The sequence below is a fragment of the Rissa tridactyla genome, chromosome 2 (assembly GCF_028500815.1).
Source record: "Rissa tridactyla isolate bRisTri1 chromosome 2, bRisTri1.patW.cur.20221130, whole genome shotgun sequence".
In the NCBI taxonomy this organism is placed as follows: Eukaryota; Metazoa; Chordata; class Aves; order Charadriiformes; family Laridae; genus Rissa; species Rissa tridactyla.
This window is the reverse complement of record NC_071467.1, coordinates 102,424,154-102,494,657: the sequence shown is the minus strand read 5'-3', so window position 1 is coordinate 102,494,657 and position 70,504 is coordinate 102,424,154. Positions and strand designations below refer to the sequence as shown.

The 70,504-nt window shown below is 50.6% G+C and overlaps 1 protein-coding gene and 1 long non-coding RNA gene across 2 annotated transcripts; both read left to right on the top strand.

The window, feature by feature from the left end:
* Window positions 1-12,661: 12,661 nt before the first annotated feature.
* LOC128905457 (tektin-3-like) lies at window positions 12,662-17,585 on the top strand. The gene is made up of 7 exons (XM_054191591.1): window positions 12,662-13,240; window positions 13,746-13,829; window positions 14,056-14,126; window positions 14,376-14,519; window positions 15,038-15,260; window positions 16,121-16,275; window positions 17,369-17,585. Exons 1-7 carry the CDS (start codon window positions 12,662-12,664, stop codon window positions 17,583-17,585), a joined length of 1,473 nt encoding a protein of 490 aa, XP_054047566.1.
* A 26,059-nt stretch (window positions 17,586-43,644) lies between these two features.
* Window positions 43,645-44,996, top strand: LOC128904923 (uncharacterized). Its single transcript, XR_008464676.1, has 3 exons — window positions 43,645-43,707; window positions 44,440-44,535; window positions 44,976-44,996. It is a non-coding gene; the product is annotated as an uncharacterized LOC128904923 (long non-coding RNA).
* Window positions 44,997-70,504: the final 25,508 nt, after the last annotated feature.

Genomic DNA, 70,504 nt, shown 5'->3' with positions numbered 1-70,504 from the left:
CACAAGAACAAAACAGTTCATTGCCACAAGGTACACACTTCCCTGGTCAAAAGGCAGTACACAAAAGGGCAACTGCATTTCCGTGGACAGCCTGGACGCAGTCACCACACTGCTCCTCTTGCTCTGGTTCCCTTCTAGATGACTTTCAAAAACCACTCCTCTCTATTCCACTCCTCATGGACAACCTTTCAAGAGAGAGGAACAGGAAAGCCACAGCAGCATTTTCTTACGGCACAAGAGCACAGGAACTCCTCTGCAACTACTGTCTGAAGAAACAGAAGCAGCTGCAATTCTAAACTTCAGTCCTCGGAGACAAAATCTGCTCTCCTGGGTTTGTGAGCACGAGTAGCAAGAAAGACATGCAGAGCAACAATCACAGCAAGCCTCTCGCTTTGTTCATCGACAAACTCAATCCTTAGGCACACTCAGAAATGATCAGCCTCTTCGGATCATGTGCCTGGCCTCAAAAAGGAAACATTTCTCCTCCAGACGCACACAAACTGAGCAAATAGAACCATCGGTAATGGTGCTAAGAGGGAGAGAGATTAGGACAGGGAGTTCCAAAGGGAGCACGGGGCAGCTTAACCTGCACAGGGACTGCCACTTCCCATCACACAAAGACCTTTGAAAAGCAGCATTTCCCTGGCACTTTCACCTTAAAAACGCTACATGCACGTGAACACGTGCCTCCAGGAAGAGATTTCAGCCAAACATACATTGCCACCTCCCAGGTTTTCCCAGCGTGTTTAATGTTTCCACCATGTGAAGGACTGCAAAACAAGTTTTCCACAGAGCAGAGCAATCAAGAAACAAGAACTTCCTCCCACACCAATCACAAGCTTGTCGCCATCCTTAGTTGGTGAAACTGTGACCCAAGCACACTCGGACAAAGCCGAAAAAACTTTCCTCATTTCACAAGGGCAAGGAAGTAGAATCGCTGTCACCTCAAAGGTACTCAAGGGCAATTTGTATCCATGCATGGTTACACATACATATCTGTAACATATGGTTACACATACATTAGCCACATTTTTTTTGCTTGGATTTCAAGGAAAAAGTAAAATGGGATGGAAGCTGGCTTGCTTTCTAACATCTAGAGGGGTGGACGCGTAAGAAAGGCAGGTATTGCTTTTGCAGAGGAGAAAAGCCGTTTCCCTCAGAGGTGACATGATAAGGGAATGACTAAGACAAAGAGGCTCCAGCAAAGGCTCGTAGAACATCTCTTATCACACAGACAACAGGACAAACTGATTCCTCCTGGACTAGTGTCTAGAAGGGCAGTCAAACATTTAACCAGGGCTAATGACATTGAGCAATCTTTTACCAAAAAGGAAAGAAATAAACTAGTCAGAGAATCCCTTTAGGTGTAGCATAAAGAGAAGTAAACAGAGACAGGACATGCAGGAAGAATTTTAGGCGCCTCGGACAGACTGTGAACCCTGGAGTACCCAACCAATGGGAAACAAGGGAGGGAAAAATTCAGCCGGGATTAGGGAATAAAAAGGTGTGTTTCAAGAACTGGAAGGGTGCCTGCTTGCTAGGTCACCCGCTCTTCCAAGAACGTGAATAAAAATGTGCTTCACAGAGGATTCTGCCTGAGCCTATTTCATTCGGAGCAGAACTTCTTTCTCACAATCTGGGGGCTCGTCCGGGATCCGAAGTCATCTTCTTGGGAGTCCCTGTTGCCAAAGGACGGGAAGACGCATCCTGTTGATTTCAACGGTCTCGTGGATCGTCGGCAGGGATTCCGGGAGGAATCGACTAAGATCTCGAGACCCAGTTGGACGGCAGACTCTGTGAACCACAGGGGGAAAAGGGATAGGTGCAGTAGGCACAGAGAGTACGACCAGGCAACTCCGTGCACGGACCAAGGTAAGAAAAATCGGACCGTTAAAGTATTGCCTTGGTGGTCGGGACGTTCTAAGAGACTTGTGTGTGAGTGACTGAGACGTACTGCGGTACGAAGCGAGTGTGGAGTCCGCATCCGCAGTTCTGTAGTCCCGCGAGGGGCGCAGCCGGAGAAGGACGAAGCGAAAGGAAGGGGTGTAAGAAAAGTCTCTGTTCAGAATGGGAAATAAGGATTCTAGGCCTAGGGATGAAAAAGGGGATACTAAGAAAGACCCCGGGAACATTCCCCCAGACAGTCCTTTAGGGGAGAATGTTGAGGTTTCGGAATGATTCTTCTTGTACAAGGGATAAAGATAAAAAGAAAATGACTTGTTTTGTTCGGACCGCATCCTGGAGGGGCCGGGGGCGGCCGGGGGAGCCGTGGACATTCTGGGAAGGGTCTCAGGGGTGTCCTAGGGGTCCTGTGTCTGCCTTAGAGGATCCCAGAGGTTCCCAGGGGGGACATGTTTGCATTTGCATTTGAATTTGTTTGGACCAAAGAACCCATAAGACCTCCTAGTGTATTTTGGCCCAAATTTGGATCTGATGAAGACTGGGTCTGTCAGACTTTACACATGTATGTGAATAATAAGGAATAATAAGGAAGTAGAAGAAGGTGAATATGCTTTTTGCTGGGTCAAGATGAATAGATTCAGGATTCGGGGACGCCCAAATCCATTTTATATGTTCCCAACCCAGACTGTCGGTGATGTTTCAATCGACAAAGAAATTAAATCCCCGAAGTGGGACCCCTTAGACTGTTACTTGGGGGCGAGGAAGAGAGGTGAATAACAGGGGACGAGGACTGCCCCGACCACTCCTACCAGCAGCTCGAGGTTCACCGGTAGGGTGTTATCATTGTGGGATTTACAGAATCCCCTGATCTGTTTGGCAAGTGTTAGAAGAAGTGCTTGAACAATCCAGCCCTCCATTGGGAATAGCCCTGCTTCAGTATGTGGATGATTACTGGTATCTGAGGAGGAAGAAGGCAGGGTAAAAGAAGCCACAAATGAGTTACTGAACTTTTTGGGACAGTAAGGTTTGAGGGTCTCAAAAAAAAAAAAAAAAATTGCAATACGTGGGAACAGAAGTGAAGTACTTGGGACATCTAGTCAGTGAAGGGAGTCGAAAAAAAATAAATCCTATAAATCCTGAGAGGATCAAAGGAATAGTAGACTTACCTCTGCCAAAGACCAAGAGGGAACTGAGAAAATTTTTGGGGCTGACTGGGTACTGTAGACTGTGGATAGAGGAGTATGCTCCAAAGACTAAAGGACTATATTCCAAACTGTTAGCTGAAGAACCAAATGTATTGGTTTAGACAGAAGAGGAGGATTTTGTGTAAGATTTAAAACAGAGCCTACTCAGAGCTCGAATTTCAGCCTTATCTTCTTTGGAGAAATCTTTTCAACTATTTGTTAACTGTAGACAAAAGGGGCTGCGTTAGGAACTCAAGAGTGGGGGGGGATAAGCAGCAGCCAGTGGCCTATTTATCTAAACTCTTAGATCTGGTCTCCCGAGGGTGGCCGGGGGAATGATAGAAGTTAGCACCCCTCACCAAGTAAAAACCATTTTAGCCCAAACCACGGGAAAACGGCTAACCAATTCAAGAATACTGAACTATGAAGGAATTTTAATTGAAAAGGATGATTTGATTTTAACTACCAGCCCTTGCCTTAACCCAGTGAGCTTTTTGTGAAAAAAAAAATAAAAATATATATATATATAGACAGAGAGAGTGGCAAAGGATGAAGAACTTACACAGGAATGCTTAGATGTAAATTGAGTACCAGACTAAGATACAACCTGACTTAAGGGAAGAACCCCTATCTGGGGGTCTTCATTTGTTCGTAGAGGGTTCTCCAAGAGTGATAGAAGGAAAGAGGTGTAATGGATATGCGGTGGTAAATGGAGTGAGTCAACTGTGGAATTTGGATAAGGAGGTGAAGCCTCTGTGCTCAAAGAGCAATTAAGGCTGGCTTTGCTCTCTCTTGTGCAGCCCAGGGGAGTGAAGGCTTGTCTGGCCATCACAGGATACATAAATGACGGGGTAGTCTTGGGGAGCCAGGACAGCCCTGCTTTTCGTCAGCAGAGACAGTAAAATCAAGATAACAGAGACCTTGTGTAGCTCTTTGTTTCCTTGAGAGGCTGCCCTGTCTGGTAATTGACCTTTGCCTCGTTACCTGTGAAATGCATATTAGAGTTGACACTCCCGTATATGCTAATGAAGATTTTAGAGATCATGCTAAACATATATGACTATAGCACTCAGCTCCACCACACCACACCACACTGCTCCTCTTGCTCTGGTTCCCTTCTAGATGACTTTCAAAAAACACTCCTCTCTATTCCACTCCTCATGGACAACCTTTCAAGAGAGAGGAACAGGAAAGCCACAGCAGCATTTTCTTACGGCACAAGAGCACAGGAACTCCTCTGCAACTACTGTCTGAAGAAACAGAAGCAGCTGCAATTCTAAACTTCAGTCCTCGGAGACAAAATCTGCTCTCCTGGGTTTGCGAGCACGAGTAGCAAGAAAGACATGCAGAGCAACAATCACAGCAAGCCTCTCGCTTTGTTCATCGACAAACTCAATCCTTAGGCACAGTCAGAAATGATCAGCCTATTCGGATCAAGTGCATACATACATTTCCACCTCCCAGGTTTTTCCAGCATGTTTAATGTTTCCACCATGTGAAGGATTGCAAAACAAGTTTTCCATAGAGCAGAGCAATCAAGAAACAAGAACTTCCTCCCACACCAATCACAAGCTTGTCGCCATCCTTAGTTGGTGAAACTGGGACCCAAGCACACTCGGACAAAGCCGAAAAAACTTTCCTCATTTCACAAGGGCAAGGAAGTAGAATCGCTGTCACCTCAAAGGTACTCAAGGGCAATTTGTATCCATGCATGGTTACACATACATATCTGTAACATATGGTTACACATACATTACCCACCTTTTTTCTCTTGGATTTCAAGGAAAAAGTAAAATGGGATGGAAGCTGGCTTGCTTTCTAACATCTAGAGGGATGGACGGAATGGAGCCCAGGGAGACAGGCAGTCGGGGCAGAGCAGCCTGCACAGGGAATCCTCCCAGTTTCACTTGGGCACAGCAAGGCTCTTGGAAAAACACACAGACACCTGCCCCTTTGACAAGCCTCACTTTGCCCTAAGACACTGCACACAAACAACAAACTGCACTCTCCAAACTGCTCCAACAACCAGTCCCAAAACTCCTCGTCCCTCCTCACATCCTTCCCTGCCCCAGCAGGGCATAAAACCCAATTAAAAGCCCAAGAAAGGAAAAAAAAAAAAAAAAAAAAAAAAAAAAAAAACACCAAGAGAAAAAAATTTAAAAAACAATTTTAAAATGATTTCTGCTCTCTTGAGTTTAGATCTAGCCAAAGTTAGTCTGCAGGAAGCCCTGCAAATTGCTAACTTATGTTTCTACATAGAACACGTACAATTGCAGCAGAAAGAATTCAATGGACTTGTGGATGCCTGCTGTGCCATACACTAATCGAAGAATGTCTCAGGGAGTACATTTGTCGTCCTTGCTCTCATAAGATCACCCACGGAATTCCCAATTCAGAGCACATCCTAACACTAACTCAAGAAGTGACAACATTTTTCTCTAAGCCTATTTCCCTAGGCTCCAATTCACATCTCACTCACAACAGTGGACTTTAGGAAGACCTTCGCAGATGTCAATGAAGTACATAAAACTACTTGGAGAAAACAAACAGACAATTAGCATCTGAGAAAGATGTACAAAGGGCTATTTGCTCCTGTTTCTAATCAGAGAAGGAACAGAAAGGAAACTTCTCAGAACAAGCCACAGAAACATGCCCAGAAATATTGCTGTCAACAGAAGAAGACAGGAACAGACTTTGACAGACCTTCTCCAACAGCAAGAGAATATGTTTATCTATCTAAGAATTGCTTGCTCAAGGGAAAATAATCCGTGCTAACAAAAGCAGGCAAAAGCACCGAGCCGGGGGGCTTTTTTCAGTTTTATGTGCTCAAGAGATGTCTACCTGAGAACGGGCTTTGTTTCCTCAGTCATTTGTCTTTGCCTTGACGTGAAAGCTACAAGTTCTTTGACAAATGGGACCCAAACACCCTCCCATCCTCCACCCCCAGAGGAGCTACCTCTCAAGTACCATTTCCCCCTCGCATTACGGGCTGTTTGGGAATAACTTACCGGCACAAGGCGAGCTGGCGCCGGGCAATGCCTGCAGCAATCCAAACCGTGCCGCCTGCAGCAAGGGAGGAGAAAGGAGCGGGGGAGAAGGCAAAACCCCGGCAAAGCAGAGGCTGTCACCCACCGCAGCAGCAGGCCCAGCGGAGCCGCGCTGCCTCCGGAGAAAAGCCGCTCCCGCCCCGGCCCCGACGCTCCCGCACCAGCTGCCCCAGAGGACGCCGCTGCCGCCGGCTCCGGGCCGGGCCGGGCCGGGCCGGGCGGGGGGTGCCGGGGGCCGCGTTCCCCCTTCGGCCCCGCAGCCCAGGGCCGGCGCCTTCCCCCGCCTCTGCCCGTGGCCGCCGGCTGCCTGAGGGGGTGTCCGCTCCCCCGGCACCCTCGGGCGGTCCGTGCCTGCCGAGGGCCCGGCCGGCGGGCGGCTGTGCTCCCCCGAGGGGCGGCCGAGAGCCGGGGGGGGCCGGCGCTCCCCGGCGGTGGCTGACAGGGGCGGGAAGCCGCCGACGAGCTGCCCCTGAGCAGCGCCGGCCCCCGGCAGCGGCCGCTGGCGCGGCAAGGGCAGCGGGGGCTGCAGCCCCGACGGCCGCCCCAGCCGGCTGGTGGCCCCGCAAGCCCGCCCGGCAGCCCGAGGCCTGCGGAGAAGGAGGAGGGCTCGCTGGGCAGCGCTCTGGGCCTGGCGGAGAGCAGGCGAGGGCCGGGCTCGGCAGCGGCCTGCCCGGGGGCCGCCGCCCTCACAGGCCTTCGGGCGGGGAAGGTGCTGCCCGGGCGGGGGCTGCACAGGCCGCGCCGCCCCTCCCGAGCCTCCGCCTGTGGCCGCAGACAGGCCTCTGCTTTGTTCAGAACAGTATGCTCACTAAAATGTTGCTTGTTTCTTACCCACCTTCTGACTGTGTGAGAAAATAGCTCATTCCTGACCTTCTGACTGTGTGAGAAAACAGTTGCTCGCTGAGCTGATGTTACAGACAGTGATAATGAGGAGACAAACAGAAGTAGCTCGTCACCCAGGATGGGATAACAAGAAGTCGTTAATCACTTCAAGGCTCTTTTATGCATCACGTATGTACTCCTGTACCCGTTAGGACAGAGCCGTGGCTACTTCAAGGAACATCCTTAGCATCCTCAAGAAGTTGGCAAACTTACAGTAGACGTTTACTGTCCTGAGACGACTCAATACCTCAAAAGGATAATGTGAGGAAGGGTCTCCTTACCCAAACGACCACCGAGAAGCTCACGCTTGCGCAGAAGTGTTTAGCTGAAGCAGCACAGTTTAACACACATGTGGAAAAAGATGACTATGTAAGCCTAGGTGGCTTATGTATTAGGCAGGCGGAATTCTGAGACTATTTTGTGTATAAATAATGGGTGAATATCCCCGGTAAGGTGTGCTAGATTTGTGGGTTTTCCCCCTGGCACCCGACGTCGAATAAAGCACTATCTCCTCTCTAAACTACTTTTGGTTTCGAGAGCTTTTATTTCAGGTAACAATTCCCTGACTGCGCTTCACCCCCCTCCATCTCCCAGGACTGATGCAAAGCGATTGTGCCTTGGGCTGTAGTTGCGTGAGGCAAAGGTCAGAGAGAAGCCGTGGGATTTCGGGGAAAAGTGAGAGGCTGGCACATCACTGTTGGGGACGCAGGTGACAATCCCAGCTGTCGCTGGCTCAAACCCCAAACCAAAATGGCCCGTAGGTGCCTTTTGGAGCACACCTTGGGGAGGGTTCAGCGTGCAGAGACCCCAGCGGCTTTCCTCCTCTTGCCTGTTAGTCTGAGCACCATTCCTCTCCCCAAAACATGCCAGAATTAACCTTTTTCTGAAGGCTGCTCAGGATACAGTCAGAAAAGGCCTTTTGCTGCAACAGCCTGGACATATTTGCCACTTGCAGGCGAAGAAACCCTCCTCTTCTACCCCGCTTTTTCATTTTCATTAGCAGGCACCGCGGACTCCATCTGGAGTGGTCTAAGTGGACCACAGTATTCCAAGGATAAAAATCAGATGGAACATGAGAGAGAGGTGCCTGCCAGCAGACTTGGTGTTCTAGAAGTCCAACCAGTGGGATGGTGGCGCTTCCAGGTGCTGCACGGGGCTGTGGAGGAGCCGGCACAAACACTGGAGCTTCTCCAAGCTTGGGAAAAGGACACAAGCTCTTTGGGAGGCTCTTGGCAGAGGAAGGGAGAGCCCCAGATGATCTCCCGGGGCTGCCCATCTCCAAAGCTGGCTCTTTCTCCTTGACAGTCTGCTCAGCCTCCTCTTCTTCTCCCTCTCCTCCAATTTTGGTGCCCAACCCCCCCGCCCTCCTCCAGCCAGTCCCAGCCTCTGCTCTGGCAGCCGGGGGCTCAGTCGTGGCCATAACCATCTTTTTCCACTGGCCATGTGCAGAGCTCAAAGCAGCCCAGGCCTCACCTCCAGACTCCTTGGCCCTCCGTGCTTTATGGACAACTCATCATTTTCACCAGAATGCAGGAAGCCCAGGAAAACCCGGGAAAGTCTCCTGTGTTTCCTGGCCAGATGGAGCCTGCTGTAGATCAGGTCTTGTAGCCTCTTTGAAGCCTTAAAGTAGCCCTGGGACAGACAGGAGCCTGCGCTGCCTGTGAGCATCCTTGTCCTTCGGCGTGACAGCACGGGATGCACCACACACAGCTTAATTTTCTTTTAATGCTCCATCAATTCCTGTGACTTTTGGAAATGATTCCGCTATTGACTAGACACTGGATCCCTTTTGGGCAGGTACGGTGTTGACAGGAGAGAGAGGAATATTCAAAAGCGGCGTAAAACTGCTGCGACTGGGCAATGTTGTGGGTCCGTGTAGACTCATGACGGCTGCTGTAAAAGACCTGGATCTGGGTATTTTCAGACGGGCAGCTTATGATCCAGAGGAATGCTGTATTAACAGACAGCCAGAATGTAGAGCTGCGACAGAAAGATGGACAGCTTTTGGCAGGATATTTTTGTACTCGGGTATCTGAATGTATCTCCTGAAATTGCAGTTTAGTCAACGAGGCAAACCTGGGTGACGTGTGGGAAATTGGCCCCCCTGCTTAACATCAGCCTCACGGTTTCACCCTGGTTTTCCTTTTCGGATTCTGAGCTAAAATTCTGGAGGCTTTGGGACAAACTGTGTTCTCAGGTGTCCGTCAGAACTGGATATGCCCCAGCACAACCAGGAATGGCAGTTTTGTAGTTTTAGTAAATTTGCGGTGCTTGGAGTTGTAGTCACAATTAGGGAACCCAGTTTAATTACTTGAAGAAGTGGAGATGATGGAAATAGCCTACTTACTTTGGTGTGGTACCTAGAGCACGAGGGATTTGGGGACCACTTACTACTGTGTGCAGTTGATAACTTCTTGCTTGAGGGTCACTGAGCGTGTGAATTTGCCTGTTTTACCCAGGCCAGTTCTCCTTGACTTTGTAGCTTTTAGGTACGTCACGAGTCCTTCACCTGAAAAGCTGCTCCGGATGCTCTGGTGGGACCAAAGCTTCATCCATTTTGGTGTCCCCTGCTGTCTCTCTGCATCGGGGTGCTCATGGGTGCTTGCCCTGGAAGTCCTGCTCTGTGTGCTCTGCAGAGCACCCGTGGGCCATTTACAATATTATCTAACGATTATTGCTGGATTTAGCAACTACTTCAAAAAGGGTGTGGTTGCTGCAACAATTAGTGGTGTCCCTGGTCATGCAGTGATTCACCTCAACACAGTTGGCTCCGGGCAGGGAGCGAGAGCGGGCATAGATGGAGCTGGGAGCGTGCAAGGAGCAGAGAGCAGGGCTGGTCCGAGGGGGTGTGCGTGTCCTGCGGAGGGGCAGAGGTCGGCTTGCTTTAATTGCAATTATTTTCTCTGGTTTAGCTATAGAAAAGCAATGTGTGTGCTGAACTTTTCGTTTCGGTTTGATGAAGTTGATTCTTCACCTGGCTAAAGGAAGACATGTCTTTTAAAGTGAAATCAATCGTGTGTCTACACGAAAGAGTTGGAGTTCCCTTTAATGGCAGATGTTTGGCAGCAGAGGCATGGCTTTCTCATGGAGGCCAGCTCCATGTGAGCGTGTGCACAGAGCGCAGGAGCTGGGAGAAGGAGAGGAAGCTGAGAAAGGCAATGAGAAGACAGATGTATGCGCTGAGTATTTGATGAGCCATCCACAGGGCTCACAGTTAATCTAACGCGGTAAGGTGAAGCAAATGCAAACATTTCCTCTGGATACGGTGGGCCACAGAGGTGCTCACAGCAGACCTGGTGGGTGTTTTCCCAAATTGGAGAGAAACCCCCTTAGGCTAGCCAGAGCGGATGCCCGAGGGCTGTACTGGGTTGCCCACTGATGGCACCGGGGGTTGTCCAGGGTGGGATCAAGTTGCCCAGGAAGGGCACTAGGTTGCCCAGAGTGTGCACTGAGTTGCACAGCGAGGGCCAATAGGTTGTCCAGGGCAGGCAGTAGGATGCGTGAGGTCACTGAGCACCCTGTGCCCCTGGCAACGCTGCCCTGGTTCTGTGTCACGGACGGCACTGGGGATGCTGCCGTGTCTGGCAGTGCTGCCACCGAACCCGAGAGCACCACAGTGAGTAGCAGCCCCCCTGGGCACCCGCAAGCCTCTGGAGGCTCAGGGTGAGTATGTACTTTGGCTGGGAGGGGAGGGCTGAAAAAGCAAGCATTTCTCCTAATGCTCCCCAGTACCTCTTCTGTTGCCCAGACGTACCCAAAGTAGGTGGTCGGGGCTCCCATCGTGTGTCTGTGTTCAGGGGTGGCAGAAAGTGTCACCCTGGGATGGCTTATCCCCAGGGGGATGCAGGGGCTTTTACTTCAGCTGGAAATGCAGGGAAAGGTGACTGTGGTCCATTCCCAAGGGGTTTTCCTCTCTTTCCTAAACAAAAGGGAACTGGCACTCACAGTGGTCTTTGTTGGACCTGAGCACAGACATTTCTCCCTCAGTTCTGCCAAACTGGCTCGCAGGGTCGTGATTGTGAAAGCTTTTTAGCTTTCTTTGGAGGGTGAGAGTTTCCCGCTGCCTGTCCCACAGCCTCTTCGGCCAGGCTGGATCCTGGGGCGAGACTCGGTGCCCGCGGCTCTGCTGCTGCTCTCAAGTCAGGCCCCGGGGCAGCCCATGCCAGCATGGCCAAAACTGGGCAAGGCTTGTAACTGGAGTCCTCAAAGTTCCGTGATTTCCCAGCTGCAGGCTGTGCACTTGTGCCCTCTGACTCATCCTGATTTTCCTGGGATTTGCCCTAACTAAAGGACCCGTTATTCTCCTGCATTCGCTGTTCATTTATTTAGTAGCTGCATTTGGAGACAGTGTTCTTCTGAATGCATCAAACCGTTATGGGCAGCTTTATTCCCTGCAAACATGCCATTTTTAAAGGAATGGAGTGGCTTTCGTGCTGTTACGAATAGGATTGAGCGCAAGTTTTATGTCCTACCCCACTCCCATCCAGGGATCTTATGTCCTAATCTTTCACTGGGGCTCTGAGCCAGGCTGGGGGCAGTGGGGATGGGATGGTGTTAGGGGAAGGGCACGTCCAGCTGGCTACGGCAGCCACAGGGACTTATTCCTGCCCGTGGGTGACACTTGCAACCTTACAAGAGCTTCCCACCGAGCATAACTTAACCCTCCTGAGTGTTTGTCCTCACATTCGGTGTGTTAGGTGCAGTTGGTGGCCCTCTGCATCGTGTTTCTGATAACAACTGACTGATAACCTCAATCTGAAAAGAGCAATAGCACCCACAGTTCTTGGTATCAAAATCTTCACGTGTGGCCATTCCTCCTAGGGCTACTGCAAGGCTGGTGTTTACAAAGCCCTCTGAAAGGACTTGGTGGGATATCTCCTTTCCAAGCGCAGTGATTTTACATCAGGTGAGCCATGGACATTTTTCTTCTTTTGCAAGACAGAGATGGCTGTTCTTTTGAGGCTGAAATAGATTCCGGGGGAGGGGACGGGGTGTGTGTGTGTGTGTGTGTGTGTGTGTGTGTGTGTGTTCAAATTTGGATATAGTCCTGCAAAGCCCTGCTCACCTGCAGACTGCTCACTTGAGCATTTAATGCAAGTGAATATGGAGGGGATGAGGATGGAGTCCCTCACCCACAAATCGCGCTGGGCTGGTAGCAGCTGTGTGTCCAAAGGGGCGCAGCTCTCGGGGCTGGTAATGGCACTTTGAAAGAGAAAATGACATGTGGAGTACTAGAAGATCAGCAGATACCAAACCCAGCCAAAAGAAGCAGATGAACAGCAGAGAATCAGCAGCTACAGTTTCACGGGACTGACAGACTGAAGGAAAATGAGGGCACAATATCTGTCACTCTCTTGAGCAGCCATGATTTGGTTTTTTCCCCATTTCAAGACCTGATGCGAGATATGAGCAACAAAGTCAGATCTTTCTCTAGATACAAATGCTTGGGATGCTGTCAGAAGGGATTTGCTTTCAAGACTTTTAGGCCTGTGCAGGCAATGTGTAGGTGCTGTGTGCATCGCTGTTTGTGTTCCAAGTTGCACGTGTTGCTGTAAGAAGGAAGGCAAGTGCAGGAGCTTACTGAGTGCGGTTGTCTTCTCTCTGCTCCTCTGTGCAGGACACGTACCTGAAGAGCAGTGTTCAAGAATGCAGCCTGTTCGATCTCCCTTAACGGCAACGTACGCCCATCCACGATCAACACCTAGCAAGTTTCTGCCTGCCATCAGTGCCATGGCTTCAAGCTATAAGGCCCGTTTTCCTTACTACCCGCTGCCTCAGAGCTCCGGCCTCCCCTGGATGCCCAGCACCTACTACAAACCAGCTGCCATCAACCCAACTTTGGCTCCCTTTTCCAAAAGTTCTCAGGGGATGACCGCCAGCAAGAAGCTTCCTGTCATTGCCAACAGAACAACCTTCATCACCCGGTACACCCCTGAGGACTGGCACAGGTCCAACCTGACCAACTACACAGAGTCAGAAACTTGCCAGCACAACGCGGAGCGTCTGAGAGTTGATACCTCCCGCATGATTCAGGATAAATATCAGCAGACAGAGAAAACACAAGGAGAAAGCACCAAAAGCCTGGGAGTTCGTGCCAATGATATTGGATTTTGGAAATCGGAGCTCTGCCGTGAGCTGGGTGAGATGATCGGGGAGACCAACGCCCTCACGGACATGAAGAAAAGGCTGGAGAGAGCCTTGGCCGAGACGGAGGCCCCTCTCCAGGTAAGCACCCTGTGCAGTGGCCTGCAAGCTGTAGCCCACTGCTGAAACATCTGCAGCCACTCAGACGTCCAGTTAAGTTTCACTGCAGCTCCGTAACATCTAGAAAGCTTTTAGGAAGAGACCATTAGTTAGTGATCAACAAATCCCTTGCCATCTGCTGCATCTCCTATCAGCACATTCTGAGCCCACCAGAACCAAATATTTTTATAAGCGGCACATCCAAAATCCTGGTTTGGGAGACACAAGCTCAGGTCTTGCTACAAGGCTCTGGCGAGGTCAGCATCAAGGCTGACACAGGGCCCTGCATTCAGCTGTGGTTGCACCAGGGACACGTGTGGTCCCTCACGTTGCTTTAACGCTGATGTTGCAGCTCGGCTGCTCATTGTCAGCTAAACCAGCTGCCCGGGGCACTTTTTTCTTCCATTTTCTTCCCATCTTGAGATGGGGCCCGTCCCTCTAGAGAACCCTGCCCCTGCAGCCAACAGTCATGGCATGTCCCCAACAGGTCGCTCAGGAGTGCTTGCTTCAGCGGGAGAAGAGGATGGGCATCGACCTCGTCCATGATGACGTGGAGAAACAGCTCTTCACAGTAAGCTTGGCATCTCAGATCATGTGTGAAAGCTATTTTTACGTAAACTGCCCCGAGGAGGCTTTGCAGCCTTGTTCCCTACCTGGCTCCTTACTGCTGGCGAGGTGCTCAACCCTTCCAACCCCCAAAACCTGCTGGGCCAGGGAACGGTGTTCCCCCACGCAGCAGCTCTCTTAGTTGGTCTAATAAAAGAGATGACATCATTACATGTTTTGCCTTTGCCCAGGAAGTGGATGTCATCAGATCATGCCAGGAGAGGATGCAGCAGTACCTGGATAAGGCAAAAGCCCAGCTCGCGTAAGGAGAAGCTCCTTATCTCATGCCGTAGGGCTGATGGGCCTTTGCAGTTGGGATGTGAACCCCCAGCAGACCCCGACCTCTACCCACATCCCGCAGCTGTAAAACCCACGCAGGCTCCATGGGAAGCGGGCGGTGATGCTCATGGGAGGACAGAGCTGCCCGGGCGGGAGCTGCGGGGAAGTGGAACGGGGAGGAAGCCGTTCCACCCGTACATCCCCACCGATGGCTGTTGTTTGCATGTTGAAGGTCCAACAGGGTGGCCCAGCACGAGCTGGAGAGAGACCTGGCCAACAAGCAGGCGGCCCACCGCATCGATGACAAGTGCCACCACCTGAGGAACACCTCCCACGGCATCAGCTACTACCGAGGGGTGGAGCGGGTCGATGCCACGTGAGTGCACACTGGGTGGCACGCGAGCAGCAAGCTGTCCCGGGGATGTGCGGTGCCTTTCCCTGGCAGGGAGCTGCTGGTCCCCAGCCCACTGTAAAGGCAGGTCCGTCCTGCCTGGAGACACCGGCTTCAGAGGGGCCATTTCTCTCTGCTCTATTATTATTATTATTATTATCATCATTATTATTCTCATTCTTATTCTATTGTTGCTGTTCTTTTCCTTTCTGTTATTGTTCTTCTATTTAACTGTCTTTTATCTCCACACACAAGTTTTCCCTTCCCTTCCCTTTCCCCTCCTATTCTCCTTCTTCTCCTTGGGTTTCTGGAGGAAAGGGGGAGAACTGCACGAGTGGCTGCATGGTCCTAGCTGCCGGCTGGGGCTAAAACACGACCTATGGTCAAAATAAAAGCACAGATTAAAGCTACATTTGACCCACGCTGCTCCCTGGCAGGGTCCTTGCCTGCCCACGTCCAGCTTCAGCAGCACGGGCTTACCAGGGGCCTCTCCTTCCTCCCAGGATCTCGGTGCCGGAGTCCTGGGCCAAGTTCACAGACGGCAACATCCTCCGCTCCCAGAGCGAACGGGCGGCCTCTGCCAAGCTGCGGGACAACACCAGGAACCTGCTGGAGGTGACGGCCAACGAGATGCGGTGCCAGTTCAACAGGGTGAACGTCGCCTTCACCAGCCGCATCGCCGAGACAGCCGACGCCAAGAGCAAGATTCAGACCCACCTGGCCAAGGTAGCCTGAACCCCTCCCTTTGGGTGTGACACTGTCACTTCCCAGGGACACCTCCGAAGCAGGACCCTCCACGCAGACCTGGCCCAAGGAGAAGAACGGTGGCCACAGGAAGCTGGTTATAGTGTCATTTTCTGTTAGAAACTCCAAGTCCTGGGGACTTTCTTCTTGGAGCAGGAGGAGCTGGCACTGTGATTTCATCTCAAGGGATCCTGTCTTTTGCTAGCGCATCCTAGCTGACAGCCTGGCAGCACAGGGATTTCCAGCAGAAAAGGCCACCGCTGGTTGCATCTCCTGGGAGTTACTTCAGAAGCGCTGGCTGCCCTGCAGAGAGTCTTTGCTGGGCCTCTGCTGGGCTGCCTGCCGGGGGGTTCGCAGGCTTGCTTCTCCCCCAAGGACGTGCTTTCACTCTCAGTGCTCTGTGGTTGCTGCACGGGTATCCGTGTGCTTGCTCTGCCAAGCAGAGGAAGTGGAGAGCAGTGACGGGCACCTGGCTCGGAGCAGTGGGTCTCATGGAAAGCCTCCTGAAAAGTGCTCCACACCGTATTGATTCACTGAACGGAGACTGGGCTGGCAGTGTTGCGGGCTGGTGCCACGTCCTTCAGTGAAAAATGAAAATTTTTCATGCCTGAAAAACCTTCCCTCTCTGAGTTGCTATTGATGGATGATCAGTTTCTGCAAGCAGTAGCTTTGGGAAGCTGGTAACTCACTGTGTCCATCACTGCTCCAACACCTCCTCTGACGTGACAGCACCAGCAAAGACAGGCTTGTTTTTTCTGCAGACGGACAGGAGAAAAAGGAAATTATGTTGTCACTTGAGAAGGTATTTTTTCATTCATGCATGTGTTTCTTTTTTGCGGCAGACGCTGCGGGAAATCTTCCAAATGGAGATGAACATGGAAGCCATCCAAAAAGCCATGAGGGACCAAGGACCTCCGTTCAAAGTGGCTCAGACCCGGCTGGAAGAGCGCACACGGAGACCAAACATGGAGCTGTGCCGGGACACTGCCCAGCTCCGGTAATGCAGGAGCACGGGGCCGGTAGGGTCCTTGAGGAGTCCCGGGTAGTAGCACTCAGGAACATCACTGGATGACAAAACTAGTCATGGGATGTTTTTCCTAAATAGTCCTTCCAGAAGGGCTCTGCTCTAATCAAAAGGAATGAGCAGGTTTCCCAGCCTTTGGGTGCTGGCAGAGCTCTGCACCCACAAAGGAGGCTGTACACCACGGCTGGGAGCAGCCTGATGCCACCCCGTGAGGGGCTGGGTTTTTCCCACTTGGGTAAACCTCATCTTCTCTCCTGCCTGCTTCCCAGCAGTTGGATGTGCTCAGTTTTTTAGGATAAGCCTTTACTCTCCAAGAGGCTTGCGCTGAGAGCACTTAGGTCCTTCCTTTTGGGGAACCTCCAGGAAGGGTGCACCCTCTGGAGAAGGAGTAAGGGCTGTCCTCACCTCCCCTGGGGACAAACCCTTTCAAGGACATTGTGAGCTCTGTGGGATTGCACCCCGAGGGGCTGTGGAGGAGCAGGCTGCCCTGAGTGCCCAGCAGCATCCCCTGTGAGGCACCCCAAACTTCACACCTCCTCCAGGGAGCCTGCTGGGCAAGACTCCAGATGGAGCCTTTTAGAAGCAAGTGAAACCCAGCCCCAGAGCCTGTTTAGCATCTCGCACACCGTTGTTTTCTCCATCCTCCACTTGTTTCCCATTCAATTTTTGCCTCTCCCAGCTGTCCTGTTTCGCTCTGTGTGCATCCGTGGGTGTGGGCAGGACCCCTGCACAGGGAAATCCAGGAGGGGGACCCAACAAACCTGCAAAACCAAAGGGGAACAGGACACCACAGCTGCTCATCCCTCTTCTCGGTGGCACGAGCTGCTCTGGGAGACGTGCCTGCGCGTTGCCAAAGCCTTCGCGCAGACTTAGCCATGCCTCCCCGCTGAGGTCTGGAGGAGCTCTGCCCTCAGCTTTCCCATGCATCTGCCAGAAACAGGGGGTCCGAGTTAGTCTGAGCACGCTGAAGGGGGAAATCCTGTGCCCAAGGCGCCCTTCAGCAGGGCCAGGCTCGAAACCATCCATGTGACGGGACCGTTAACGAGGGTTCCTTGCTGTTTTCCAGCCTTGTCAATGAGGTCCACGAAATCGACGAGACGGTCCAGAGCCTTCAGCAGCAGCTGAGAGACACCGAGGACACCCTGCAAATGTTGGCTCATGCCAAGTCGGTCTTGCAGCATGACCTGGCCGTCAAAGCCAACTCGCTCTTCATCGACCAGGAGAAGTGCATGGGGATGCGCAAGACCTTTCCCAGCACTGCGTGGCTGCTGGATTCTGTTTAGGCTGGGCTCAGCCAACCTCATGTTCTCTGTTGCGGGAGGGATCCCCAGTGTTGATAAGATGCTTTGAAAATCCATGATTAGATTTTCACTTCCTGATGAAAGCCCCAAGTAGAAATTAAACGCTCATTTGGTGTGTTAAATTTTGTGGTTAAATGGCAGTACTCCAGGTGGGGTCTCACGAGAGCAGAGTAGAGGGGGAGAATCACCTCTCTCGACCTGCTGGCCACACTTCTTTTGATGCAGCCCAGGATGGGATTGGCCTTCTGGGCTGCAAGTGCACATCGTTGGCTCATGTTCAGCTTTTCATCAACCAGCACCCCCAAGTCCTTTTCCGCAGGGCTGCTCTATCACATCAACCCCCAGCCTGTATTGATAAGGAGGATTGTCCCGACCCAAGTGCAGGACCTTGCACTCGGCCTTCTTGAGTTTCATGAGGTTCGCTCAGGCCCACCTCTCTGGCTTGTCCAGGTCCCTCTGGATGACAACCCGTCCCTCTGGCATGTCGACCACACCATTCAGCTTGGTGTCACCTGCAAACTTGCTGAGGGTGCACTTGATCCCACTGTCTAAATCATTGATGAAGATATTAAACAGCACTGGTCCCAGTACGGATCCCTGAGGGACACCGCTTGTCACTCCTCTCCATCTGGACATCGAGCCATTGACCACCACCCTCTGGATGCGACCACCCAGCCAGTTCCTTACCCACTGAACAGTCCGCCCATCAAATGCGTATCTCTCCAACTTAGAGAGAAGGGTGTTGTGGGGAACCGTGTCAAAGGCCTTGCAGGGGTCCAAATAGGTGATATCCGTAGCTCTTCCCTTGTCCACTGATGCAGACTCTGCATTTTATTCAGGCCCCGGTGCTTGGTGGATCCCCACACATCAAGCACAGCCCATGCCAGTTTCCTCCATGTATTTAGACACCAAAGTCACAAGGCAGTACACTCCCAGTTACAAGGGCTGCTCAGGAATTTACACACCAGTCTCATATCTTCAATCACTGCTCCTGCCTGGAGGAAGGGTCTTCACCTGGGCAAGGGGCTTCTTGGCCTGCAGCTGTGTTTTTTAGTATTATCATGAAGACGGTTCAGTCAAGGACGGCTGGACTTGGGTATTCACTGCCAAATTGGCATTGTTGGGAGAAACATCTTGATTAGCTGTTCAGTTAAGGTCTTAGTGTCCCAGGTAGACCAAATAATTAGGCTACAGATGTTCCTTCAAACAATTCCCTTTGATCCTCTCCTTAGCAACTACCTGCAATCATCCTTAACTATTGTGTCGCGGATGAAAATACTTGACATGGTTATGATTTAGCAAAAGTTATTAATGATGTAAGGTAGATTGAGAGGTTGAATTTTAGCAGCATTTAACCATTAACTGACTTAGGGATTCACAAAGTGAGCAAACAAAATAATTGAATAATATCTAAGCACACACACGTACAGGTCTGCCGTCGGGAATTTCTTAATAGCACGCAATGCCAGTGAGCCAAAAGGTGCCGCTTTTAGGTCCTGCACACGCATGGGTGGACAGAAGAGCATCCCCATCCATACAGCTAATGTGTATCTCACTGCATACAGGTGGAGAGGTGGGTGAGAGAGAGAGAGACTAGCCTATAGCTAAAATTTCCCTTTCTCAGATTTAGGGTAAATACTCACGATGCCTCGGCGTTCCTCAACGGGCGACAGTTGAGGCTTGAGAAGGGTCTTCTCCTGCCCCGGCCTCGAGGTGTCAGCCTGAGAGGTACCTCAACTCAGGGCGGTTACTGGCCACAGCCCGCTGCGATCCAGAAGAGCTCAAAGGGTCTTTACTAGAATCGCTACCTACAGGATCCAAGACAATTGACTTTTGTCAGGTACTTTTCCACTCCGGCCCGACTCGGACGATGGTTACGCACCCCCAGAGCTTGGTAGGTCTTGAGGGTCCTGGTACTCCCCGCGCTGTGGCCACAATCCATACGGTGTCAGGAGCGATCCATTGAGGTTATCATCTTCAAACAGTAGGAGCCGTGGGGACTGGGCACACTACTGTGCTCTGCTCTGTGGCTCTCTACCTTCTCTTTCATGTTACACCGTTGTGTCACGTTCTGCGGCCCAGGCTGGGAGGGAGATCACGCCAAGTACCGAGTGGCCTGAAGGATGGCAGGGGTGGGGAGCTGCACCACCACACTATGGAGCCAGTACATAAAACTTGATTAACTACAGAGCCATGGTTAACTTTAAATTCGATGACAGATAGCAATACTTCCCTGCTCCGCTTTCCCGGCTGCCAGCCTTGATGAGCATCCTCACCCTCAGCGCATCGGCGGCCACTCTTGGGTCCCTGGAGGAGGCTGAAAGAGGGGCCAGACCGGGGACTGCTGAAGCCAAAAGTCTAAAACTGAATTGCTTGGGCAAAAAGGTAGCTGAAAGCTGGTTTAGCTCTGTATCCTCTGTAGGTGCGACAGAGCAGCTCGCAGCGGGTTGGCTCCTTTGATATGGGAGTGTTGCGTGAAAGGGGCAAAGGAGTTTTGGCAGAAAATAGACCCCCTTGTGTTCTAACACTCCTCACCGAGGTGGGAGGCTAGGTGCGGCCAGGTTTAAGTTCTGAGTGATGCCCAATTCGCCACTAGCAGTCCAGTCGCGTTTAATATGTATTAAACTGTTATGATTTGGAAACACTAATAGTGGACTGCACCTTCAGCCTAGTCGTGCTCATGAACTAGCACGGCCACTCTCGAGTCTTTGGTCGCGTTCAGTGAGAAACCGGAACGACTAGCTGCTTAAACAGTGCAGTTTATTTAAACAACACATCTATAGGTTCTTAGGATTGCCGGTGAGAAACACACTGTCTGCAAAGCACGTGCAAAGAAAGGTGTTGTTCAATATACAAAACGCGCGACAAAGTTATAAACAGTACAGCCTGGCTACAACTGTAGGAGAGAGATTCTCTAGAGAGATTTCTAAGTTTCCCGAGGAAGCACTCGGTATAGTCCAAGTCTTACCAAAGGCGTCCCTGCGGGGTGGAAGGAAGGCTCAGCCCGTCGACTGATCCCGGAAGTCGGTGATGGAGTCCTCCTCGCCTTGTTCACGATGGTGACTTCCCTGATATCCCCCCTCTCTCGGGCTATTTTTATACTATTTTTCATGTTCAAAGTGGAGTTTGAGTGACCTGAGTCATGAATACTTTTATTATGATTGGTGTACTCAAGGAGGAGTGGTCGCACCTTGGAGGCGGGTAGCCTCTGGGATGGAGGTGTGTTTTGGTACGTTATAATGAGCAAAGTTCCCACAAAGGACAGCATTTCATCAACATTTGATGAAATGTTGGCTCAGGGTAGCGAGTAGGCAAAGTGCCGAGCAAAGCTGGGGGAAAAGGTAAAGGCAGCAGGAAAGGGTAGAAAAGCTCTCCCCTTTTATGGGGTCCCCATCGTTCGGAGAAGTCCTTGTGGCCACTTGCGCTACGGCGGGGGCTGCAGCCCTTCAATCGGATGGGGCTGGGGAGTCGAGGGAAGCTCCTGGCGCCGTGGTGCCGAGAGAAAGGAGAGCTGCCCATAGCAGAGCTGCCCAGAGCTGGGTGGAGAAGAGCGCTGGAGATTCTCCGAAGTAGGGAGATGTTTCCTCGCGGTGGGAAGTAAGCCAGGAATTAGGCTACACCTCGCGGGTTTGGCAATGCCACCCTGTGTGCGTGAGGAGCTCGGGAGGGCGTTCGTCCCTGCTGCTCTCTCCTGCCCCGTTCATGCTCTGGAACATTGTTCTTACAGCTTCAACGGCCCTCAGGCTTTTATGACCTGGGAGATCCCTACTGTCGCCTGCTGCGCACGGAGTACAACAGCCTGCACGACCCGTATCTGCAGGAGTATCACAAGCGCAAAGACAACTTGCAGAGGCTGCAGAGACAGGGCCTGGTCACCAGTGAGGGCAGAGTAGGTTTGGACGTCATCGGGCTGATAGAAGCGGTTCCCTGGGAGCAGGGATCCCCCTCCTGCAGAGGAGCAGCTCTCCTCGGCTGGGCTGGGGCTCTTTCGGGGAAGGCAGTCTGCTGGCTTGACTGTTCTGGGGGGTTTCTCCCCTCCTCTCTCCATAGGTGGTCTGCACTCTGAAGGAGTTCAACGAGTACAGGCAGTACCTGACCACGCTCAAGCTGCGCGCCCAGCAAGTGTCCAGGCCAGAAGAGGTAGGCAAAGCCGAGCGTTGGTGGGCACCGGTCAGCGGCACGGTGCCGAGGGCTGGGGCTTCACTTGCTGCGTGCTGGGGAGGCGGTCGGTGCAGCAGAGGCAAGGGCTGTGCTGGGGGGGCCGGGCGGTGTGGCGGGGAAAGGACTACCGGGCTCGGAGCTGAGCCGGCGCGAGGTGCTGGGGTGGGCATGGGCAGCCACGCAGAGTCCCGAGGGAAGCCTTTCTCTTCTGCCCTCGTGGCACGGCTGAAGCAGAGCCCTGGCCTGCGCCCGCGTGAAGCCTCAGCACGCAGGGGTGCGAGCGCTTGTCCAGGCAACAGCGAGCCACAACCTGGTGTCTCCTTCTCAGGAAAGGCTTCGGCAACACCTGACCAAGTTGAAGGATGCCCCCAAACCGCCGGGGGCCATCAACACTTCTCGCCTGGCCCAGCCGCTGCTGCAGGCTCGAAGCCCAGCTTGCCCACCTCCACCCAGGAGCTCCAGGATCTCCCTGATGTCAGGGCGATGCAGCAGAGCGGGATCAGATCTGGAGGAAGGCCACACCTTCCCCCAGCATGAGCAGGGACAGGAAGGTGCCAAGCTGCCCAGGAGGGTCAGTAGCGACGCTGACTCTGACACGTCCTTAGACAGCCCTTTGAGTGTAAGGACCAGGTCACGTCGCACAGTCGACTCTGTATTGCAGCGGATCTGTCAACGTGGGCCTGCACTGTCCCCCGAACCGAGTTCCGGGAGGGGTGTCACAAAACCAGACACACCACGAGATCCGAAGCAGTGCTGTCCCGCTAAGGACGCCCTCTCCTCCATGGGCCCGCAGTGGTCCCGCCAGCCCGTCCCTCCAGCGGGTCCCAAGCCCCCTGCCCAGACAGGAGCCCGGCGCAGATCACTGCGTGTAAAGCCTGTCGGAGGCGAGCCCCAGCCGCCCGCGTCAGAAAGGAGGGCGTTCGTGGGAAGGCTTGTGGACGATGTCCTGGGGAGGTGTGCGGCAAGAGAGGTGTAGAGCCCCTGGGCAGCAGAGACAGACCTTACCCGCTTGTGTTGCAATAAACAGTTTACTCCCCCGTCTGCGTCTGTCTGGGCATCTTCCCTGCAACGCTTTCCCTCTTCTTCCTCCCTCCTACAGCCTGGGTCAGGCGAAGACCCAGCTTTTGTCTCGTTTTGGAAGCTTTGCGGCCGGGCTATCGGAGGGGCTGGTCCAGCCCTGTTGAGCCTGGGTTCTGGCAGTCTTTGTGTTGAGATCTTGTCTCCAGGGCTCTTTCTCCTCAGACCAAGCAGCCCTGCACGAAACCCTTCTTCTGGCTGCTCCGGGGACGGACGGTGGCGTCTCCCCCTGGGGACCGCTCTGCCACATGTCCTTTGGGTCTCCTCGCTCCGCAGCGGGGAGGCAGCTCTATTGTGGAGGCCCAGAATGGTGCAGGTGAGCAGGGTCGAGCAGCCGGTGCCAGGGCTCACCCAAAGGGAGCCGCAAGCCGGGAATGGGAAAAACCAGGGCGGGAGGAGATGTCCCTAAATCAGGGTTCTTCACCCGCTGCGCAAAAACCAATCAATGCACTCAGTCAGGAGAGTTGTCTTGATTTCAGTTCTGCAGAATCGGGTGCCGGGCGTTTAACAGCAGCCAGCACACCACACGCCGTGGACAGTCCCAGGTTTATAGTGACAGGATAGAGCCGAGGGGTGAGCTACAGCTCCCTTACCGTCCCTCATCATCCCTATGCATTCAAGCCCGTGTTTGGAACGTTTTGGGAGCTGCCCCCGGGCGCTCGGGAGCGGCAGCCCCGCCCGCTCCTTCATTAGCCGCGGCCACAGCCGCTCCTCAGCGGCAGCCGGAGGCGGGCGGGGAGCGCTGCCGGCCACGGGGGTGCGGGCAGCGGCAGCGGCGGGGCTGGAGCCCGGTCCCCATGCCGATGCCGATCCCGATGCCCATCCCGATCCCGGTGGGAGGCGGCGGGGCAGGGCCGTGCTGCTGCTGGCCCTGGGGGAGGCTGCCCGGGCGGGGGTCGGGCTGCGGGGTGCCCGGGGGGGGCTGTGGGGTGCCGGGCTGGGGAGGGGCCGCTCCCCGGGGTGCGGAGGCGGGGGGCGATGCGGGTCCCCTCTCGCTGTGGCTGGGTCGGGGCCGTGCGTGTGCGGCCGGTGGGTGCCGGCTGCCGGTGCCGAGCTGGCCGCGTCCCCCCGGCTGTCCCTGCCCCGGGCCCCGGGCCGGGGGTGCCGGTGCTGGCTGCGGGGTGCCCCGGCTGCCCTCGCACGGGCTCCCTGCCCCGGCGGAGCGGCGCTTTCGGGCTCTCTGCAAAGGCCAGCGGGGCTGGGCAGGGGCGAGGGGCGGCGGGAGGTTGGTGCGTGTCCTGCGTGGAAGGGGCAGCTCGCCGTGCCCGGGTGGCACCGGCACGGTGGTGGCCCCGGGGTGCCCAGGTGAGCCCGGGGGGGAGGTGGGCTCTGTCCCCCGAGGTCTGGGCGCTCACGCCGACCCCGTCGGTGGCTGGCAGGGCACCTGGCCGGGCTGCTGGCATCGGGCACCGCCCGCTTTTACCAAAATGCCGGCATTTTCCGAGGCGTCTGGGACTGCGTCCTCCAGCGGGGGGAAACCGTGGCCGCGTACGAGAAGGCGGATGGCGGGGAGCTGCAGGGCTTGCACCGAGTCCGTGGGTGAGTGCGGCCCCAGGCCGGGACCCCCTGCCTGTGCCACCCCGCGGCCACGGTCCCTGGAGGAGGGCGGGTTGGGGGTTATCTGTGGGGCACGGCCAGCGTGGCTTTTTGGCATTGCCCCTGTGCCGGGTGCTGCTGGCGGAGCTCTTCTCCTCCGGCACTCCTGGGTGCCACCGGTGTGTGCGGATGCACACGTGCTCCCCGTCTGGCTCCGATGGAGCCCTTCCCTTCCTCCCGAAGCCGCAGCGCTCGCGGTGTCCCACATTTGCTGTCCCCGGTTGGGAGCGCACGGCTTCCTGCCGATAAAATTGCCTGAGCATCCTTCTTCTTTATCTTATATTGATATGGGCATGAACAGTGTTTCTTGAGTGTCATTGGCAATTATTTGGTTCTATCCTATTAAATCTATTAATATTTCAGCCCTTGTGTTTCCTTGCTTTCCCCGATTCCCTTTCCCGGTTGGGGAGGGTCATCAGGTTCAAGAATAATTGTCTGAACAACACTAAATTGTTACGGGTTTTCTGAAACCCGACGTCGAATAAAGCAATGTCTCCTCTCTAAACTACTTTTGGTTTCGAGAGCTTTTATTTCAGGTAACAGTTTTTGGCGACCCAGACGGGACTTTGCATATAGGCTTGGCGTTTGACGGCTTCTCATCGCTGCGGGGAATCACAAGCGGAACTCCAGCGCGCACCGGACCTCTTCTCTCTTCTCCGGGGACTTCCCTGGTGATTGATTCCCTGTCGGGTGGTGAGTAACCAGCTGAGCAACAAGTAGAGATATCGCATGGTAAAAATTGAAAATTGTGTGGTAAGAACTGCATGGTAACCCCCCCGAGTAAATCGTCCCAGAAGGGGTACGTGTCGGTGGGTGAATTGCTATTTGCAGCTGCTGGGTTGGTTCCTTTCCTGCGCTGGTATGGTGGCGACCGGAGCAGGTAAAGGGTTGGAATAATGGGAAATGTTTCATCATTCCAGGAAGGGGGTATTGCAAAGGCTTCTCCCTTAGGATGTATTTTGAAACATTGGGGAAAATTTGGGAAAGATCCCCTAATGCGGAAGAAATTGATTGAATATTGTAATCAATGGGGGCCTTCCAATGTGTTGGAAGATAAGGAACAATGGCGAAAGAATGGCACGTTAAAGTATAATACCATGTTGCAATTAATGTTGTTTTGTAGAAGGGAAGGTAAATGGGATGAAGTTCCCTATGTTGATTTATTTTTAATTTTTTTTACCTTAAGAAATGACTGTAAGAGCAGACAAGATTGTGGGTTAATAGTTAAAGATACTAATGTGCTGGCATTAGAACAGGAAACTGTGAAATCAAGATTGTTGAAGCGATGTTGTCCGGCTTGTAGTATTGACAAAAGATGTAATAAGTGTAAAGAGGAGGATGAAGTGGAAGAGGAAGATAGTCAGTCGCTGGTGGCAGCACCGAGAGAGGAAAGGAGAAGCTGAAGAAGGGATAGAGGATGGGCAGTGTGATGATGAGCTGTGGCTGGTGGTACTGGGCGAGGCGGGGGAGCGGTGCTCCAGGAAAAGGCAGATTTAAAAGCTTGGAAGGAAATGTCAGGAATTTATGGAGAATATGTGCAGAAGGCGGCTCAGGGTCTACAATAGAAAAGAGACAGGGCAGAGAGCAAGTGAGGAATGGTCGGTTGTTAACAGCAGCTATTGCAGAAGGAAATCAAGGAGGCAGGAAATGGAATGGGAACAGAAGGAACCAAAACGTAGGGGCAATAGATGGGAATTTTTGCCCCGCTCTGGAAAAGAATCAGTGTGCGCTTGGTAAACGAAAGGGACATTGGAAGGGAGAATGTCCCCAGAACAGATTTCAGAAACGATTTCCCTAAAACATGGAACAATCCCAGGGTAACAGGGTTGCTCACTCTGGACCAGAATTCCGAGTGACAGGGACCAGGAAAAATAAACCAGAAAGTGTCCTCAACGGAACCCCTGGTTACCCTGAAGTTGGGGAATGAAAAGGTAGAATTTTTAGTGGAAACAGGAGCAGCGTGCTCCGTTTTGAATTCTTGTAAAGGAAAACTGAGCAGTGAAAATATGTCTATTATTGGTGCCAGAGGGAACAGAGAAATAAGGCTTTTCTTTCAGCCTATGAAATGTGGATGTGGATCTCGAGCCTGTGTGCATACGTTCCTGTATGTACCCGACTGCCCTATGCTGTTATTGGGAAGGGATTTATGAAGTAAACTTAATGCTCAGATTGCATTTGAAGATAATCATATCCATGTGCAAATACCAGAAGAAAAAGCGTTGGAGGCGCAAGTCTTCTTATTCCAGCAAAACCAAGATGTGCAGACATCTACAGTCCCGGAGGAGTGATGAATGCAGTGAATCCTCTCGTATGGGAAGCGGGAACGCCGGGACAATCTAAAGCAGCAGAACCGGTAAAAACTGACTTAAAGCTGAATGCACGACTGGTAAGACGAAAACAATATCCAGTAAAATTAGAAGGAAAAAGAGGACTTGAACCATCGATAGAAAAGTTTATTAAATACAGACTGTTGCGGGAATGACAATCACAATATAATACTACTCCGTAGTGGCTAATCCGTACACTCTGCTGACCACTATAAAGGAAAGAGATCAATGGTTTGAAATGTGGCAGTAACCTTGTTACAGTACGTGGACGATATTCTCCTGGGGACACAGACAGAACCTGATTGTGTGCAACATACGATTGATCCCTTGAATTTTCTAGGAGCAGCTGGATATGGAGTATCTCAGAAGGCGGCTCAAGTGGTGCAACAAACTGTTGTTTGTCTGGGTTTTACGGTTACGCAGGGAGAACGGAGCCTGGGAATGGGGCGGAAAGAAGCAATCTGTCCAATGCCTGAACCAAACTCTAAACAGGAGCTGAGAGCGTTTTTGGGAATGGCCGGATGGTGTTGCCTGTGGATCATTGATTTTGGCTTGTTAGCGCCTCGGACTGCCAAACCTGGAAAAACCTTTGGAGTTATTTGTTTACGAGAAACACCGTATTGCTTTGGGAGTACTGATTCAGAAGACCGGATCCTGGAAAAGACCGGTAGGATATCTTTCCAAGCAGCTGGACCAAGTAAGTCAAGGTTGGCTTCTTGTTTGCGGGCGGTGGCAGCGACCGTAACGCTCATGCAAGAGGCGCGGAAGTTAACCCTGGGACAGAAGCTGGTCGTTCAGGTACCACATGCGGCGGCTACTGTTTTAGAGCAAGAGGGGGGGCATTGGTTGTCCCCTCGCCGAATGAGGAAATATCAGGCTATTTTATTAGAACAGGATGATGTAGAATTAAAAGTGACTTCAGTGCTGAACCCAGCAACCTTGTTACCTTTAGCGAGTGAGACAGAATTAGAACGTGACTGTCTGGTAACAATGGAACAGGTTTATTCTAGTCGAGCGGATTTAAAGGATGAACCTATAGACTCAGCAGAAATGAATCTATTTGTGGACGGGAGTGGTTTTGTTGCTAACAGAACTAGAAAGGCAGGATATGCTGCAGTCCTAGAAGAAGAAGTTATAGCGGCAGAAGCACTCCCTCCAGGAACTTCAGCACAAAAAGCAGAATTAATTGCATTAATCAGAGCTCTGGGAATAGCAGCTGGGAAACTTGCGAACATAGGGACTGACTCGAGATGTGCTTTCAGGGTGTTACATGCACACGGAGCATTGTGGAAGGAAAGAGGTCTCCTGTCTGCTCAAGGAACACCAGCTAAATATGGAAATTTAATAAAGAAGTTGTTAGAAGTGGCGCAATTGCCTAAACAACTTGCTGGGATGCACTGTAAGGCTCATCAATTTGGCAACTCTTTCACCGTTACAGAAAACCGAAAGGCGGCTCTGACTGCTGGGCAAGCTGCAGAAAAGAAAATCCTGGGGACGTGGCCTGGAAGATCCCAACATTTAAGTCAGCCTCCCAAGTCTACAGGAAGGGACAAGCAATTAGCTAAGTTGTTAATGTCCGGTGAGGATGAAAACGGACGGTGGATGGCCAAGGATCAGCGTGTGATATCACCTGAGAATCTTGGGAGAGACATTTCAGAGAAAACTCATAAAGAAACCCATTGGGGAATGGAGGCTTTAGTAGATAATACTCAGACGTAAGCTTTGGGAGTGGGAATGACTAGTATTGCAAACAGTGTTGTAAACAGATGTGAAATATGTCAGAAGAATAATCCCCGCAGTGAGCCGAGACCCCCACCAGGAGCAATAAAGAAAGGAAACACACCAGGGGATTACTGGCAAATTGATTTTTCTGAGCTTCCCGGGCAAGTCGGGTACCGGTGTTTGTTGGTTCTAGTGGGTACTTTTTCTGGATGGCCTGAAGCTTTTCCCTGCCGTACCAGCCAGGCACGGGAGGTAGTGAAGGTGTTACTGAGGGAAATTATTCTGAGGTTTGGAATCCCGACGGGAATGTCATCAGACAGGGGACCACATTTTGCGGCAGAAGTGGTTCGGACTTTAGGAAGGGCTTTAGGGGTAAAATGGGATTTGCATACCCCTTGGAGACCCCAATCGAGTGGGCAAGTAGGGAGAATGAATCAACCATTAAAAAGACAGAGGAGCAAGATTATTTTTTTCCTGATTCCGTTTCCGGCTGCATTGCTTTGCAGGCTTGACTTGACTGTGTAGCCACGAGCCCTAATGTCAGCATTGGGGATGGAGAAGAAATACCAGGGGCTTTCGCAAGTAATGGGACTTGCTATTTCAGCAGCAAAGCAAAGGTAGGGGGGGAAAGGGGGGAAAAAAGTCCCCACTCAAATTCCCTTTCACAGCTTATACTCCATAGTGGGATTAAACTCTGGAAACTCTTTTTAACTAAGAGACTCTAAGTTATTTTATTAGACGCTACTGATACTTCAAATACTGGAGTACGCTTCAGATACCATCAGTACGCTGTAATAATTGCCACGTTTTTCCAAGTCGCTTTGATTGTGTTTTCATTCATGGAAATTGTGCTCACTGGAGTGCACGTGATTCAGGCATGGAAGGGTCGGGAAGAAGACTAGTTAAAGGAAAAAATAGTGAGTCTCATTGTGTGAATTAGTTAATGGTGGTGGTGATTACTTGGTACGTGTCTGGTCAGAAATTGTTTAATGTGGTAGTCAGGTCTTTTGTTTCGTTGGTTGTTTTTTTAAATCAGAGTAACTTGTATAGTATAAATGCTCAATTTATAGATCTACTTACAAGATACTCCACACATCTATTTTTTAAAATGCTGATTTTTCTTACTAAGTTGTGGAGGAAGATCTAAGGAAGCAGTTTGAGAAGTTTCGAAACAATCTGACAGCTTGATGCCACCAAAAGGATCGGTCGTTCTTTGTGTTCCTCCTTCATCAGCTGCCCTTGATCTGACGTTTTGTTGGGCTGCTCAGTGCCCGAAGCTGTCAGAAAATCGTTTGCTTTTTGCTGCTGGATTAGTCTCCTGCCGGCTTGGTGGCACGGAGTGAGCCCCAGGGCCAGTGCAAGCGGCAGAGGTGGTGGGAGGAAGCTGGGCTTCCGTGCTTCTTGTCTGTGAGTTTGATTTTTGGAGTGTGGAAACTGTCATGGGAAGGGGCTGCTCTGCTTTCCCTCCCAGTGGATTCCCAGCGCCCCCAGCAGTGATCTGCTCTGGTGATGGTGTGCTTCAGGGGGAGAGAGGCAAAAGCTGTTCCTTCTCTGTTGGATCAATTGGTAAATCGAGTAGCAGGGAGGTGGAAGGAATGGGAATGGTCCACTTAGTAATTTTCCCTTGTGTCTCACTCGCACCATCCTCTGTTATCCCTGACACGCTGCTTCTGTCCATGGAAACCTTTTGTGTCCACTGTCCCCAAAACAATCCTGCTGCCCTGGCATTCCCTGCCGTTGGAGTAGGTGACTGTAACGCACCTTTAGGAATGTGCTTAAAAACGTCATCCCTGCAGCATTGCACGTTGTTTTCAATATGCTGCAAGTATGGAGAGAATAATTTGGAAAGACACAAGCCTGGAGTTCAGGGCTTCCACCTCAATTCCAGTAATGCCCAAGGAAGGGGAAGAACTGTTGGTAACCATCAAGGGATCTGGTGATTTTTAAAATGTACGCTTCACAGATTCAAGGTTAGAATAAAATGGTTGTTTAATAGCAAACACCAGTCGTGACCTGCTTACCAGCAGAGTTTGAATATAGGGAGGATAAAGAAGTCTGGTTTTTCTTCTTTTTTCTTCCATATTCATTACAGGAGCCTAGTTTGGCAAAAGAGCAAAAATTAGGCGAAGAAAATGGATGAAGAACAACCAAATGAGGTAGCAGAAACTCTGCAGTTTCAGTGAGCTGTGGGAGCGGCTTGTACGAGCCCTCAGTATGTGTCAGGATAATGGGGCAGAAACTGATTTTGGAGCGATGCAGGCTCCTGGTCTTTGAAATTTTAGGTAGGGAGGATTTCCTGGGGCTTGGGTGGGGGGGTAAGAGCTTTGACATTTTAGGGGTTGTGACCAGTCTTAGTGATACCCGGAGCAGGTGAGGTGCCAGGAACTCCTTCGAGGCTGCAAGTAATGAAGAAGTGGCATAATCCTGTAAAACGTGGTAGATTGAAGAGAGAGGTTTCAAAGACTGGTGATCTGGAAACAAAACTGTGGATGTTTAAAAACTGGAAAATGTTGTAAAGTCCAAAAGAGCTGAATGAATCTAAGCCAGCTGTTTAATTTTCTGTTTCAGGTACACATCTATTTCTCCTCAGATCACAGGTGTCTCGCTTCCACATCCATCTTAACATAATAGAGCAAAGATTGTTCTAAAAATATATCAAAGAGATGGAGACTTCAGTCATTTGCTTATGCTAATATGATTTCTCTACTGATTTCTTCCAAGCTTATTACCTTCTAAAAGCTAAAAAGGGGTGTGGGGTATGTTGATGGGCAAGAGTCTCTGTGCTGCTTCCCTCCAGTCGTGCACTTCTCGTGCCCTTCTCAGTGTCAGACCACCTGTATTTCGACGTGCTGCCTCCTGCCTTGCCTGCTTCTGCCAAGAGGGTTACGTTTTATGAACAGAAGGATTTTTCCCCAAAGGAAGAACAGCCTTAGTTTCGGTTTTTAGCCCTTCTTTAATCTGGCTTTGTCTAACTCTTTTACAAAGAGTTGAAGACTTCTTACAGCTCAATTAATACATGAACTCAGAACTCATGTCTGTGGATTGTTTTCTTTTGAAGGTAATCATGCGTTTAGGTTAAACTTGTTGTTTGTAACCTAAATTAGTTCTCCATATTTGCACTGCCCTTTGCAGGGTTAATATGTGAGGTGGCCACAGTTTAGAACACCTCCTTAAATATTTTGACGGAGAAGAATACGGCCTTGATTCTCTTGCTCTTGGTATTAATTGAAAATCTGCTTTATCCTGCCAGTTGTGTCCCCCGCCGTCCCCACAGTGTCCTATGGTAGGCAATTGTAAATGGTTGAACTTGAAGTGGTTTGGCAGTGGTTTAAGCACGATTAAATTTTGGTTTAGCAAATGAATTTCTGAGTGCTTAACATAGAGTGCCCATTAGGGTGAATATCCAGGTTTAAGAGATGCTACAAAGATAAACCAGGTGATTTTTGAAAAAAATCTGGTACTCCGGTGTCATGAGTGAGCATTCTTGATCAGAATTGACACAAAATTTAGAACTCTTGGTCTTTAGGAACAAATAGAATTCTGCTGCTGAATTTTAAATGGTCTTTAATCTCTTGAAAGAAAGAAAACCTTCTAGTGTGTTCAAACCAAGTGTTTAAGCCACGTGACTGAAGTTAAGCTTTATGCTGATTAAAAACAAAGTCTAAAAGGCTAATTAGGTTCTGTCATTACCAAAGAAGCTTACAAGTAAATAATGGAGTAGATGGGGTGTTATTTTAGAACAGTGTTTGAGTGTGTTACACAGAATTGCGTTTTCGGTCGGTGCAAAATGATGATTTGTTTGGAAGTGTGAAGCCTGCATACAGAATGCCCCTTGTGCAGGTGTGTGTATCTGTGTCGCTGTGTATTTATGTGTATAGTTGTCTGTATGTATTTATAACCATTCAGTAGAAATGAGAAAGTTTGCTGCAGAGTTCTCTCTCCCTTGCTGGCTGCCATCCTGAGCGCTCCTTGCCCCGGTGCCGGAGCCCTGAGCCCTTCCCTTCCTCCCGAAGCCGCAGCGCTCGCAGGGTCCCCCCTTGGCTGTCCCTGCTGGGAGAGCACGGCTTCTGCTGATGGAATGGGCTGGGAATAGTCCTTGTGCATTTTCTGTTGGTATCGGGATCAATACTGGTTCTTTAGTGTTATTAATGTTAATTGTCTAGTCTTATTCTGTTAAATCTGTTTGTATTTCAGTCCTCGGGTTTCCTTGTTTTTTCCCTGTTCCCCTTCCTGGGTGGGGAGGGGTCATCGGGTGAGAGAATAACCGTCTAAACGACAATAAATTGTTGTGGGTTTCTCAGAGCAGAAGAGGGAGTTACGTTGGAGCAGTTACAGGAAGCACTTGCCACCCACAGAGGACCGCTGAGACATTCCCAAACAAGCGGGGCTTTCCCAGGAAGCCCCCTGTGGCTGCCCTGAAGGTCCTCGCCCTTCCCTGCCTCGCACCACGCAGCAGGGGAGGGAGCAGAGCCCATCTCCAGGAGTGCTGACCACCTCTCTGGTGACACCGGGAGGACAGAACAGGGTCTCCGCACGCCTCCCCCAAACCCATCCTCCCAGCCCAGATCAGATGTGGACCAGACACTGCAGCCGGGCTTCGGTGAGATGATGTGCCACCCCCATGCAAGCCCGGGCCACGGCAATGGTGGCGGGAAGCTGAGGGACCCCTGCCCAGCACTCCTAGTCCTTCTCAGTCCACAAAGTGGTGGTGATGGCGGTGTCCTTTCCGAGCTGAGTGACAAACACCACCGCGACAGCCCGTGGAGAAGGAGGAACGTCTGGGAGGGGTTGGTGGGCAGGGGAGAAGACGGGCAGCAATTCAGATGTGCCCTGCTCAGCTCAGGCAGGAGCCGAGTTCACGGTCTGCGATTTTACACCCCAAGTAAGACCGCCCAGACCCATGCTTGGCCACGAGACGGAGTCTGCCTCCTGGAGTGCCCGTTTTGGGGTTGGAAGCAGGGACAAGCTGCGAGGTCCTCAAAGGAAAGTCATCTCCGCTCCCACCATGTGCCTTTAGGTGCCCTGTTGGCATGCGCGTGAGGTTCCCCAGCCCGGCACGCTGGAGACACGGCGCTTGGGTGAAATACAGCCCACCGGCTACGATGCACCATAAACGGGACAGAGAGGTGCTGAGAGCTGTTCCCGTCCCGAGCAGGAAACCAAAAGGGATAATCCACAGCGAAGCCGTGAACGTCACCTGCAGCTCTGTAAATTACAGGGAACGAAAAATGCAACCGGTGTGAACCAGTATTATGAATGCACCTTAACTACAGGCGCCGCATTGTAACGCGTGACCTTGCTGAACTGGGGCAGTGGGAAAGAGCGAGCGAGTTTCAGCCTCAGAGCTACCCGGCGTGAAATATAAGCTGTTTTTCCAACCGCTTCTGCTGCCGCGTGCGATCCCACTCCACAGAGAGCGACTGTACAGAACGGGCTGACCGGCTAAACACACACGAGTCATGAGGCAGCTTTGTTGTCAAACGGACTCATATTTAGGGGGAAGGTGCCCAAGGCAAAGAACCGCCAAGATTAGCCAGTGAAAGCCCCAGCAAAGGCGCGCTGTGGGGAGTCGCAGCGCTGGAGTCTGGGATAGCGCTGTGCCACCCGGCATCATCCCGAACACATGCGAAATAAAGAGATTGAAATGCCAGGTTAAGTATATTACGCTTTCCATACCTAAAATTAGGGGTATAGCTAAAATTACCAACCCTTCCTCCAGCCCCAAAGTTAATTGTTCAGTTTGTTGTGCCACTAATTTGAAATATGCAGCTTCAGCATCCAGCTGTGTGAAGCTGCTTTCACACTGAAGCTACTCTAAAGGCGGAGACTTTGGGTAACGCACAATTAATGAGCTCAGATTCTGGAATGATCTGCATTCACTATCGGATCGGAGATGGGACTCCAGTAATCCATGTAAACATGTCAATGTCTGGTAACGGGATTCCGGATTTACGTGCACCAAATATCCTAATTTTGAGTCATTACACATCAATGTACTGAGCAAGAAGCTCAAAGGCGCAGTAAGGAATTAAGTCCTGACCATCAGCTGCATAAATCACAGGCACTGAGAAATGTAACTGATGTAAAACTGCACTGTAAAGACATGCCAGGAATTACGACGTACAGCCTCTGGCACATCCAGCTGTTGTTGTATTTGCCTTTAGAAAAATGGGAATTTTTTGCCATATACAGGAGACAGAGAGGGGAAAAAAAAAGCATTTAATGTACGGTGCAACAAGAGACTCCACTCTAAAAAGAAAGACTCTCAGTCTGGTGGCATTAATTTAATGAAACTGTCACTTTTTTATGTGTTTGGTTATTGACGTCTAGAGATCACAACAGTCTCCACACGAAACACCACGCACAAAGGAATCCGATTGGGACAAAACCTTTGGATGGGCACCGCAGCCACACTGACCCTGCCATCACTGTCAGGTACTTTTCCAGCACACACAAAGCCATTCACACAGGTGTTTTAAAATCATTTAACAGCATTAAAACCCCTGTCCTGGTGAGGACAAGGAAGTGGTGTTACCAGGAAGCACAGAGGAGCTGCTTTAGAATAACAAACACAGTTCCCAGAGAAGATTTCTCTGCTTTTTCTGAGAATTGTCCTGTGGTGGGTTCTGCTGCAGGGTGGGAGAAACTGCGGCTGGGGGGACATGCCTGGCAGAGGAATCCTGCAGCCCCAGGGCTGGCTCCACACCTGTGCCCAGGGTAGGGGGTCCCAAGGCAGGAGAGAAGCCTCAGCATCACCCTGTGGCACAGGGCAGCTGTACGAGTCTCACGTGGGACACATCTGCCTTGGGGGCAGGGAAGAGCCCTTCCCCAAAAGACCACCCTTCCCCCTTTCCTGGAATATTGTCCAGTGGGTTCAGCGCTCTGGCTTTCTCTCCGCTGTGGACAGAAACAGGAGCGCTGCAGGTGAGTTTTGGCTTCACGGAGCTAAAGCGAGAAAACCCTCGCATCTTTCCTTACCCAGGAACTCAAACAAACGCCCTGCGCCCCCTCCAGCTCTCGGCTGCAGGATTCAGCTAAGACACACGGGATGGGCAGAGGAGAGGGAGGGAGAAGGCAACTCATCTCCAAGTCGCAGGCCCTGTGTGGGGCTGCCCTGACCTCTGCGGGGCTGCTCCCACCGCCCACCCTGCCTGCAGCCTGCCTGCAAGCCCTCTGCCACATCCACTTCTGCGTCCAGCGCTCAGGCATCTTCCTTGGCCAGAGCCCTGAAGCAGAAGTGAAGCGGCAATTAAGTTCCTAAAGGAACAAGGAAGGTCGTTTTCATTAAACCAGACCCCACCATCACTTAAGACTCCCTGCAGGCATAAAAAGCTAGTGGGACCTCCTGTGACAAGGGCTGCCCCAAACGGCCATTCCTGCCCTGAGAGCTTTCATCTGCCCCCTTTGCTCCTCTTAGACTTCAAAATTCGTTTTCACACCTCATGTGCCCCTCCAGGAGAGAAAAGTCTCTCCAGGACGCGGCTGCAGCAACACGTGCACATTTCTCCCCAGAGGCAACAGCTCTTAAACCATTAGGAAGCACTGTATCAAAAAAACCCCCTTTAACAGCGGGGCAGGGCAAGGGATTGCCCCCGAGAGCCAGCCGAGGCCACCAGGAGCCAGCCCAGCACTTGCCAGCCTGCTTGCCAGCCCCACAGCGGCCGCTTTAGCCGGGCTCCCTGCAGCGGGCCCTTGGCCGCCGCTACATCACGCTTCGTCACCATGGTCGAACGCCGCGTCCGCGTCCCTAGTTGCACCGCTGCCATGGCGGAGCCGGGCGCAGGCACCGCAGCTCCCCAGCGGATGGGCAAAAAGCGGTGGCTGCGCTACCTCCATAGCGCTGGGTAAGCCCGGCAATGCCATTCCCTCACCGCCGGGGAGCACAGGAGGCAGCAGGGGGCGCGCAAGGGCCCGTGATGCCCGCCTCCGTCCTGCGGGAGGCGGAACGGCTTCTCCAGCCTCTGGGTCCTCCGCGGGGCCCCTCCGGCCTCCGACGGGCCCCCCGGGCCTCTGTGGGGCCTCTCCCTAAAGGGAAACGAGCCCGTCCCCCTCCACGGCCGTCCAGGCCTCGGCTCGGGGCTTTCTGGGAGGGAAAGCTCCTCACCTGGACGGGGGCGGGCCGGCACAGGCCCGGCCCAAGCGGGGAGGTGGCGGCGGAGGGCTGGGCGGCCGCTACCGCCTCCCTCAGGCAGCGCCAAGATGGCACCGCGCATGCGCGCGCCCCGCCACCTCCCCGTCCCTCCGCTCCATTTCGCAGGGGCGGGGGGCGCTCCCCGGCAGCCAATAGGGAGGCGGCGCCGGGCTCGCGGGCCGGACGCCCTTCCGCCGCGTGCCGGCGCGAGGCCTCTGTGGCCATGGCTGCTGGGGGCCCTCGGCGCCCTCCTCGCCGCCGCCCCGCGCCGCCCGAGGGTCTCGCCGCCGCCCAAGAGGCCGCCGCCCAGGTCAGCGAGCCGCCCCGCCGCCTCCGGGCTGCCCGAGGGCCTCGCCCCGTCCCATCGCCCCGTCCCATCGCCCCGTCCCATCGCCCCGTCCCATCGCCCCGTCCCATCGCCCCGTCCCATCGCCCCGTCCCATCGCCCCACCGTCCAAGCCCGTCGCCCGCGGCCTGCCCCGGCTGTGGGGGCTGCGGAACCCCCCCGGGGCCTGCTTGCGGGGAGCGGGAGCCTCGGCCCCACCGCCTCGGCCTGAGGGGCTTGAGCCGTTAGCCGCTCTGCGGGCTGGGGCGCAGGGGGGTGTCTCGCCCTGGGGTTCCCGCCACGCTGCTGGGCTGGGCTCGGCCTCTCTGCCCGCCCAGAGCCCCCCCTGCGGGGCGGCGGGGCTCGGCGTGGGCTCGCAGGGGTTCCAGCAGGGTTCGTGGGCATAACAGTTTAAAAGAAATTATTTTGTGTAAGAAAGACCAAAGAATTCTTGCAAGAATCCTTGCCGTCTGTCATGGCATTTTGGGAGGCAAGCAGAGGAAAAAACCAACCGGGAACAACCTTTGTGCTCCATTCCCAAAGTACAAAGTTTTACTGGATTTTATCGTTGTTATCAGCTGATCTAGTATTTGGACTTAGGCTTAATAAGAAAGGGTGCAGCCGAGAATCGTTTCAAAACCTAGTTCACGGGCACTGATATAGCCGTGAGTTATTGAAGTGGGTGTATGCATGAGTTGCTTTCCCACCTTTTCTTTCCTGTCCTACTTAGTCTTTTCTTTGCAACTCGGTGTAGTGACTGATGGATGGCTTAGGAGTCGCTGGTACGCTGCTTTCCTTGAGGAAAGAGGGAAACGTGACATATTAACTTCCGCGAGTTTTTGGTGATGGGAACAAATGTCAAAGGTTAGAAAGCGTTAACAGAATGAGGCAGAGAGGCCTAATATGCTGTAGTGGGATAATTAGCTCTGTGTGAGCGGTCCGTTTGGGGGGTGTCGGTGGGGGATGCTCAGCGGTGGCAGTTGGGTGTGTGTGCCTGAGATGATGCCAGGGGCACTCGGAGGGGGAAACCTTTGGGCTATGAAAAGTAACTTTGGAAGTTTGGGTCCTGTGAAGGGGAGTCAGCCTGGCAGAAGCTGAAGGAAGTTCCAAACCACTGTTCTGTGTGTTCTTTCCTCAGCATTTGTACACCTGCGGACGATCCTGCTGAGACTGCAGCAAAAAAGAGAAGGACAGGTATCGCATGTTACAGAAGTATTTAATATGCCTGATCTTTCTTAGGTTTCACCTACCTTAGAAAACTCTGGCTTCTGTACTTCTTTTGACTTGAAAAGTGAAATTGAAAGTTCACTTTTTTAATACTGCTGGTTTTCTGTGCAGATATCAAATGGCTAGACGTTTGCTGCCCAGAGCCATCTCAGGGAGAGCTTATGACCAGGTAGAGTCTCTTTTAATCGTGGTTCTTGTTTCTTTTGGCTCTGTGTGCGTGTCTTTTTTCCGTCCCTATTCTTCTCCCCGCTTGAAACACTAGTGCTCTATTTAGCCGTGCAGCACTGTTGTGTGCTTAAATTGTCAGTGGTTCACCTAAGCTTGAGGGGAGAGAAGGAAAGAAAGGAACTGAGAGAGTAGGATGGGTTCAAGTAAAAGGAACGTTTTCGTGCCTTTTTTTGTGGCTTTAACTACCAAGGGAAGTCATTTGACAAAGCTTGTGATGCCTACTCTTACCACGCTGGACTGAAAGTGGAGAATACCGTGAGAGTCTGTAGTAGGTCTCCCTCCTGGAAAAGGGGGTCTTTGGTGACAAGGCAAATTCTTGGTTTTGAAGAAGGCACACGTATACGGACAACTTTAATGTCTGTGCATGTGTTTGCTCTTCAGAGTCTGTGTGGTTTTACTGATAATCCTCTCCAAATGGGGACAGTCACTCTCTTGACTAGCCTACAGAAGGCAAGTAAATATCCTGTAGGTGTCCCATTTGTAGTTCCCTGTGCTGGTCTTAGTTTCCGTAAGCTAACTCGATTTGGCTGCGGGTAGAGTTGCAGACGTTCATGTTATACCTTGCAGTATAAGCCCTGGCACGCAGCCTTTATCCCCAGTAGATCCCAGAGCACTTGACAGAGGAAGTGCTGGTTGCTTCCCTGTTTTCCAAAGAATGAAACTGATCAAGAGAAACCAAAGGAGTCTTGCACAGGTAGATGGGAAGGAATTTACAAAGCTCCCAGCGCTTCATTCTATCCCAGTCTTGCTGCTCCGAAAGAATCATGCTGGAAGCTGAGAGGATGTTGTCACACGTGTGCAACCGGGGCTCCAGCCAGCAGGAGCCTTAAAAAAGCATTTCTTATCCCGAAGGTGAATTCTTGAGAATTCCGTGGGAAAGTACAGGTCCACAGCTCACTGCTCTCTCTCTTTCTCTCCCCGTCTCCTCACAGGGGCTCCCCACCAGCAGAAGAGTCTCTGGAACAGGACAGAGCAGTGAAACAAGCTGTTGCAGGGGTAAGCTTGTGATATTCATTATTTTGGTTTTTAGGAAAATTTAGCTATTGGTGATGAGAAATTTTTGCGCTCCTCACTTTCAGTACTTACTCAACAATATCTCTATTTGTGCGGGTCGTTTTCCCCAAGGAAAGCGGGAACATGGTTTGTTGAGTAGCACTATCACAAAGGGTTTCCCGCTATTTTTCTTCTTCCCCTTTAATGAGCTGGGTACAGCCTCAAAGCCTTTACCGCACAGGCTTAGTTACCTGCAAAGCTGGCCTGTGGTGTCTTTAGTCGTGTCTTGTTTTGTGAGATAGGAAGTACATCTCTTTGACTTTCATCCCTGGTCAGGATTGAGATCAAAATTAAATTTTAGTCATGGAAATCAGAAATAGTAATCTCAATCTCAACTTGCTGCCTACACGTGGAGGCTTTGCTGGGGTTCTTAATGCTGCTCCAAGGCAAACTAACTTTCTGGCTCTCTTGCCTCCGTTTAGTTTGAGTGCAGCACTCCATGGGTGCGCAGTTGGAATGCAGTCCTCGACAAAAAGTAACTTTGGAGTTTGCTGGTTGGCTGTGTGTACAAAAGCCCTTCCAGATTTAGACCTGAGCAAGATCTTCTGTACTATCCCCTAGAAAAAAAATCTGTGCTGGATTGCTAGCTTGACGTCCTTTTGTCTAACAGGAACAGCATGGAGCTCAGACCTCAGAAGATGGGTTATCCCGAGTACCTCTGGCACCTGCTGGGGCCCAAAAGTCACCTGCCCTTGATGCGGAAGAGAAGAAACTCCCAAGGCTGCAGAAAAGAGCAGGCGGCTTTACTCCGCTCACAGAGGTACCGTAGCTGACAGGCTGTTGGACAAAACTGAAGGCTGTGAAACAGCTGCAAGGAACCCCATTTGTTATAGGTAGTTCTTCAGGCTTTTTGAAATCTGAAGAACTTGGGTTTAACCTGTTAGGGAGTGTCTGCGGCTGTGACTTCCCGGTGCAAAGGTCAGCACTAAAGCTGGTTTGAAGGATTTACAGGATTTAAGCATCTTATGCTCCACGCACTCCTTCAGTTGCGCTCTAACCTAAGGGTTTGTGGGGCTTCTGTTACTCGGGCAAAAATGAGTCTGGGTTTAACAACAGTCTCCCAGAGCAGTGCTAACCTGATTCCTACAGTTATATGGGATCTGCCTCTCAACCTGTCCTACCATGAAGATAGAACTTGAAAGAGAAGCTTTTCCTGATCCCTGGTGTTGCCTTGCTTGTGGGGGACCTGAGCATCCTGCATGCTTACGTCCTCGGGATCTCACCGAGCCGTGGATGCGCACTGGGCATGGTTGCGCTGCGTGTAGCAGTGGTCACAGGAGTTCACTTAGTTACGCTATGCAACAGGGAGGGGGAGTTGAGGTTCCCCTGCTTGTCTGAATTTTGGCTGCTTTTGTTCTTGGGAGTTGCAGTCTAACTGAGCACCCCCTTTTTTGCCTACAGAGGATTGACTTGGAAAGGGCTAGCAAGTCCAGAGTTTACAAAGTCTGCAGGGTGATGCTCAGTACAAGGAAAACCAGGGGTTTTCTTATCCTGCTAGCCCACGTTCAACCGAGAAGAAGATGCTCTTGCAGTTCAGAGTATTTTATACTAACAGACCTAGTGGTTTATTTGCATTCCTTAGGCAGACTTAGATGGAAACGTCCAAATTGCAACCAGTTGCATGCACAGCCTGGGCTCCCGATTGCCTGACTGCAGTGTAGCTGCCTCGGTTTCCCCCTTTGCTGGTGCTTCAGGTCCCTTGAAGTTCCCCCACCCTCACATTCTTTCAGGCTCCTGACTCAGCTGCCTTGGCATGGAGAATGCCTGCTGCGGTTGGCTTAAACCTCAGCGTTGCGAGGGCTGCAGCACCACATGGGAAAGGCGTTTGCTGTGTGTTTGCCAGTCCCTGCGTTTTATCTCAGCTTCCTTGGCGAAAACAAATTGAGGCAAACCTGGGCCCTAAAGTTCTAGGTTAAGATGCTGAAACCAACCAAGCAATAAAAAAGGGCGCTTGCTAACCTAGCCGAAACCCAGCAAAGGCGGTTGCTCTGTCACCTGAGCTTCATTTCCAGGCCGTGTTTGAGTTGAAAGCTGCCCACAGGTTGGCATGCTCGATGCTCTGTTTCACAAGTCCTTCCCCATTTAATTGTTCATTTCAGGCCATGGAGAGAGAGGTCATTGCCGCATTAGGCAAAGGTGAGCCGGATGAGATCATGAGCAGTGTCTTCAAACTAAGGGTCACGCGCAAGGACATCCGCACCCTAAGGAACCTTTGCTGGCTAAACGATGAGGTAAAAGTAGCTGCAGCACAGGGATCTTCTAACGGAGCGTTTATTTCAAAATACCCCTTCAGGGTGTACAGAAGTCTTTGCAAAGTGATTTGATGAGCTGCACTGCAGAGCCCAGAAATCTCTGCACAGTTCTTATTTTAGGTACTGAAGGGTCCAGTGCTTCTGGCAGTTCCTTTACTTGTCTTGTGCAGCTTCCAGGAGTTAGTCTAGGTTCTTGGAGTGGGTGGCAGGTGTTTTTACCAAAGTGCAGTCTGATAAACAACTGTAACCAAGTGCGAAATTCTCACAACAAAAGCTGACAGCTGAGGCTGGAGTTCTCTCAGCTGCGTACTTCAGGGTGGCCAGAAAAGAGACGTTGCTGTGCTTTTCATTTGGTAAGCTAGTGTCTTATTTTACATCTCAAGCTTCCTCTTTATGGTACAGGTCATTAATTTCTACATGGCTCTTGTGATGGAAAGAAGTAAGAAAGAAGGATATCCATCAGTCCACGCTTTTAGTTCTTTCTTTTACCAAAAACTTACTTCTGGGGGCTACGAAGCCGTAGGAAGATGGACCAGGCGTGTGGATCTCTTCCACAAGGACATCATCTTAGTGCCCATTAACTTGCGCTTGCACTGGACACTAGCGGTGAGTCAAACGGGCTTGTTATTTAGAGTTGGGTGGGGAGAAAAAGCCAGCAAGAAAAATCATTGAGGTTTGTGCAGCAGAAGGTTGCGCTTTGTCTAACAGTCACCTTTTAATAACAGGTCATCGACACCAGAAAGAAGACGGTCAAATACTACGACTCCCTGGGACAAGAAGGGGACCAGATTTGTGAGACTTTGCTGTAAGTAACTGCTCAGTCACTGCTGTTGTGTTGTGAATTAGGAGAAGGGTTTTGGATTTTGCCCCTGTGACACGGCTGCAAGTTTTCCCATTTCTTGTAGAAAACAAAGCAGAAATGTTGGATTCGCTTGCTGCGAGTTGTCTGACAGTGACTCCTTACCTAGTCTCACGTCGTCCCCTCCACCCAGTGTCTTGGGTGCCTGGCTTCTGCCACCTTCCCCCTATATCCCAGACAAAGACATGGTAGCTCCGTGGCACAGGGGCACCAACTGCGTTAGTGATCGATAAAACCGGGCTGTTGACGAAAGGGAAGCGTTTCAGGGAAGAAGTGTTTCAAGATGCCACTGGGTGTTCTTTGTCATTCTGACGTTCTCGCTCAAGACAGGTACCGTGTAGCAAGCTTTTCCAGCTGTGTCGGCTGGCACGCACACCTCTCCAATGGAACGGGGACAGGTTTTCCTGTTGTGCCAGCAGGCATCCTTAGAAGTCTCTGCCACTGATGCAGAAGGAGTAAAAACCCTTAATGCAACAGCTTTGTAGCCCAAGAGCAAGGAGAGCGGCCCCTCAGAGAGAAACCAAGCGTTGGTTTAGTGCGGTGCTCTCCTGACCAGTTAACAGCAGCTGCCTGGGAAAGGGTATAAGAACAGGTCTGCATCCAGTCCTTTTTTCCAGCAAGTGGTGGCCTGGAAACTTCCTCGGCCAGAGGTACTGGCCCAAAAGCTTTTGTATTTGTTCTTCCGGAGGTGCACGCAGTCTGTGGGATTCAGGCACAGGGTGGAATGACGACATGAGGGCCCCTTGCTTGGTTTTTCTGTTCTTCCTCTGATAACATGTGATTTGGGGTTTTTTGACCTCTACTAAGCAATGAACTTAGGCTTTTGTGGAAGCCTCTGTTGGAATTGTCGGTCTCATTGCTGGTCATTAGCTCACAGCCTCTCGCAGTGTTTGTAAATTCAAGATTTGGATTTTTCCTCCCAATGCCTTAAATCAGCTGCTCTGAGGATCCTCTGACACTTTACTCTCCTGCCATTCGTCTTCCTGGGATCTTTCAGCAGCTGTATTTTTCTCGGCCTAAATTACAGCGATGAAGAGTGATTTTTCTTTTGTTTTAAACAGCAAATACCTGCAAGAAGAAAGCCGCGAAAAAAGAAATGTGAAGCTGAATGCTTCAGAGTGGACTATTCACAGCATGGAGCCCCATGTGAGCGAACACTACTTGCACTTGAAATGTGAACTAGAACTCCTTGTCACAGAGCTCTTAACGCTTTCTCATAAGGCCAGGACTTTAGAGACAGCCATAAGCATCTTCCTCTGGTACCACATCGGGCTGCAAGAGGACCAGGAAACCATGCTGGGATGAAATCTCAGCAGATGAATTTTCGGATGAAATCTTTGAGCAGTGCCTCTCCTTGCTGGCTGAATACTTTGTTGGGTTTTTTTTTTTAATTGCTCTGCCACGTGAAGGTGAATTTGGCTTTGCCCCCATTTCACAAGTCAAATTTCAAGTCTCTTTAGCAGTTGTCAGAGCACGTAGGCTTCTGGTTTGCAGCCCAAATCCTGGCACGTGACAAAGCAAGGGGTTGAGCTGATGTTTCTCAACAAGTTAATAATGAAAAGCAGCACCTAAAGACTCGATTTAAGGAACGTCACTTCAGAAAGACACAGTACAAACCTCAAGACACCTTGCAGGGAGGAAGCCTGCTGTCCCTTATCAGCCTGCGAGGAATTTGGATTGTAACATCGGAGCGCAGGAAGCCGAGGGGAGGGATGATGTGCAGTTCCTGGGGTGTGTTCCTTGTGTTGGGGAGCGGTTATTGGGGATGGTGCAAGTTCAGGAGTGTCTGGTTAGGGTATTTTTGGTAATGGGTGCTACTTCCAAGTTGCTTTTCCTTGAAGGTAGAGGCAAATTCTCCATCTTCTTTGCATTCGTTAGGAAATCCCTCAGCAATCGAATGGAAGCGACTGCGGCGTGTTTACCTGCAAATACGCAGATTACATCTGCAGAGACAGACCGATGACCTTTACACAGGTGAGTGAAGGTTCTAAAGAGCTCCAGCCTCTTCCGCACAGAGCCAAGAGCCAGGGAAGTTACGCAGCGGCTGAGGTGTCTGCTCCCAGTGAGATCCCGCTTGGGGGAGATACCGCAGCCAGTGGGTTTGTGGGATCTGGCCTTTGGATCTTTGGGAGAAATGGGTCTCAGCCTCTGACCAATGAAGACACTGGTTCTTTTCCAAGGCAGTGCTCTTCTGTGAAAGTGCTTGTAAGCTGTTGTGTAGTCAAGGAGATCTGGTTTTGGTGGCATGTCACCCTCTTAGGAGCTGTGTGGGTGAAAGCCAGGCTGTACCCGAAGGGCAAGTGTTGACAGTTCTTAAAAGGAACTTCATAGTAAAGAATTAACTGGGTGTTTCTGCGTATTTTGTGTCTCTTTCTGCCATGAGGTGTATTTCATGGATTTTCTTTTCTTTTCAGACCCACATGCCTTACTTCCGTAAGAAGATGGTGTGGGAAATCCTCCACCAAGAGCTGCTGTGAGACCCGCACTACAGGAGTAACCCTTCTTCTAGTTATTTTTCTCATACCTTATTGTTGTTGGACGTTTTTCTCTGTAGGTTAAGGAAAGAGTTTTTCTCTGTAGGTTAAGAAGTAGTGGTTAAGATTATTTGCCCCCCCATCCCCCGCCTGCCCCTATTTTGGAGACAATAACTCTCTTTGAAATTAGCTAACACACCTTAAGTGCAAGCTGGAAAGGTTGGTGTCACCTGGCCAAGGGAAAGCTTAAGAAGAAATGCTGTGAACTTCCATCGCAGAGAGGGCTGCTCCCACCTCGCAGCGCACGTGGCCACCTTATGGACGAATGGGACTCATCTGGTGGTGGCAAGAGTTGCATGAGCTGAACTTCTCTCACAGCACACGTGGTCACGTTATGGACAAATGGGACTCATCTGGTGGTGGCAACAGTTGTGTGAGCTGAACTTCTCATCCCAACAACAAGGTGCTGAACTACTGTTTCCTCCAAGAGAGTTTTCTTCTGTTTCTGGAATAATCTACCATCTACTTGATGCCTACAAGTGGATTTGTGATGACCATCAGAAGAAAGCATTTACCATCTTTTGAGTTGGGAGAGAAACCCCTGTGGTTGGGGTTGGTTTGGTCTTTTTCTGTCTCCAGGGAGTTTTATAATGTGAAAAGAGAAGTATTTATTTATTTTTATTAAAATAAATATTTAAATTATTTGAAGAGCCTTACTGGAATGAAACTTGATCTGGTAATGAGAGTGATTTTTTATTTTTTTTGTTTGGTCATTGAAGAAAAGGTTGACATATCAATGTGGGTTTTAGCTCACTCACAGTCTCTGGAGGAAGACGACTCTGGCCAGGCTGGGTATCAGAGCATCAGAACCTCCAAGCGATTGTCCCAAAATCCTGAAGGGACAAGCCTTTCATTTTTTCCCCCCCTCTAGCTTACACTCCGGAGCTGGAGTGGGATTTCAGGTCTTTCCTTGACCATCGCAGAGGAAAAATTGCCCAAGAGGTGGTTTGGAAGCCCCGTGTTGGAACGCTTGTATAAATGACCGTGTGGTGTTGTCTCTGTAATGGCAGTTACCATCATGGGAGGCGATTCCTGCCCAGTGATGTGGTCTCTCCTCTCCTCAGCTTTGGGGGAAAGCTGGTGATTTTGGGGCCATGCCCTCTGTCGCCGTGGGTGGGATCAGCCTTCCCGGTGCTGCTCCTCGCCTGAAGGTCTGCTCTCCTGGGCCGGCTGATGTGGTGGTTTGGCTGTGGTGTGGGTCAGCAGCCACATCGCTCTCTGCTTTCAAACTGATGAGCTTAATCCGTCCCCAAATCAGAGGAGATTCTCCAAAGGAAGAACTATTGCAAAGGCAATGTGTCGTGGTTTGTCCCTCCATGAGATACTTCATCTTCCCGGGCTCCCGGAGGACGTGGAAGATTTTAGCTGTTTATTACCGCTAGGACGCAGTAGCTGAATGCTCGAACTGTCCTTTCCCCTTCCCTTCGGTTCTCGCTGTCTGGGGGCTGCAGTTTTGAGGCTGACCCTGTGCTCTGCTGAGTGCAAAAGCAGAATTTGGGTTTTTTTTGGGAAAAAACCCCAATGAACCAGAAAACAAGCCCTGCAGAGGGGGGAGTGGGGTAAGGACACGCGTGTGCGGTGTGAGTAATGCCCTGGGGCCCTCGGCGGGGCAGGGGACACACACACTCCCCATGGGGCTTCGCACAGTTGTGACGCTGCCGGCTGCCCCGTGAGGTGGTCCTTGCTCACAGGAAGGCCGTGGAGGGGGCTCAGCCCCCAAGGCTGGCTCAGACCTGGCCTCGCATGGCCAGTGACCACAGGTCTACCAGGAGCAGAGTCATCCTCGGCTGGGGATGGCGGGGGGACAGCAAAGGTGAAAACTGATGCTCTTTTGGTGATTGCTCATGCTAGAGGCAGGGAGGGGATTTCTTTTGTTTCCAAAACACGTGGGCGTGACGAGTGCCGTGATTTGGTGCTTTGAAGTGTTACAGGAGCGGCACCGGAGCCTTCCCCCCTCGGGGGCCACCTCTCCGTGGCACTGTGTCCCTGGTGCCCGATGGGTGGGAGGGAAAGAGCACAGCTCTAGGGACCGTGGGGGTTCCCGTGAGACCCCGCATTTGGAGCACTGCATCCAGCTCTGGTGCCACCAAGAGCAGAAGGACACGGAGCTGTTGGAGCGGGGCCAGAGGAGGCCCCGGAGATGCTGGGAGGGCTGGAGCCCCTCTGCTGGGAGGACAGGCTGAGGGAGTTGGGGGTGTCCAGCCTGGAGAAGAGAAGGCTCCGGGGAGACCTTAGAGCCCCTTCCAGTCCCTAAAGGGGCTCCAGGAGAGCTGGGGAGGGACTCTGGATCAGGGAGGGGAGCGACAGAACAAGGGGTGCTGGTTTCAAAGGGAAGGAGGGGAGATTTAGATAAGATCTCGGGCAGAAATTCTTTGCTGTGAGGGTGGTGAGCCCTTCTCTGGCCCAGGTTGCCCAGAGAAGCTGTGGCTGCCCCATTGAAAAAAAAATAAATATATATATATAGAGAGAGAGAGGCAAAGGATGAAGAACTTACACAGGAATGCTTAGATGTAAATTGAGTACCAGACTAAGATACAACCTGACTTAAGGGAAGAACCCCTATCTGGGGGTCTTCATTTGTTCGTAGGGGGTTCTCCAAGAGTGATAGAAGGAAAGAGGTGTAATGGATATGCGGTGGTAAATGGAGTGAGTCAACTGTGGAATTTGGATAAGGAGGTGAAGCCTCTGTGCTCAAAGAGCAATTAAGACTGGCTTTGCTCTCTCTTGTGCAGCCCAGGGGAGTGAAGGCTTGTCTGGCCATCACAGGATACATAAATGACGGGGTAGTCTTGGGGAGCCAGGACAGCCCTGCTTTTCGTCAGCAGAGACAGTAAAATCAAGATAACAGAGACCTTGTGTAGCTCTTTGTTTCCTTGAGAGGCTGCCCTGTCTGGTAATTGACCTTTGCCTCGTTACCTGTGAAATGCATATTAAAGTTGACACTCCCGTATATGCTAATGAAGATTTTAGAGATCATGCTAAACATATATGACTATAGCACTCAGCTCTCCACCCAAATCATACTACACGTCACCTAGGGTAGGGAAACCTTGTAATTTTGGGGATAAAAGGATGGGGAAAGTGACTGTTAAATTGGGAGAGAAGAAACTTGATACCTGACGGACCAGTCCATGGGCTGCGTTCTCTTCCTCCACCCCAGGCAGGGACGCCTTTCTGGGTAAGCGCTGCGCCTTTCACCCTCTGGTGAATGTTACCCCGGGTTGTTGTACTATCATTATTTTTGCTAGCAATGTTAACCTTAAGTAATTAGCACTATTGTAGTTAGCGAATTTATCAACGGCAATCTCAAATCTGTTCTGTCGCTCTCAATAAAATAACTGATTTTGATTATTTGTGAATCTGATTCAATGAAAATCCTTTGGTGGGACTCTGACAGTAAATCAGTGAAAGTCCCGGGACTCTGACAGACAAGTATCGAAACTACAGTCCTTTTAACGCGACACCAACAAGTAAAAGCATCTGAAAAATTACCTAGTGCATGGTCCGCTCAAATATGTGAGATGTATACCTTAAGCCAGGCACTTAAATTAATTGGAGAAAGGGGAAGGAACAATATATACAGACTCTTGTTATGCCCTTGGGGTAGTGCATACGTTTGGTAAGATTCGGGAAGAACGAGGACTAATAAATAGCAAAGGGAAAGAACTTTTACACTAAGAACTTACACAGCAGGTGTTAGCTAATATATTAATACCAAGTGAAATAGCAGCTTTACGTGTTAAAGGTCACCAGAGAGACAATTCAATTACCGCAAGGGGAAACAGATTAGTGGACAAGGTGGCAAAAGAGGCGGCCTTGGGGCAGGAGAAGCAATGACAGGAGCAGGGGCAGTGGAGCAATGCGGTAAATGGATTCTGCCTGATGGAAGGGAAATGGTCAACAAACAATGAGAGAAACAGTGACAGTGTGACAACAGGGAAGCCATTGGGGAACGCATGCAATGTGCAAATAGTTTTGTGGAAGTACAGGTGCTTCGGCATATATGCAATAGCCAAACAAATTTGTGAGGGATGTATTATTTGTAAGAAAGTAAACAAGAAAGCCTTGAGAAAGCACTTTTCAGGAGGAGGAGAGCCCGGCTTGAGACCGTTCCAAAGTATACAGGTAGACTTCACTGAACTACCACCAACAGGCAGGCAAAAAGATCTTTTAGTCCTAGTGGACTGCCTTACTGGACGGGTGGAAGCCTACCCCTTGGTGTCAGCTACTGCAGCTGGGGTAATTAAGATAATACTAGAACAAGTTATTCCCAGATACAGGTTAGTGGAGACTATAAACTCAGATCAGGGCAGTCATTTTACTTCTAAAATCCTTCAAGGAATTGCGGAAAGTTTAGGGATAGTGTGGGAATTTCATGTCCCCTAGCATCCCCCATCATCAGGAAAAGTTGAGGATGAACCAGACCATTAAGAGACCATTGTTGAAACTGATTTTAGAAACCAAATTACCATGGACTAAATGTTTACCAATAGCATTGTTGAGGATCCAGACTTCTAGAAAAGATACAGGTCTCTTGCCCTATGAGATGCTTTTTGAACTACCTTATTGGGTAACAGAGAAGACGCCCACTTTTGAAACTAAAGATGTGTTTCTTAAGAACTGTATACTGGGGTTGTCGTCTTCTTTCTCTCCCCTCAGAAATAAAGGACGTCTTGCTCAAACTCCACCCATTGGAATTTGCAGTCCATGCCTTCCGACCAGGAGATTGGGTCTTGATCAAATCCTGGAAGGAAACCAAGCTCCAACCAGAATGGGAAGGCCCGTTCCAAGTGTTACTGACCACTGAGACTGCAGCGAGGACGGCCGACAGGGATTGGACTCACTACACTCAGCTAAAAGGACCAGCTGAACCCCCGCCAACAGATCCAGTGGAACAGCGGACTGTACATTCTACTGACTGCCCGCTGCGAGTAACCCTAAAGAGACAATAAGCCGTAGGTTGGGGCAGGATGATCCAGTCGGGAGATATAAATCTGTGTACGGCATGAATTTTAAGAAGCATTTTGCGATGATACTGGTCATAGGGGCGGTGTTGTACGCCTAGATCACATACAAAGTGCACACCCAGATTACCCGGTTAGACTTATCATAAATATCACTACAGGAAATACCCCACAGACTGGACACTTCGATGCCAGTCAAGTACTGAAGTGTGGGAATCTAGAGGCCCAAAGATGGTTGAGTGGTGAAAACAAGTACCTGTGCCCAGAAACTTGGAGGGTCGCAGAGGGATACCACGAGGCTACACCTTGTGACCAATGGAGTGAAGTGTGGTGGACCACCCAAATTGGAGGGTGGGCCATCGATAAGGATCACCTTCCCCAGAGTGTGGCCTTTTTGAATGTAATCCTCTGTTGATAACTATAACCCAGGGGGATGATACGGCTAACCTGATGTATGGAATAGGAGCAGATGTGTCTGGAAGAGATCCAAGGGGAAGATTTAGAATAGACACGCTGGAAAATAGCAGTTAAGCAGAAGGGACAACTATGACTACTAAACTCCCAGTAATACAACAGTGGGAACCACTGAATGATCCAGCTTTGGTAACGGTTACTGAGATTAAAGATTTTAGAAAAACATTTGGGATTGAGAAAGGGTACGGTGAGACAAATGCTTGGGTAGAATGGGTAAAATATACTGTTAGTAGTTTGAACGAAAGCAATTGCTATGCTTGTGCCCCAGGAAGGCCCACAGCGCAGATCGTCCCTTTTCCCTTAGGGTGGACGAAAGATTCCGTAGGGATGTGGTGCATGATAGCGTTATACCAAGAAAGGACCGCCTGGGGAAATGAGACCTGTCATTCACTTTCCTTACTGTTTCCTGCCTTGGAATCTAGAGATGTTAAAGTGCCACCAGCATTTTCCACAGCAATTGGCAACCATCCAGCGTGCCTCTCACGGCAGGGTGTGAAGGCTGCCAGACCTGTGGGGGGATTTACCCTGTGCACTGAAACTCTGAATGTGACCAAGGGTGTAAAAGGAAACTACTCAGCGATACGAGTGCCTCGGGCGGATCTCTGGTGGTGTTGTGGAGGGAAGACCTTGCGGTCTGTGTTGCCGGCTAACTGGAAAGGTACATGTGGAATGGTACAATTGGCAATACCATTCACCCTAGCATTTGAAAAAGGAACAGGAACCCTGAGACCAGGCAATAGAGTAAAAAGAAGTTTGGGTGTATCCTTTGATGAACGGATATATATAGATTCCATTGGAGTCCCTAGAGGAGTCCCAGATGAACACAAAGCAAGGGATCAGATTGGAGCAGGATTCGAGTCTGTCTTTTTCTGGTGGCTAACTATAAACAAAAATGTAGACTGGATAAATTATATTTACTATAACCAACAGAGGTTTATTAATTATACCGGAGATGCACTGAAAGGAATAGCTGAACAATTGGATGCAACCAGCCGAATGGCATGGGAAAACAGGATCCCCCTGGACACGATCTTAGCAGAGAAGGGAGGTGTGTGTGTAACGTCAGGGAATCGGTGCTGTACCTTCATCCCAACAATGCAGCTCCAGATGGTACTGTAACTAAAGCCCTTCAAGGGCTCACCACTCTAGCTGATGAGTTAGCTGAGAACTCTGGAATAGACACCTCACTGACAAGTTGGCTGGATTCCTGGTTTGGGAAATGGAAAGGTAGGGTGGTATCAATATTGCCTTCTCTTGTAATGGTAGCGGGAATGTTAGTGGCTGTAGGATGCTGTATCATTCCCTGTGTGTGAGGATTAGTTCAACGATTAATTGAAACTGCCCTAATGAAACGAATGGAAGCAGACCCTCCCCCATACCCTGGAAAAATGCTTCATCTAGAAGAAAATAAAAACACTCAAGAAGAGGAATGTAACATCATGCTGTCGGCTCTAGAGGCCTCATATGCAAACATGCCCTAGAAATGCAAAAGACAATAAGATTATGAAAAAGGAAAGGGGGAAATTGTAAGAAAGGCAGGTTATTGCTTTTGCAGAGGAGAAAAACCGTTTCCCTCAGAGGTGACATGATAAGGGAATGACTAAGACAAAGAGGCTCCAGCAAAGGCTCGTAGAACATCTCTTATCACACAGACAACAGGACAAACTGATTCCTCCTGGATTAGTGTCTAGAAGGGCAGTCAAACATTTAACCAGGGCTAATGACATTGAGCAATCTTTTACCAAAAAGGAAAGAAATAAACTAGTCAGAGAATCCCTTTAGGTGTAGCATAAAGAGAAGTAAACAGAGACAGGACATGCGGGAAGAATTTTAGGCGCCTCGGACAGACTGTGAACCCTGGAGTACCCAACCAATGGGAAACAGGGGAGGGAAAAATTCACCCGGGATTAGGGAATAAAAAGGTGTGTTTCAAGAACTGGAAGGGTGCCTGCTTGCTAGGTCACCCGCTCTTGCAAGAACGTGAATAAAAATGTGCTTCACAGAGGATTCTGCCTGAGCCTATTTCATTCGGACCCAAACTTGTTTCTCACAGTACCCCGAGGTCCCGCAGTTACTTCTGTTTTAACAATGGCTCTGGCTTCGTATTCGGGAGGATTTGTGGGGAACAAAGGAACGTCTTCTTCTGACTCGCTGTCATCGGGATCATCCCAAATGTTTCCGTCCCAATCTTCAGGGGATACTATCAGTTTCCTAATCTGTACAATGTCAGGGGGGTGGGGAGCCTGCATAAGCATCATTTCCACCTTATCTCCCAATTTCCGCCTTTTCTCCTTCCCTTCCTGCAATCGTATTTGCAGCTGTTCATTTTTAAAAGATATCAGTAACTCAGCTGCCTTCCTGCTCTCTGTTTCCTTCTCTAGTTCCTGCTCTCTCCTGTTTCTATTCTCCCTGTCTTGGTACCGGCTTCTAAACAAGGGCCCAACATTTTACAGATTACTCCCTTATCTTTTCCATCCTTTGGAGGGCCCCTAATCGCTTTCAAGTACTCTTCAACGACTTCCCAATTGTACCAATTACCACGAGCCCATTCCTCTGAGAATCTGGGGCTCGGGTTCACTCCATGCCTCCGGAAATAATCAGTGATAACTCCTGACATCCTGCCGACGACGCCAGGTGTCCCGGGCGGAGTGAATAACTTCACTTGTAAGAGAGTAGTGAAACGTTTATTAACATAAAACAGCGATGTAACAAAGTTAGCAGTGAATGCGACAGTGTTTTACGAGATTCGATGCCAGGGTACACTGGGTTATTCACTGCATAGAGGCCAGGGCCAGACAAGCTCTCAGGGAGACCCTCCCGTTGAGTCACGAGGTTCAGAAAGGACCCCCTTGCTTTCTAAACTCCTTCTCAGAGAGGAGTCGAGGTGCGGCTGGATCCAATCCCAGTCCCAGACTTGGTCAACAGTTTATGTCTAAAGGATTCTATACGCGCAATCAATCCTTAGATCACTTAGCTAAGATTTCAAAGTTTAGCATGCTATCAGTCACTTACCGAGAATCTGTTGCGGCAAGGAATCGCTCAACCTCGAGGAGAAGAACCTTAAGCGAGCGTCCCCACTCAAGGGGAGATCCTGTCGTGCAGCCCGCTGCCGTGCAGGAGAGCTCAAAGGGCTCTTGGGCTGTCCACTATTTATGGAGTAAGATAATGGACCTATAGTCATATTCTCATGGGAACAGGGTACCTAGGTTCCCACTCCAGACAGTGTTTTGGTTATGTTGCCAGCCATCTCCCACAGTTCAAGTGCAACTCATAACAACTCCCGCTGATGGCCGTGGCTGGAGCAGGAGCTGGGGGGGCAAAAGGGGAGAGCACACTGCCACACATACACCTTACCTAGTTATGACTCACAAAAGTTCAGACATCACTCATTTTAAGCCTTGGTGAAGACTGCCCGCACATGATTTTATTACTTTTTGTTTGAAATCAAAGTATAGGAAAGGGAAGAATAGGGAAGCAGGAAGAACAGAGAAGCAGAGACTAGGGAAGGAGGTGGGATAGCAATTGCTGTCCTATCGTACCCTGCACAATTCTGTTTCAAAAAGACTTTGCTCGAAAGGTCTTCGTGTTTCCACTCCTTCTGATTGGAAATACAGCGCAGGTTATCCTGGCAAACTTTTACTAAAGTTCGGCTGCCGTCTGGAACTGGTTTTCAGTTGACTTGCACAATAGCAACTACATCAACTTGTTATAAAAAAACTAACACACAGAAATCCACCTTGAGCGAGTCAGAAGTAATAGTACCTCCCTAAAAACATAACAGTTGTAAGAAGGACATGAAGACATCAGCGGAGAGGTGATACCGGGGGCGGTACGAGTCTCTTCTCTCATCCCTGTCTTTCAGCATTCATTTCCATGGAGCATTTTTAACCTCCTGGGAACCAAATTTTCCTAACCTCATCTCCACTGAAGTAGAAACACTTGTACTATTAAAGCTTCTCATAGTGAATCTGAAAGAGAAAAGGCCATATTCCAAGCCAGACACTGCAGTTTCGTGCTCAGAATTATTACGTTCTCTTTAACATTTCTTTTTTTGCCACCTCCAGGGAAGGTTAAAAATTTAAAGTACTTATCACCTCCACAGCTCCTTCTGATGCTGCGATAAGTTAAAAAATTACAGGCTGATGAGGAAAAAAAGGGGGTCCTGCCCAGCCGAGCGGGGCCAAGGCCAGGATCCTGTCTTTCATGGAATCAGAGAAGCAGAGAATGGTTGGGTTGGAAGGGACCTTGAAGATCATCTGAGAGATCCCATGGGCAGGGACACCTCCCACCAGACCAGCTTGCTCCAAGCCCCCTCCAACCTGGCCTTGGACACCTCCAGGGATGGGGCAGCCACAGCTTCTCAGCTTTCCCCCAAAGCTGAGGAGAGGAGAGACCGCATCCGCGGGCAGGAATCGCCTCCCATGATGGTAACTGCCATTACAGAGACAACACCACACGGTCATTTATACAAGCGTTCCAACACGGGGCTTCCAAACCACCTCTTGGGCAATTTTTCCTCTGCGATGGTCAAGGAAAGACCTGAAATCCCACTCCAGCTCCGGAGTGTAAGCTAGAGGGGGGGGAAAAATGAAAGGGTTGTGTAGGAATGTGTCTGAGAGAAAATGGCCATGTGAGCCAGCCTCCCTACTGTGAGAGATTAGATTAAGGGCAAAACAGGTGGTAGAAGATGGAATTAGTACATGGGAAAAACGGGAACTGAGAAGGTAGAAAACATGTTGTGCTAATGACTAAGTAATTTACTATGTGAATTCTTGTAACCAGTCTGATCTGTGAATGAACTGCATGGACAGCGCGTGGACAGAGACTGTAAGCCAATCATATAGCTGCCGCTAGCGCGTGCTCTTATCGCCTGTCTATATCTACTCTGTGGAAACTGAAATAAAGGGAGAACGATCATACTCATTGAGATTCCATCGTTACTCCGGGTCCATCTCCCACTCCAACATCTTCCGACAGGGTTGTCCCTTCAGGATTTTGGGACAATCGCTTGGAGGTTCTGATGCTCTGATACCCAGCCTGGCCAGAGTCGTCTTCCTCCAGAGACTGTGAGTGAGCTAAAACCCACATTGATATGTCAACCTTTTCTTCAATGACCAAACAAAAAAAATAAAAAATCACTCTCATTACCAGATCAAGTTTCATTCCAGCAAGGCTCTTCAAATAATTTAAATATTTATTTTAATAAAAATAAATAAATACTTCTCTTTTCACATTATAAAACTCCCTGGAGACAGAAAAAGACCAAACCAACCCCAACCACAGGGGTTTCTCTCCCAACTCAAAAGATGGTAAATGCTTTCTTCTGATGGTCATCACAAATCCACTTGTAGGCATCAAGTAGATGGTAGATTATTCCAGAAACAGAAGAAAACTCTCTTGGAGGAAACAGTAGTTCAGCACCTTGTTGTTGGGATGAGAAGTTCAGCTCACACAACTGTTGCCACCACCAGATGAGTCCCATTTGTCCATAACGTGACCACGTGTGCTGTGAGAGAAGTTCAGCTCATGCAACTCTTGCCACCACCAGATGCGTCCCATTCGTCCATAAGGTGGCCACGTGCGCTGCGAAGTGGGAGCAGCCCTCTCTGCGATGGAAGTTCACAGCATTTCTTCTTAAGCTTTCCCTTGGCCAGGTGACACCAACCTTTCCAGCTTGCACTTAAGGTGTGTTAGCTAATTTCAAAGAGAGTTACTGTCTCCAAAATAGGGGCAGGTGGGGGATGGGGGGGCAAATAATCTTAACCACTACTTCTTAACCTACAGAGAAAAACTCTTTCCTTAACCTACAGGGAAAAACTCTTTCCTTAACCTACAGAGAGAAACGTCCAACAACAATAAGGTATGAGAAAAATAACTAGAAGAAGGGTTACTCCTGTAGTGCGGGTCTCACAGCAGCTCTTGGTGGAGGATTTCCCACACCATCTTCTTACGGAAGTAAGGCATGTGGGTCTGAAAAGAAAAGAAAATCCATGAAATACACCTCATGGCAGAAAGAGACACAAAACACGCAGAAACACCCAGTTAATTCTTTACTATGAAGTTCCTTCTAAGAACTGTCAACACTTGCCCTTCGGGTACAGCCTGGCTTTCACCCACACAGCTCCTAAGAGGGTGACATGCCACCAAAACCAGATCTCCTTGACTACACAACAGCTTACAAGCACTTTCACAGAAGAGCACTGCCTTGGAAAAGAACCAGTGTCTTCATTGGTCAGAGGCTGAGACCCATTTCTCCCAAAGATCCAAAGGCCAGATCCCACAAACCCACTGGCTGCGGTATCTCCCCCAAGCGGGATCTCACTGGGAGCAGACACCTCAGCCGCTGCGTAACTTCCCTGGCTCTTGGCTCTGTATGGAAGAGGCTGGAGCTCTTTAGAACCTTCACTCACCTGTGTAAAGGTCATCGGTCTGTCTCTCGAGATGTAGTCTGCGTATTTGCAGATGAAAACACCGCAGTCGCTTCCGTTCGATTGCTGAGGGATTTCCTAACGAATGCAAAGAAGATGGAGAATTTGCCTCTATCTTCAAGGAAAAGCAACTTGGAAGTAGCACCCATTACCAAAAATACCCTAACCAGACACTCCTGAACTTGCACCATCCCCAATAACCGCTCCCCAACACAAGGAACACACCCCAGGAACTGCACATCATCCCTCCCCTCGGCTTCCTGCGCTCCGATGTTACAATCCAAATTCCTCGCAGGCTGATAAGGGACAGCAGGCTTCCTCCCTGCAAGGTGTCTTGAGGTTTGTACTGTGTCTTTCTGAAGTGACGTTCCTTAAATCGAGTCTTTAGGTGCTGCTTTTCATTATTAACTTGTTGAGAAACATCAGCTCAACCCCTTGCTTTGTCACGTGCCAGGATTTGGGCTGCAAACCAGAAGCCTACATGCTCTGACAACTGCTAAAGAGACTTGAAATTTGACTTGTGAAATGGGGGCAAAGCCAAATTCACCTTCACGTGGCAGAGGAATTAAAAAAAAAAAACCCAACAAAGTATTCAGCCAGCAAGGAGAGGCACTGCTCAAAGATTTCATCCGAAAATTCATCTGCTGAGATTTCATCCCAGCATGGTTTCCTGGTCCTCTTGCAGCCCGATGTGGTACCAGAGGAAGATGCTTATGGCTGTCTCTAAAGTCCTGGCCTTATGAGAAAGCGTTAAGAGCTCTGTGACAAGGAGTTCTAGTTCACATTTCAAGTGCAAGTAGTGTTCGCTCACATGGGGCTCCATGCTGTGAATAGTCCACTCTGAAGCATTCAGCTTCACATTTCTTTTTTCGCAGCTTTCTTCTTGCAGGTATTTGCTGTTTAAAACAAAAGAAAAATCACTCTTCATCGCTGTAATTTAGGCCGAGAAAAATACAGCTGCTGAAAGATCCCAGGAAGACGAATGGCAGGAGAGTAAAGTGTCAGAGGATCCTCAGAGCAGCTGATTTAAGGCATTGGGAGGAAAAATCCAAATCTTGAATTTACAAACACTGCGAGAGGCTGTGAGCTAATGACCAGCAATGAGACCGACAATTCCAACAGAGGCTTCCACAAAAGCCTAAGTTCATTGCTTAGTAGAGGTCAAAAAACCCCAAATCACATGTTATCAGAGGAAGAACAGAAAAACCAAGCGAGGAACCCTCATGTCGTCATTCCACCCTGTGCCTGAATCCCACAGACTGCGTGCACCTCCGGAAGAACAAATACAAAAGCCTTTGGGCCAGTACCTCTGGCCGAGGAAGTTTCCAGGCCACCACTTGCTGGAAAAAAGGACTGGATGCAGACCTGTTCTTATACCCTTTCCCAGGCAGCTGCTGTTAACTGGTCAGGAGAGCACCGCACTAAACCAACGCTTGGTTTCTCTCTGAGGGGCCGCTCTCCTTGCTCTTGGGCTACAAAGCTGTTGCATTAAGGGTTTTTACTCCTTCTGCATCAGTGGCAGAGACTTCTAAGGATGCCTGCTGGCACAACAGGAAAACCTGTCCCCGTTCCATTGGAGAGGTGTGCGTGCCAGCCGACACAGCTGGAAAAGCTTGCTACACGGTACCTGTCTTGAGCGAGAACGTCAGAATGACAAAGAACACCCAGTGGCATCTTGAAACACTTCTTCCCTGAAACGCTTCCCTTTCGTCAACAGCCCGGTTTTATCGATCACTAACGCAGTTGGTGCCCCTGTGCCACAGGGCTACCATGTCTTTGTCTGGGATATAGGGGGAAGGTGGCAGAAGCCAGGCACCCAAGACACTGGGTGGAGGGGACGACGTGAGACCAGATAAGGAGTCACTGTCAGACAACTCGCAGCAAGCGAATCCAACATTTCTGCTTTGTAATCCACAAGAAATGGGAAAACTTGCAGCCGTGTCACAGGGGCAAAATCCAAAACCCTTCTCCTAATTCACAACACAACAGCACTGACTGAGCGGTTACTTACAGCAAAGTCTCACAAATCTGGTCCCCTTCTTGTCCCAGGGAGTCGTAGTATTTGACCGTCTTCTTTCTGGTGTCGATGACCTGTTATTAAAAGGTGACTGTTAGACAAAGCGCAACCTTGTGCTGCACAAACCTCAATGATTTTTCTTGCTGGCTTTTTCTCCCCACCCAACTCTAAATAACAAGCCCGTTTGACTCACCGCTAGTGTCCAGTGCAAGCGCAAGTTAATGGGCACTAAGATGATGTCCTTGTGGAAGAGATCCACACGCCTGGTCCATCTTCCTACGGCTTCGTAGCCCCCAGAAGTAAGTTTTTGGTAAAAGAAAGAACTAAAAGCGTGGACTGATGGATATCCTTCTTTCTTACTTCTTTCCATCACAAGGCCCATGTAGAAATTAATGACCTGTACCATAAAGAGGAAGCTTGAGATGTAAAATAAGACACTAGCTTACCAAATGAAAAGCACAGCAACGTCTCTTTTCTGGCCACCCTGAAGTACGCAGCTGAGAGAACTCCAGCCTCAGCTGTCAGCTTTTGTTGTGAGAATTTCGCACTTGGTTACAGTTGTTTGTCAAACTGCACTTTGGTAAAAACACCTGCCACCCACTCCAAGAACCTAGACTAACTCCTGGAAGCTGCACAAGACAAGTAAAGGAACTGCCAGAAGCACTGGACCCTTCAGTACCTAAAATAAGAACTGTGCAGAGATTTCTGGGCTCTGCAGTGCAGCTCATCAAATCACTTTGCAAAGACTTCTGTACACCCTGAAGGGGTATTTTGAAATAAACGCTCCGTTAGAAGATCCCTGTGCTGCAGCTACTTTTACCTCATCGTTTAGCCAGCAAAGGTTCCTTAGGGTGCGGATGTCCTTGCGCGTGACCCTTAGTTTGAAGACACTGCTCATGATCTCATCCGGCTCACCTTTGCCTAATGCGGCAATGACCTCTCTCTCCATGGCCTGAAATGAACAATTAAATGGGGAAGGACTTGTGAAACAGAGCATCGAGCATGCCAACCTGTGGGCAGCTTTCAACTCAAACACGGCCTGGAAATGAAGCTCAGGTGACAGAGCAACCGCCTTTGCTGGGTTTCGGCTAGGTTAGCAAGCGCCCCTTTTTTATTGCTTGGTTGGTTTCAGCATCTTAACCTAGAACTTTAGGGCCCAGGTTTGCCTCAATTTGTTTTCGCCAAGGAAGCTGAGATAAAACGCAGGGACTGGCAAACACACAGCAAACGCCTTTCCCATGTGGTGCTGCAGCCCTCGCAACGCTGAGGTTTAAGCCAACCGCAGCAGGCATTCTCCATGCCAAGGCAGCTGAGTCAGGAGCCTGAAAGAATGTGAGGGTGGGGGGAACTTCAAGGGACCTGAAGCACCAGCAAAGGGGGAAACCGAGGCAGCTACACTGCAGTCAGGCAATCGGGAGCCCAGGCTGTGCATGCAACTGGTTGCAATTTGGACGTTTCCATCTAAGTCTGCCTAAGGAATGCAAATAAACCACTAGGTCTGTTAGTATAAAATACTCTGAACTGCAAGAGCATCTTCTTCTCGGTTGAACGTGGGCTAGCAGGATAAGAAAACCCCTGGTTTTCCTTGTACTGAGCATCACCCCGCAGACGTTGTAAACTCTGGACTTGCTAGCCCTTTCCAAGTCAATCCTCAAGAGGCAAAAAAGGGGGCGCTCAGTTAGACTGCAACTCCCAAGAACAAAAGCAGCCAAAATTCAGACAAGCAGGGGAACCTCAACTCCCCCTCCCTGTTGCATAGCGTAACTAAGTGAACTCCTGTGACCACTGCTACACGCAGCACAACCATGCCCAGTGTGCATCCACGGCTCGGTGAGATCCTGAGGATGTAAGCACGCAGGATGCTCAGGTCCCCCACAAGCAAGGCAACACCAGGGATCAGGAAAAGCTTCTCTTTCAAGTTCTATCTTCATGGTAGGACAGGTTGAGAGGCAGATCCCATATAACTGTAGGAATCAGGTTAGCACTGCTCTGGGAGACTGCTGCTAAACCCAGACTCATTTTTGCCCGAGTAACAGAAGCCCCACAAACCCTTTAGGTTAGAGCGCAACTGAAGGAGTGCGTGGAGCATAAGATGCTTAAATCCTGTAAATCCTTCAAACCAGCTTTAGTGCTGACCTTTGCACCGGGAAGTCACAGCCGCAGACACTCCCTAACAGGTTAAACCCAAGTTCTTCAGATTTCAAAAAGCCTTAAGAACCACCTATAACAAATGGGGTTCCTTGCAGCTGTTTCACAGCCTTCAGTTTTGTCCAACAGCCTGTCAGCTACGGTACCTCTGTGAGCGGAGTAAAGCCGCCTGCTCTTTTCTGCAGCCTTGGGAGTTTCTTCTCTTCCGCATCAAGGGCAGGTGACTTTTGGGCCCCAGCAGGTGCCAGAGGTACTCGGGATAACCCATCTTCTGAGGTCTGAGCTCCATGCTGTTCCTGTTAGACAAAAGGACGTCAAGCTAGCAATCCAGCACAGATTTTTTTCTAGGGGATAGTACAGAAGATCTTGCTCAGGTCTAAAACCGGAAGGGCTTTTGTACACACAGCCAACCAGCAAACTCCAAAGTTACTTTTTGTCGAGGACTGCATTCCAACTGCGCACCCATGGAGTGCTGCACTCAAACTAAACGGAGGCAAGAGAGCCAGAAAGTTAGTTTGCCTTGGAGCAGCATTAAGAACCCCAGCAAAGCCTCCACGTATAGGTAGGAGGTTGAGACTGACATGAATATTTCTGATTTCCACGACTAAAATTTAATTTTGATCTCAATCCTGACCAGGGATGAAAGTCAAAGAGATGTACTTCCTATCTCACAAAACAAGACACGACTAAAGACACCACAGGCCAGCTTTGCAGGTAACTAAACCTGTGCGGTAAAGGCTTTGAGGCTGTACCCAGCTCATTAAAGGGGAAGAAGAAAAATAGCGGGAAACCCTTTGTGATAGTGCTACTCAACAAATCATGTTCCCGCTTTCCTTGGGGAAAACGACCTGCACAAATACAGATATTGTTGAGTAAGTACTGAAAGTGAGGAGCGCAAAAATTTCTCATCACCAATAGCTAAATTTTCCTAATAAACAAAATAATGAATATCACAAGCTTACCCCTGCAACAGCTTGTTTCACTGCTGCGTCCTGTTCCAGAGACTCTTCTGCTGGTGGGGAGCCCCTGCGAGGAGAGGGGGAGAGAAAGAGAGAGAGTAGCGAGCTGTGTACCTGTACTTTCCCACGGAATTCTCAAGAATTCACCTTCGGGATAAGAAATACTTTTTCAAGGCTCCTGCTGACTGGAGCCTCGGTTGCACACGTGTGACAACATCCTCTCAGCTTCCAGCATGATTCTTTCGGAGCAGCAAGACTGGGATAGAATGAAGCGCTGGGAGCTTTGTAAATTCCTTCCCATCTACCTGTGCAAGACTCCTTTGGTTTCTCTTGATCAGTTTCATTCTTTGGAAAACAGGGAAGCAACCAGCACTTCCTCTGTCAAGTGCTCTGGGATCTACTGGGGATAAAGGCTGCGTGCCAGGGCTTATACTGCAAGGTATAACATGAACGTCTGCAACTCTACCTGCAGCCAAATCGAGTTAGCTTACGGAAACTAAGACCAGCACAGGGAACTACAAATGGGACACCTACAGGATATTTACTTGCCTTCTGTAGGCTAGTCAAGAGAGTGACTGTCCCCATTTGGAGGGAATTATCAGTAAAACCACACAGACTCTGAAGAGCAAACACATGCACAGACATTAAAGTTGTCCGTATACGTGTGCCTTCTTCAAAAACAAGAATTTGCCTTGTCACCAAAGACCCCCTTTTCCAGGAGGGAGACCTACTACAGACTCTCACGGTATTCTCCACTTTCAGTCCAGCGTGGTAAGAGTAGGCATCACAAGCTTTGTCAAATGACTTCCCTTGGTAGTTAAAGCCACAAAAAAAGGCACGAAAACGTTCCTTTTACTTGAACCCATCCTACTCTCTCAGTTCCTTTCTTTCCTTCTCTCCCCTCAAGCTTAGGTGAACCACTGACAATTTAAGCACACAACAGTGCTGCACGGCTAAATAGAGCACTAGTGTTTCAAGCGGGGAGAAGAATAGGGACGGAAAAAAGACACGCACACAGAGCCAAAAGAAACAAGAACCACGATTAAAAGAGACTCTACCTGGTCATAAGCTCTCCCTGAGATGGCTCTGGGCAGCAAACGTCTAGCCATTTGATATCTGCACAGAAAACCAGCAGTATTAAAAAAGTGAACTTTCAATTTCACTTTTCAAGTCAAAAGAAGTACAGAAGCCAGAGTTTTCTAAGGTAGGTGAAACCTAAGAAAGATCAGGCATATTAAATACTTCTGTAACATGCGATACCTGTCCTTCTCTTTTTTGCTGCAGTCTCAGCAGGATCGTCCGCAGGTGTACAAATGCTGAGGAAAGAACACACAGAACAGTGGTTTGGAACTTCCTTCAGCTTCTGCCAGGCTGACTCCCCTTCACAGGACCCAAACTTCCAAAGTTACTTTTCATAGCCCAAAGGTTTCCCCCTCCGAGCGCCCCTGGCATCATCTCAGGCACACACACCCAACTGCCACCGCTGAGCATCCCCCACCGACACCCCCCAAACGGACCGCTCACACAGAGCTAATTATCCCACTACAGCATATTAGGCCTCTCTGCCTCATTCTGTTAACGCTTTCTAACCTTTGACATTTGTTCCCATCACCAAAAACTCGCGGAAGTTAATATGTCACGTTTCCCTCTTTCCTCAAGGAAAGCAGCGTACCAGCGACTCCTAAGCCATCCGAGTTCATCAGTCACTACACCGAGTTGCAAAGAAAAGACTAAGTAGGACAGGAAAGAAAAGGTGGGAAAGCAACTCATGCATACACCCACTTCAATAACTCACGGCTATATCAGTGCCCGTGAACTAGGTTTTGAAACGATTCTCGGCTGCACCCTTTCTTATTAAGCCTAAGTCCAAATACTAGATCAGCTGATAACAACGATAAAATCCAGTAAAACTCTGTACTTTGGGAATGGAGCACAAAGGTTGTTCCCAGTTGGGTTTTTCCTCTGTTTGCCTCCCAAAATGCCATGACAGACGGCAAGGATTCTTGCAAGAATTCTTTGGTCTTTCTTACACAAAATAATTTCTTTTAAACTGTTATGCCCCCGAACCCTGCTGGAACCCCTGCGAGCCCACGCCGAGCCCCGCCGCCCCGCAGGGGGGGCTCTGGGCGGGCAGAGAGGCCGAGCCCAGCCCAGCAGCGTGGCGGGAACCCCAGGGCGAGACACCCCCTGCGCCCCAGCCCGCAGAGCGGCTAACGGCTCAAGCCCCTCAGGCCGAGGCGGTGGGGCCGAGGCTCCCGCTCCCCGCAAGCAGGCCCCGGGGGGGTTCCGCAGCCCCCACAGCCGGGGCAGGCCGCGGGCGACGGGCTTGGACGGTGGGGCGATGGGACGGGGCGATGGGACGGGGCGATGGGACGGGGCGATGGGACGGGGCGATGGGACGGGGCGAGGCCCTCGGGCAGCCCGGAGGCGGCGGGGCGGCTCGCTGACCTGGGCGGCGGCCTCTTGGGCGGCGGCGAGACCCTCGGGCGGCGCGGGGCGGCGGCGAGGAGGGCGCCGAGGGCCCCCAGCAGCCATGGCCACAGAGGCCTCGCGCCGGCACGCGGCGGAAGGGCGTCCGGCCCGCGAGCCCGGCGCCGCCTCCCTATTGGCTGCCGGGGAGCGCCCCCCGCCCCTGCGAAATGGAGCGGAGGGACGGGGAGGTGGCGGGGCGCGCGCATGCGCGGTGCCATCTTGGCGCTGCCTGAGGGAGGCGGTAGCGGCCGCCCAGCCCTCCGCCGCCACCTCCCCGCTTGGGCCGGGCCTGTGCCGGCCCGCCCCCGTCCAGGTGAGGAGCTTTCCCTCCCAGAAAGCCCCGAGCCGAGGCCTGGACGGCCGTGGAGGGGGACGGGCTCGTTTCCCTTTAGGGAGAGGCCCCACAGAGGCCCGGGGGGCCCGTCGGAGGCCGGAGGGGCCCCGCGGAGGACCCAGAGGCTGGAGAAGCCGTTCCGCCTCCCGCAGGACGGAGGCGGGCATCACGGGCCCTTGCGCGCCCCCTGCTGCCTCCTGTGCTCCCCGGCGGTGAGGGAATGGCATTGCCGGGCTTACCCAGCGCTATGGAGGTAGCGCAGCCACCGCTTTTTGCCCATCCGCTGGGGAGCTGCGGTGCCTGCGCCCGGCTCCGCCATGGCAGCGGTGCAACTAGGGACGCGGACGCGGCGTTCGACCATGGTGACGAAGCGTGATGTAGCGGCGGCCAAGGGCCCGCTGCAGGGAGCCCGGCTAAAGCGGCCGCTGTGGGGCTGGCAAGCAGGCTGGCAAGTGCTGGGCTGGCTCCTGGTGGCCTCGGCTGGCTCTCGGGGGCAATCCCTTGCCCTGCCCCGCTGTTAAAGGGGGTTTTTTTGATACAGTGCTTCCTAATGGTTTAAGAGCTGTTGCCTCTGGGGAGAAATGTGCACGTGTTGCTGCAGCCGCGTCCTGGAGAGACTTTTCTCTCCTGGAGGGGCACATGAGGTGTGAAAACGAATTTTGAAGTCTAAGAGGAGCAAAGGGGGCAGATGAAAGCTCTCAGGGCAGGAATGGCCGTTTGGGGCAGCCCTTGTCACAGGAGGTCCCACTAGCTTTTTATGCCTGCAGGGAGTCTTAAGTGATGGTGGGGTCTGGTTTAATGAAAACGACCTTCCTTGTTCCTTTAGGAACTTAATTGCCGCTTCACTTCTGCTTCAGGGCTCTGGCCAAGGAAGATGCCTGAGCGCTGGACGCAGAAGTGGATGTGGCAGAGGGCTTGCAGGCAGGCTGCAGGCAGGGTGGGCGGTGGGAGCAGCCCCGCAGAGGTCAGGGCAGCCCCACACAGGGCCTGCGACTTGGAGATGAGTTGCCTTCTCCCTCCCTCTCCTCTGCCCATCCCGTGTGTCTTAGCTGAATCCTGCAGCCGAGAGCTGGAGGGGGCGCAGGGCGTTTGTTTGAGTTCCTGGGTAAGGAAAGATGCGAGGGTTTTCTCGCTTTAGCTCCGTGAAGCCAAAACTCACCTGCAGCGCTCCTGTTTCTGTCCACAGCGGAGAGAAAGCCAGAGCGCTGAACCCACTGGACAATATTCCAGGAAAGGGGGAAGGGTGGTCTTTTGGGGAAGGGCTCTTCCCTGCCCCCAAGGCAGATGTGTCCCACGTGAGACTCGTACAGCTGCCCTGTGCCACAGGGTGATGCTGAGGCTTCTCTCCTGCCTTGGGACCCCCTACCCTGGGCACAGGTGTGGAGCCAGCCCTGGGGCTGCAGGATTCCTCTGCCAGGCATGTCCCCCCAGCCGCAGTTTCTCCCACCCTGCAGCAGAACCCACCACAGGACAATCCTCAGAAAAAGATGAGAAATCTTCTCTGGGGACTGTGTTTGTTATTCTAAAGCAGCTCCTCTGTGCTTCCTGGTAACACCACTTCCTTGTCCTCACCAGGACAGGGGTTTTAATGCTGTTAAATGATTTTAAAACACCTGTGTGAATGGCTTTGTCTGTGCTGGAAAAGTACCTGACAGTGATGGCAGGGTCAGTGTGGCTGCGGTGCCCGTCCAAAGGTTTTGTCCCAATCGGATTCCTTTGTGCGTGGTGTTTGGTGTGGAGACTGTTGTCATCTCTAAACATCAAAAACCAAACACATAAAAAAGTGACAGTTTCATTAAATTAATGCCACCAGACTGAGAGTCTTTCTTTTTGGAGTGGAGTCTCTTGTTGCACCTTACATTAAATTCTTTTTTTTTCCCCTCTCTGTCTCCTGTATATGGCAAAAAATTCCCATTTTTCTAAAGGCAAATACAACAACAGCTGGATGTGCCAGAGGCTGTACGTCGTAATTCCTGGCATGTCTTTACAGTGCAGTTTTACATCAGTTACATTTCTCAGTGCCTGTGATTTATGCAGCTGATGGTCAGGACTTAATTCCTTACTATGCCTTTGAGCTTCTTGCTCAGTACATTGATGTGTAATGACTCAAAATTAGGATATTTGGTGCACGTAAATCTGGAATCCCGTTACCAGACATTGACATGTTTACATGGATTACTGGAGTCCCATCTCCGATCCGATAGTGAATGCAGATCATTCCAGAATCTGAGCTCATTAATTGTGCGTTACCCAAAGTCTGTGCCTTTAGAGCAGCTTCAGTGTGAAAGCAGCTTCACACACCTGGATGCTGAAGCTGCATATTTCAAATTAGTGGCACAACAAACTGAACAATTAACTTTGGGGCTGGAGGAAGGGTTGGTAATTTTAGCTATACCCCTAATTTTAGGTATGGAAAGCGTAATATACTTAACCTGGCATTTCAATCTCTTTATTTCGCATGTGTTCGGGATGATGCCGGGTGGCACAGCGCTATCCCAGGCTCCAGCGCTGCGACTCCCCACAGGGCGCCTTTGCTGGGGCTTTCGCTGGCTAATCTTGGCGGTTCTTTGCCTTGGGCACCTTCCCCCTAAATATGAGCCAGTTTGTCAACAAAGCTGCCTCATGACTCGTGTGTGTTTAGCCGGTCAGCCCGTTCTGTACAGTCGCTCTCTGTGGAGTGGGATCGCACGCGGCAGCAGAAGCGGTTGGAAAAACAGCTTATATTTCACGCCGGGTAGCTCTGAGGCTGAAACTCGCTCGCTCTTTCCCACTGCCCCAGTTCAGCAAGGTCACGCGTTACAATGCGGCGCCTGTAGTTAAGGTGCATTCATAATACTGGTTCACACCGGTTGCATTTTTCGTTCCCTGTAATTTACAGAGCTGCAGGTGACGTTCACGGCTTCGCTGTGGATTATCCCTTTTGGTTTCCTGCTCGGGACGGGAACAGCTCTCAGCACCTCTCTGTCCCGTTTATGGTGCATCGTAGCCGGTGGGCTGTATTTCACCCAAGCGCCGTGTCTCCAGCGTGCCGGGCTGGGGAACCTCACGCGCATGCCAACAGGGCACCTAAAGGCACATGGTGGGAGCAGAGATGACTTTCCTTTGAGGACCTCGCAGCTTGTCCCTGCTTCCCACCCCAAAACGGGCACTCCAGGAGGCAGACTCCGTCTCGTGGCCAAGCATGGGTCTGGGCGGTCTTACTCGGGGTGTAAAATCGCAGACCGTGAACTCGGCTCCTGCCTGAGCTGAGCAGGGCACATCTGAATTCCTGCCTGTCTTCTCCCCTGCCCACCAACCCCTCCCAGACGTTCCTCCTTCTCCACGGGCTGTCGCGGTGGTGTTTGTCACTCAGCTCGGAAAGGACACCGCCATCACCACCATTTTGTGGACTGAGAAGGACTAGGAGTGCTGGGCAGGGGTCCCTCAGCTTCCCGCCACCATTGCCGTGGCCCGGGCTTGCATGGGGGTGGCACATCATCTCACCGAAGCCCGGCTGCAGTGTCTGGTCCACATCTGATCTGGGCTGGGAGGATGGGTTTGGGGGAGGCGTGCGGAGACCCTGTTCTGTCCTCCCGGTGTCACCAGAGAGGTGGTCAGCACTCCTGGAGATGGGCTCTGCTCCCTCCCCTGCTGCGTGGTGCGAGGCAGGGAAGGGCGAGGACCTTCAGGGCAGCCACAGGGGGCTTCCTGGGAAAGCCCCGCTTGTTTGGGAATGTCTCAGCGGTCCTCTGTGGGTGGCAAGTGCTTCCTGTAACTGCTCCAACGTAACTCCCTCTTCTGCTCTGAGAAACCCACAACAATTTATTGTCGTTTAGACGGTTATTCTCTCACCCGATGACCCCTCCCCACCCAGGAAGGGGAACAGGGAAAAAACAAGGAAACCCGAGGACTGAAATACAAACAGATTTAACAGAATAAGACTAGACAATTAACATTAATAACACTAAAGAACCAGTATTGATCCCGATACCAACAGAAAATGCACAAGGACTATTCCCAGCCCATTCCATCAGCAGAAGCCGTGCTCTCCCAGCAGGGACAGCCAAGGGGGGACCCTGCGAGCGCTGCGGCTTCGGGAGGAAGGGAAGGGCTCAGGGCTCCGGCACCGGGGCAAGGAGCGCTCAGGATGGCAGCCAGCAAGGGAGAGAGAACTCTGCAGCAAACTTTCTCATTTCTACTGAATGGTTATAAATACATACAGACAACTATACACATAAATACACAGAGACACAGATACACACACCTGCACAAGGGGCATTCTGTATGCAGGCTTCACACTTCCAAACAAATCATCATTTTGCACCGACCGAAAACGCAATTCTGTGTAACACACTCAAACACTGTTCTAAAATAACACCCCATCTACTCCATTATTTACTTGTAAGCTTCTTTGGTAATGACAGAACCTAATTAGCCTTTTAGACTTTGTTTTTAATCAGCATAAAGCTTAACTTCAGTCACGTGGCTTAAACACTTGGTTTGAACACACTAGAAGGTTTTCTTTCTTTCAAGAGATTAAAGACCATTTAAAATTCAGCAGCAGAATTCTATTTGTTCCTAAAGACCAACAGTTCTAAATTTTGTGTCAATTCTGATCAAGAATGCTCACTCATGACACCGGAGTACCAGATTTTTTTCAAAAATCACCTGGTTTATCTTTGTAGCATCTCTTAAACCTGGATATTCACCCTAATGGGCACTCTATGTTAAGCACTCAGAAATTCATTTGCTAAACCAAAATTTAATCGTGCTTAAGCCACTGCCAAACCACTTCAAGTTCAACCATTTACAATTGCCTACCATAGGACACTGTGGGGACGGCGGGGGACACAACTGGCAGGATAAAGCAGATTTTCAATTAATACCAAGAGCAAGAGAATCAAGGCCGTATTCTTCTCCGTCAAAATATTTAAGGAGGTGTTCTAAACTGTGGCCACCTCACATATTAACCCTGCAAAGGGCAGTGCAAATATGGAGAACTAATTTAGGTTACAAACGACATGTTTAACCTAAACGCATGATTACCTTCAAAAGAAAACAATCCACAGACATGAGTTCTGAGTTCATGTATTAATTGAGCTGTAAGAAGCCTTCAACTCTTTGTAAAAGAGTTAGACAAAGCCAGATTAAAGAAGGGCTAAAAACCGAAACTAAGGCTGTTCTTCATTTGGGGAAAAATCCTTCTGTTCATAAAACGTAACCCTCTTGGCAGAAGCAGGCAAGGCAGGAGGCAGCACGTCGAAATACAGGTGGTCTGACACTGAGAAGGGCACGAGAAGTGCACGACTGGAGGGAAGCAGCACGGAGACTCTTGCCCATCAACATACCCCACACCCCTTTTTAGCTTTTAGAAGGTAATAAGCTTGGAAGAAATCAGTAGAGAAATCATATTAGCATAAGCAAATGACTGAAGTCTCCATCTCTTTGATATATTTTTAGAACAATCTTTGCTCTATTATGTTAAGATGGATGTGGAAGCGAGACACCTGTGATCTGAGAAGAAATAGATGTGTACCTGAAACAGAAAATTAAACAGCTGGCTTAGATTCATTCAGCTCTTTTGGACTTTACAACATTTTCCAGTTTTTAAACATCCACAGTTTTGTTTCCAGA

Coding starts and splice junctions, on each gene's coding strand:
- LOC128905457 (XM_054191591.1), top strand. CDS start 12,662: ATGCAGCCTGTTCGATCTCCCTTAACGGCAACGTACGCCCATCCACGA. Junction 13,241..13,745: donor AGACGGAGGCCCCTCTCCAG/GTAAGCACCCTG, acceptor TGTCCCCAACAG/GTCGCTCAGGAGTGCTTGCT. Junction 14,520..15,037: donor GTGGAGCGGGTCGATGCCAC/GTGAGTGCACAC, acceptor CCTTCCTCCCAG/GATCTCGGTGCCGGAGTCCT.